This window comes from Accipiter gentilis, chromosome W (assembly GCF_929443795.1).
Source record: "Accipiter gentilis chromosome W, bAccGen1.1, whole genome shotgun sequence".
In the NCBI taxonomy this organism is placed as follows: domain Eukaryota; kingdom Metazoa; phylum Chordata; class Aves; order Accipitriformes; family Accipitridae; genus Astur; species Astur gentilis.
The window spans coordinates 8,408,125-8,480,213 of NC_064918.1; the positions used below are offsets into that span (position 1 = coordinate 8,408,125).

General features: G+C 42.6%; 1 protein-coding gene across 6 annotated transcripts; it reads right to left on the reverse strand.

Moving 5' to 3' along the window:
- Positions 1 to 11,333: 11,333 nt before the first annotated feature.
- LOC126035296 (vasculin-like) lies at positions 11,334 to 54,681 on the reverse strand. 6 transcript variants are annotated; one of them, XM_049793736.1, is made up of 14 exons: positions 54,423 to 54,681; positions 52,595 to 53,644; positions 51,737 to 51,804; positions 44,551 to 44,650; positions 42,288 to 42,407; positions 27,166 to 27,289; positions 26,451 to 26,674; positions 25,736 to 25,802; positions 22,664 to 22,848; positions 21,719 to 21,859; positions 21,053 to 21,217; positions 17,428 to 17,612; positions 13,833 to 13,935; positions 11,334 to 12,281 (listed from the first exon to the last, which is right to left on the reverse strand). In XM_049793736.1, the coding sequence occupies exons 5-14, from the start codon at positions 42,348 to 42,350 to the stop codon at positions 12,123 to 12,125; spliced, it is 1,416 nt and encodes a 471-aa protein (XP_049649693.1). In that variant the 5' UTR covers positions 42,351 to 42,407; positions 44,551 to 44,650; positions 51,737 to 51,804; positions 52,595 to 53,644; positions 54,423 to 54,681; the 3' UTR covers positions 11,334 to 12,122. The 6 variants fall into 6 exon arrangements, with proteins under 6 accessions (XP_049649693.1, XP_049649691.1, XP_049649692.1 ...); XM_049793734.1 differs by lacking the exon at positions 44,551 to 44,650 and having other exon boundaries at positions 54,423 to 54,680; XM_049793735.1 differs by lacking the exons at positions 44,551 to 44,650; positions 54,423 to 54,681 and adding an exon at positions 54,185 to 54,374.
- Between the last annotated feature and the right edge of the window lie 17,408 nt (positions 54,682 to 72,089).

The window sequence follows — 72,089 nt, forward strand, 5'->3', positions numbered from 1 at the left end:
TAGTCACCAATTTAAAGGATTGTCTGCCGACTCAGGTGGAGGGAGACAAGCGGTTATGCTGCTAACATTCTGGATTTGCCCAAAGGACTGGATAAGCTGTAAAACCAAATTCTCTTGACCTAGTGCTAGTACTGACGTGCGGAAAACAGACTCCACAATCAGTAAGATTGTAAAGTAGGTATGTTCATTCAGCACTGGGCAGCACGAGGGGTAGTCCTACCAAAGTCGTGCGCACCTGATTTGGCAGTTCACTTTAAATTTATACAGTCAAGTGTTACATATACATAGAGTTTTGCAATATGCCTATACATAGGCATTACCTATCCCCGCTTCATATTAAAATTAGCTCCAGGAAGTAATTTCCATAGTCTTCTCTCAACTTCGCTTGTGCAGTGCCTCCTTATGGTGGTTGTCTGGTGGTCGTGAAGATGAAGGCTGTATGTCTTCTTCACGGTGAACTCTTAACCTTCTGTCCCTGCGCAGACTCAGTTGTCCCTTGGCATTTGTCCAAATCCTAAGGCCGGTCTTGGCTGGTTCTTGGAGTCGACTGCTGCTTCTTATCAAGGACTATCTCCTGTCCCAGTGTATTGGTTTTGTTTGGCAAGGTTTTGGTAGCGGGGGGGGGTTACAGGGGTGGCTTCTGTAAGAAGCTGCTGGAAGCTTCTCCTGTGTTCGAGAGAGAGCAAGCCCATACTAGCCGGCTCTAAGACGGACCCGCCGCCGGCCAAGGCCGAGCCAATCAGTGATAGTGGTAACGCCTCTGTGATAACATTTTTAAGAAGGAAAAAAAAGTTGGGACGGAGAGAAACTGCCACCGGAGTGAGGAGTGAGAACATGTAAGAGAAACAAGCCTGCGGACACCAAGGTCAGTGAAGAAGGAGGGGGAGGAGATGCTCCAGGCGCCGGAGCGAAGATTCCCCTGCAGCCCGTGGTGAAGACCCTGGTGAGGCAGGCTGTCCCCCTGCAGTCCAGGGAGGTCCACGGTGGAGCAGATATCCACCTGTAGCCCGTGGAGGACCCCACGCCGGAGCAGGTGGGTTCCCGAAGGAGGCTGTGACCCCGTGGGAACCCCGCGCTGGAGCAGGCTCCTGGTAGGACCTGCGGATCTGTGGAGAGAGGAGCCCACGGAGCAGGCTTTCTGGCAGGACTTGTGACCCCGTGGGGGACCCGCGCTGGAGCAGTGTGCTCCTGAAGGACTGCACACCGTGGAATGGACCCATGCTGGAGCAGTTCGTGAAGAACTGCAGCCCGTGGGAATGGCCCACGTTGGAGGAGTTCGTGGAGGACTGTCTCCCGTGGGTGGGACCCCACGCTGGAGCAGGGGAAGAGTGTGATCAGCCCTCGTCCTGAGGAGGTGAAGCGGCAGAAAATAACGTGTGATGACCATAAACCCCATCCCTGTCCCCCTGTGCCGCTGGGGGGGCTTGGTGGTGAAATCCGGGAGGGTAGTTGTGCCCGGGAAGAAGGGAGGGGTGTGGGAAGGTGTTCTGAGATTTCATTTTACTTCTCATTACCTTGCTCTGGTTGATTTGTAATAAATTGAGTATGTTTTGCAAATTGAGTCTGTTTTGCCCGTGACGGTAATAGTGAATGATCTCTCCTGTCCTTATCTCGACCCGCGAGCCTTTTGTTATATTTTCTCTCCCCTATCCAGCTGAGGATGGGGGAGTGATAGAACGGCTTTGGTGGGCACCTGGCGTTCAGCCAGGGTTAACCCATCACACCCAGTCAGCCTCAACAATGCAAACATTAAACATCACTTCTCATCCCCTTGGGCCATGTCTACCTCTATTGAAACTTCTTTAACTTCATTATAAGCTAGATAATTATTAAACAATTCCTATCTACATTCATAAATCTACTATATCTACTAAGGTTCCTTTGGTTCCCCGTCTCAGTACCACATGGGATATTATAATAATCAGGTTCTCAAAGTTCAACGGTCTCTGATTAGCTGAAATTTGAGTTTCCCAGTCTGTATGGCTGTCCACTTTTCCTGATCTGGTTCTGGTGCTCTTTTCACTTGCGTGTAATGAATCCAGGAGTCGATTCCTTCTACTTTGACTGCAGTATAGGTTTTCAACAACACGGTGTAAGGTCCTTTCCACCTTTCCTTTCGAGGTTCATCCTTCCAGGTCCATACGTAAATTATGTCCCCTGGTTGGAATGGATGAACTGGTGTATCCAATGGGAGAGAGACCTTCTGATTTAGATACTTGTGCAGTGAAGATAAAGTCTGCGAAAGAGAAATCAAATATTCTTTAACATCAGCCTGCCCTTTTATATGCATTTGGTCTCCTGTGATGTTAGAAAAATTTGTGGGATATGCTTTCCCATACATAATTTCAAAAGGGCTTACTTTCTCTTTGACCCTAGGAGTTATTTGCATTCGTAAAAGAGCTATAGGTAAAATTTCTATCCATTTAAGGTGTGTTTCTTGACACAGTTTAGCATGTTGCCTTTTAGGAGTTTGATTCATTCTTTCTACCTTCCCACTTGATTGTGGCCTCCAAGGGGTAATTCCCACTTAATCTGTAAAAATTTAGAAACCCCTGTCCTGGGTTCAGCTGGGATAGAGTTAATTTTTACAGGAACCTGGGAGGTGGGGGCATAGCCGGGGCAGCTGACCTGAACTAGCCAAGGAGCTATTCCATACCATGTGACATCCTGCCCAGTATATAAATGGGGAGCGGGCCGGGGGGTGGTCTCTGTTTTTTTCGGTGGGGGAAGTGGCGGAGCGTCGGGTCCCGGGTGGTGAGCAGTTGCACTGTGCATCACTCTTTTTTGTATACCTTTTTTTCATTAGTGCCGTTGTTGTTGTTGTAATCTCTTTTGTGTTTGTCCCAGTAAACTGCCTTTATCTCAACCCTCGAGGTTCCAGTTTCTTTTCCTTTTCTCTCCTCCGTCTCCTCCCCATCCCACCGGAGGGGGGCGGAGGAGTGAGCGAGCGGCTGCGTGGTCCTTTGTTACCGGCCGGGCTGAAACCACGACAGTCCTTTTTTGGCGCCCAACGTGGGGCAGAAGGGTTGAGATAACGACAGATCTGGCCAGAGCGTGTTGAAACAAATTTGCCAAACGCATTTCTTAGATATATAGATGTTAGTCACAATGTTGTTTCATTTGTTTACATGGTGGCGTTTTGTAAGCTCTTATATGCTCTATGTATTGCCTGTAGTTGCGTATCTCATCTCTGGGAGAGTGATTGGGATTATCATTTTGCTGTACTGGGCAATGTCGACTTATGAAATGATTACATCACTGGTCATGAGGTTAAGCTGGTATCTGTATGAGGCAGTGATATCATTTCCATACTTTGGGCGCCTTCTGTCGGATTTTATTGGTAATTACACCCAATCCATGGGGAAATTAGGGGGGGATACCTCCCCCCGTCCGTTCACCTCCCTCTTCTCCTTCCGACTAATTACAACAGCTTTTGAGAATTTTGAATATCCTTGGGATGCGCAAGCCAATGTGCTGTTAGTGCTATGCCTCCTGAATATGTTTCAGGTCTTGTTTAGGGCTACAAAAACGCTCTTTAAGAGTACCACTCAGAGATCTCCCCCAAAGCTGGAGACTCATGGGTGGCACGGCATGTGGGAGCATATGGGCAAGTATCTAGAGAACTTCTCACCGCCAGTGACTTGGAAGTTCACTCCCGAACAACTACAGAACCCTTATGAAGTGACAGAATATTTGAAAGAAAAATGCTGTGGCTATTCCAAAGACATACAACTCGCTGCACTGTGCTGGGCTCTGGCCAATATCTACCAAACACTGCTTGATATTATGCAGCACCCTCGGGGGGAAAAGGGGGAAAAGATGGAAAACAGGACAACATGTACCGTGGCTACCCAAACCCTGACAACAGACACCGTGGCTGCCCCTACCCCGACAACAAGCACCGTGGCTGCCCCTACCACGACAACAGGTACCATGACTACCCCTACCCCGGTGACAGACACTGCAGCTGAACCAGAGAACCAGCCTGTGCCAGTATCAGTCGCCCCTGTACAGAAAAAGAAACACACAAAGAAATCAGTTCGCTTAGCGAGAGATGAAGATGAACCAGGGTCATCGCGAGAACAGGAGGTAGAGGCAGAACCTGAAATAATTACCCGATCTCTATCCATGAGTGAGTTGCGTGACATGCGAAAAGATTTTAGCCGCCACCCAGGTGAGCACATTGTTACCTGGCTGCTCCGATGCTGGGATAGCGGGGCTAGTAGTGTGGAATTAGAGGGTAAGGAAGCCAAGCAGCTGGGATCTCTGTCTAGGGAAGGGGGCATCGACAAGGCGATTGGGAGAAAAACACAAGTCCTCAGCCTCTGGAGGCGACTTTTGTTAGGTGTAAAGGAAAGATACCCCTTCAGGGATGAAGTTACATGTCACCAAGGCAAGTGGACCACCATGGAGAGAGGTATTCAGTACCTGAGAGAATTAGCCGTGCTGGAGGTGATTTACAATGATCCAGAAAATGCGCAGTCACCCACAGATCCAGATGAAGTCCAATGCACACAACCCATGTGGCGGAAGTTTCTACGAAGTGCACCACCAACCTATGCCAACTCATTGGCAGTAATGTCCTGGAGAGAAGGCTATGGACAAACGGTGGATGAATTGGCTGTCCAACTCCGGCAATACGAAGGGAGTCTCTCTTCCTCCCTACGGGCCTGTGTCTCAGCTGTGGAGGAGTTGTCCCGAGAGTTCCAGCAATTCAAAGTGGATCTGTCCTCCTCCTCACCTGTACAGGCCCGCATCGCAGTTATTGGGAGTAAGCGTTCCTCTGCCCAAGAGAGAGGAGAGAGAAAGTACACTCGACGGGCTAACCTGTGGTTTTACCTGCGTGACCATGGAGAGGACATGAGGAAGTGGGATGGAAAACCCACTTCAGTCTTGGATGCACGGGTACAGGAGTTGCGAGAAAAAGCAACCAGAAAAGAGAATTCTTGGAAAACTGCTGCTCCAGTTTCCCGTGAGCAGTCCCCCAGACGCAGTAGATGGGCTGATCTCATTTCCGATCCCCTTGAAGGGACTTCCGATTTACGTGTGCAGAAAGTGAGTAACGGATGTTCTAACCAGGATTAGAGGGGCCCTGCCTCCAGCCAGGTGGAGGAGAGGGACAACCGAGTCTACTGGACAGTGTGGATTCGATGGCCTGGCACATCAGACCCACAGGAATATAAGGCTCTAGTGGACACTGGTGCACAATGTACCCTAATGCCATCTAGTTATAAAGGGGCAGAACCCATCTGTATCTCTGGTGTGACAGGGGGATCCCAAGAGCTAACCGTATTGGAAGCTGAAATGAGTCTAACCGGGAATGAGTGGCATAAACACCCCATTGCGACTGGCCCAGAGGCCCCGTGCATCCTTGGTATAGATTATCTCAGGAGGGGGTATTTCAAGGACCCAAAAGGGTACCGTTGGGCCTTTGGTATAGCTGCATTGGAGACGGAGGAGATTGAACAGCTGTCTACCCTGCCGGGTCTCTCCCAAGACCCTTCGGTTGTGGGGTTGCTGAAGGTTGAAGAACAACAGGTGCCAATTGCTACCACGACGGTGCACCGGCGACAATATCGCACCAACCGAGACTCCCTGATCCCAATCCATAAGCTGATTTGCCAACTGGAGAGCCAAGGAGTGATCAGCAAGACTCACTCACCCTTTAATAGTCCCATATGGCCCGTGCAGAAATCCAATGGGGAATGGCGACTAACAGTAGATTATCGTGGGCTGAATGAAGTCACGCCACCGCTAAGCGCTGCTGTGCCAGATATGTTAGAGCTTCAATATGAACTGGAATCAAAGGCAGCTAAGTGGTATGCCACAATTGACATTGCTAATGCATTTTTCTCCATTCCCTTGGCAGCGGAGTGCAGGCCTCAGTTTGCTTTCACTTGGAGGGGCGTCCAGTACACCTGGAATCGACTGCCCCAGGGGTGGAAACACAGCCCCACCATTTGTCATGGACTGATCCAGGCTGCACTAGAAAAAGGTGAAGCTCCAGAGCACCTGCAATATATTGATGACATCATCGTATGGGGCAACACGGCAGAAGAAGTTTTTGAGAAAGGGAAGAAAATAATCCAAATCCTTTTGAAGGCTGGTTTTGCCATAAAAGAAAGTAAGGTCAAGGGACCTGCGCAGGAGATCCAGTTCTTAGGAGTAAAATGGCAAGATGGGCGTCGTCAGATCCCTGTGGACGTCATCAACAAAATAGCAGCTATGTCCTCACCGACTAATAAAAAGGAAACACAGGCTTTCTTAGGTGTTGTGGGTTTTTGGAGAATGCATATTCCAAATTACAGTCAAATTGTAAGCCCTCTCTACCAAGTTACTCGGAAGAAGAACGATTTTAAATGGGGGCCTGAGCAACGACAAGCCTTTGAACAGATTAAGCAGGAGATTGTTCACGCAGTAGCTCTTGGGCCAGTCCGGACAGGACAAGATATTAAAAATATGCTCTACACTGCAGCTGGGGAGAATGGCCCTACCTGGAGCCTTTGGCAGAAAGCACCTGGGGAGACCCGTGGCCGACCTCTGGGGTTTTGGAGTCGGGGATATCGAGGATCCGAGGCTCGCTATACTCCAACTGAAAAAGAGATCTTGGCAGCATATGAAGGAGTTCGAGCCGCCTCAGAAGTGGTTGGTACTGAAACACAGCTCTTCTTAGCACCTCGACTGCCAGTGCTGGGCTGGATGTTCAAAGGGAAAGTTTCCTCTACGCATCACGCGACTGACGCCACGTGGAGTAAGTGGATCGCACTGATCACACAGCGAGCTCGCATAGGAAACCCCGGTCGCCCAGGAATGTTAGAAGTGATTACGGACTGGCCAGAAGGCAAAGATTTTGGAATGTCGCCAGAGAAAGAGGTGACACGGGCCGAAGAAGCCCCGCTGTATAATAAACTGCCAGAAAATGAGAGGCAATATGCCCTGTTCACTGATGGGTCCTGTCGCATTGTGGGAAAACATCGAAGGTGGAAGGCTGCTGTATGGAGTCCTACACGACTAGTCGCAGAAACTGCTGAAGGAGAAGGTGAATCGAGTCAGTTTGCAGAGGTGAAAGCCATCCAGCTAGCGTTAGACATTGCTGAAAGAGAAAAGTGGCCAGTGCTCTATCTCTATACTGACTCGTGGATGGTGGCAAATGCCCTATGGGGGTGGCTACAGCAATGGAAGAAGGGCAACTGGCAGCGCAGAGGTAAACCCATCTGGGCTGCCGCACTGTGGCAAGATATCGCTGTTCGGATAGAGAAGCTAGTGGTAAAAGTACGTCACGTAGATGCTCATGTACCCAAGAGTCGAGCCACTGAAGAACATCAAAACAACCACCAGGCAGATCAGGCCGCCAAGATTGAAGTGTCTCAGGTGGACCTGGACTGGCAACGTAGAGGTGAGCTATTTATGGCTCAGTGGGCCCACGATACCTCAGGCCATCAGGGAAGAGATGCAACATATAGATGGGCTCGAGATCGAGGGGTGGACTTGACCATGGACACTATCTCACAGGTCATCCATGAATGTGAAACATGTGCTGCAATTAAGCAAGCCAAGCGGCAAAAACCCCTGTCACATGGAGGACGATGGCTGAAATATAAACAGTGGGAGGCCTGGCAGATTGACTATATCACACTCCCACGAACACGCCAAGGCAAGTGCCATGTGCTTACAATGGTGGAAGCAACCACTGGGTGGCTGGAAACATACCCTGTGTCCCATGCCACTGCCCAGAACACTATCCTGGGCCTTGAAGAGAAAATTTTATGGCAACACGGCACCCCAGAAAGAATCGAGTCGGACAACGGGACTCACTTCCGAAACAACCTCGTAGACACCTGGGCCAAAGAACATGGCATTGAGTGGGTGTATCACATCCCTTATCACGCACCAGCCTCCGGAAAAATTGAACGGTACAATGGACTGCTGAAAACTACATTGAGAGCGATGGGGGGTGGAACTTTCAAGCATTGGGATACACATTTAACAAAAGCCACCTGGTTAGTTAATACTAGAGGATCCGCCAATCGGGCTGGCCCCGCCCAACCAAGAGATCCACATACTGTAGAAGGGGATAAAGTCCCTGTAGTGCGCATGAGGAGTATGTTAGGAAAGACAGTCTGGGTTAGTCCTCCCTCAAGCAGAAGCAAACCCATTCAAGGGGTTGTTTTTGCTCAAGGACCTGGGTACACCTGGTGGGTGATGCAGAAGGATGGGGAGGTTCGATGTGTACCTCAGGGAGATTTGATTTTGGGAGAGAATAGCCAGTGAATTGGGCTGTATGATATTTAACTGCTAAATAACCTGCCAATGCATGTCATTGTATCTATAGTGTCTATATGCCATATCAAGGGTATTATTGTGAGAATTATCCAAATGACTACAGGATGGACTTTTGAAACTGAGCCAAGTACAACAGCGATAGAACTTGAACTGGCACCCACCAATTTCCTCAAGATCAACATCTTCGACCTGCAGACCAGGGGCATGAGTTGCACCAAATGTACTAGCCACAAGTTCCAGAGGCAGCGTACAACAACCCAACATCTCACACCATCTCTCTCTTATCCTGAAGAACTGTTACAACAGATAGAGCCCCAAAATTGATGGACACATTAGAGGGATAGCCCATAGGCTAAAGGAACACCGTGTGTGTGTGTGCGAGGTCAGGGGGTGGAGTCCATATACTTATATATAAGACAAGGAAAGTTGTAGTGGTTGATTGGAAAAAAAAATAAAAAAAAGTAAGATCTGGGCATGATGTAGATGGTATAGAATAAGGGGTGGATAATGTCCTGGGTTCAGCTGGGATAGAGTTAATTTTTACAGGAACCTGGGAGGTGGGGGCATAGCCGGGGCAGCTGACCTGAACTAGCCAAGGAGCTATTCCATACCATGTGACATCCTGCCCAGTATATAAATGGGGAGCGGGCCGGGGGGTGGTCTCTGTTTTTTTCGGTGGGGGAAGTGGCGGAGCGTCGGGTCCCGGGTGGTGAGCAGTTGCACTGTGCATCACTCTTTTTTGTATACCTTTTTTTCATTAGTGCCGTTGTTGTTGTTGTAATCTCTTTTGTGTTTGTCCCAGTAAACTGCCTTTATCTCAACCCTCGAGGTTCCAGTTTCTTTTCCTTTTCTCTCCTCCGTCTCCTCCCCATCCCACCGGAGGGGGGCGGAGGAGTGAGCGAGCGGCTGCGTGGTCCTTTGTTACCGGCCGGGCTGAAACCACGACAACCCCTCACACCACTTCTGCAATAAAATGAGACCTTTGTGGTCTTCTTAAGTACATCACTCCTTAAGTACATCAGGTCCTTTCCGCTGGCCGGTCTTCAGTCACAAACTGCTCCAGCACAGGCTTTCCCATGGAGTCACAGCCATCTTCAGGGGCCTCCGCTCCACTGTTCACCTCCATGGGCTGCAGGGGGACAGCCTGCCACCTTATCATGGGCTGCAGGGGCATCAACCTCCTCAGGCGCTCCTCCTCTCCCTCCTTCACTGACCTTAGTATCTGCATAGGTATTCCTCTCACATTCCAATACCCCTACTTACTACCGGTTCCCCTTCTTAAATATGTTATCCCAGAGGTGCTACCACTGTCACTGATTGGGTCAGCGTAGGCCAGAGGCAGGTCTGACTTGGGAGGCAGGGGAGCTTCTAGCAGCTTCTCACAGGAGCCACCCCTGCGGCCCCTCCCCCGCTACCAAAAAAACCCCACGCCACACAAACCCATAACACCATTTAAGCTAAGGGCTATAGAGACCTTTGATGCCAGTTTCTGAACTAGCATGAAGGGTTAGAATGGACCACTGTATAGGACGAGAACTGAATTCACAAGTATCACTTGGTTAAGGTTATGCATCTGCACATCATCAAATCACTGTATCAAACACAACAGACTTCAGAAACGCTAACACAGTGTAGTATGAGTACAGTGTAATTATGCTGGGTGTATAGAGCCAGAATGGACAACACAACAGATACAAGGGAAGTAGCCACAAGTCACACTCATAGAAAACAGGTTACAAAGGCTGTAAAGATGTTTCATTCTACAAAGCAAAACCACTACTCAAGTCCTGTTACTTCCTTTGCTCACAACTCATTGACCTGTGCTTCTGTTACCAGTTTCCGGATCTAAACTAGAGAAACAAAGTACCACGTATAACTATTATTTCTACTTTCTCTAAAGAAAATTTTCTCAATTACAACCTGTAAATTTCCCAAGTCCATACACTTAGTATAACACAATTCTATAATTATAGTATCTTCCCAAAGGGTTAGTTATAGAGGTGATACTTGTCACTAAATTGAAGACAGAGGGAAAAAAAAAAAATTGTCTATGTCCCACTTTGAGAAACACCAAGGCAAAAAAAGTTTTCACTTAGTAGTAAAAATAGTGTATTCACATACCACTGAGTAACTATGATAGGCAGAAGATCCTGTTGATAGGATGTGGCAACCAAAAAGAGAATAAACTACACTGAGGTGTCAAAGTTAGTAAAAAATATGCAGGAGAGGGGAAGAGAAAGGTAAGGTATTACAAGTAGGAAATACTTCATTACCAATACAGCAGTTTTCTCTTTAATAAAGAAATATTTTTATCCTCTTAAATTTAGACAAGAAAATGGCATATTTCAATACATTGTGCCAAAATTAACTACACCAACACTTGCATGCCTGTTCCAAGAAAAAAGAAAACAAAACTGACCTCTTGAATAGAAAACTGTTTAAAAAAACCCACACCCCCCCCCCCCCCCAAACACCAACCCACTCCACCCCAACCAAAAAAAAACCCCACACCACCTTTGGCCCAAAATTGTTAGATGCCACCTTATAAAAAATGTCTTTTCCTAAAGAAATTAAACATAGACAAAATCTCAGCTTTATAAATATTTTTGCTTTAGTTTTAAATTGCAAATTACTTACTATAAGAAGTAGTGCAATTCAAAAATATTTTGAAGGAGGAATGTCTATATATAAGCTATGTTATAAATGCACGTGACATCACCAAGAGCAGTTGTGCTTATGAAATAACCCTACATAGTTTGTACAACCCTGTGGAAAATATTTAAAGAACTAAAATGAACCAAATAAAACTATAAATAATATATTCGTTTTTAAATGTGTGATTATAAAGAAAAAGTTTGACACAAAGAAAGCAAAACATGCTTATTGCATAGATATACTTCTGCTGCTTATAAAAGCAAGATCTGGTGATAAAAATATTTTTAACTCATTCTGAAATGCAGTCACTGCTGACAGAGTACATTTAATATAAATGCAAACAAAACTTAGTAGATTTTAAAACAATACCCTTGATGCTATGCACCAAGACAATACTCTGTAAAGCAGTTTATTTTCCATGTAGTGGACAAATCCAGTCAGTGTAATTATTTTTTCTGCACGTGAATAGTAAAATCAGAGTGCTTATTTTCCCCACAAGAAATGTGTTCACTGAGAATACTGGGTCTTGCAATACCCCACATAAAGCTTTCAATTTAAAAGGTTAGTTCTAGAAATTTGGAACCAAACCATCAGGTTTTTTTGCTGTTAATAACAATGACTACACTACAAATGGCTAAAGAACAGTTATGTGTGGAAAAAGCAGAACAGTACAAACAGCTCAATTAAGGAAAAGAGTTTCAGTGCACTTTGCTCATTTTAGCCAACATGCTACATTGCCCTTTTTGCATACAAAGTGGACTCAAGGACTTCCATTTTAAGAAAGAAATTACTTGGCAAGCAAAACACTGTGTCAAGCTGCCCTTTTTTTCCTAATAGACTTGGACATATCAAGACAGAAGCTTTGCAAGACATTACACAATTCTTTTTGGGTTTATTATTAAATGAGAAAGTCTGATTTGTTACATTGTCACATTGCTAGTCAGAAATGCTGCAGTGATGAAGAAAGTCAATGCTGAGTCAACCCAAGTCCTCATTCTACAACGTTTGTTTGCAAAGAAATTATAGTAATGTTCAACACAACATTCCTTGCTTTCTTCAGGGAGGAGTCCCATCATTCTTCCTCTAATGGGGTATGTTACTATGTAATTAGAAATTTTTTTGGACAATACATCCCCAAATTTTCATGAGATCAAAACAAGCTTCTACAGATATTACAGAAATCTTCACACATCATCATCATCTGATGTATCACTGCTGCTTGTCTCAGAATCCTCATTGTCCAGAGCAGGTTTGAAAGTGCTGTTTTTCCAGAGGCTAAATTTAAAATCACAGATGAGGCCATTTTTCAAAATGCCATTTTTCCGAAGGCCATTTTTTTGTAACTGAAATGAGAAAACAAGATGTATTCAGAGAAAAAAAAAAAAAAAAGCTAAACACAACAATCTGTTGCATTTCAGCATCCTCTACATCACCTATGGGCTACATTAGATCCACTGCACGACCTATTTTATATATACACACAAAGGAAAATTCACCTGAGAGCCTTCACTTCTGGGCCAGCCACCTGCATCCAAGAGCCTCCAAGTGTGCTAAACTAAGCTCCTGCAGTGAGCAAGAGCTTACCCTCTTCTCACCCATTTCCTCAGACACCTTGCCCCAGTGATCCCTCCCACATGGTCTCTCCTGTTATGTAGTCCCTTTTTCCACAGTCTGCTCCAAACACCTGTGCTAAGGGCAGGGTCTGCAGTGAGGAAGGGGCCCAGGAAGAGAAGCAGTGAGGAATGTGTTGGGAATTGGCTTAATGAGAAAGGACATGGGTCTATGGAAAGGTTGTGTGAGCAGAGTGGTGTGTGAAGGAATGTCAGCCTGGGCAGCAAGACTAGGCCTCGGCCAAAACTGCTGGTCTTGCCGATATCAGGAGAAAGATAAGGACAGTGTGACCTTGGCATAGTTTCATAAGCAACTTTTGAAGAAGTTCCCATGAGAAAGTTACGGAACACGCATAGCTGCAAACCACAAGTGGGTGTGTTTTAGTAATGAATAAACATTAGCAATGTACCAATCATATTAAGACTAGTAGGCATAATTATCGCAAACTGTATAAATATGAGCTATCCGTACAAATAAAGTTGAATCACTTCTATCACTCATATTGAGTTGACTTATGTGCATTCCTCCGCCGCTCGCAGGAATGGGTATCCCAGTCTGTCTACCTGATGCAGTTGGAAAGTCAAAGACAGTGGAGAGAAGAAAACAACTTATTCTACAAGAAAGGAATTACTGCATGTCCAGAGATAGTGCAGAAGCTGGGCGATAAGCCAGGCATTTAAGAGTTTAATATTCCAAATGCTCTAATTAGCACCTGCATAGCTAGACTTATGGAAATATCAAATGTTCAGATTTAACATTATGCAAGATTCTCCCTTCCAGCCTCTCCCTCACTGACCCCATCAGGTATATAACACACTCCTAATTAAAAAAATAATAAATAAAATTCAAGTCTAGATTACCTTTTCAGACTTTGTTACTAGTGAATTAAGTGTCCCTCAATTTCCAACAGAGAAAATTCAGGTTTTGGAAAGCCAGGGAAGCTGCATAAAAACCTCAAAAGAAAATTCCCTTTCCTCAGGCTAAGGTGAGGAGCTGGAAAGCCTGTGCAATTCTACTACTAGCAATGCTGAAACTACTCAGAACCACTCCCCTACCCTTCCCTTGATATTTTGAGAATAGGCCTTACCTACAATAAGCACTGGTCCCCTATCTTTTTAAAGTAACTATTCTTCTGAAAGCACAAGGAGGCAAGAGAGAGGAAAGAAAAAGGGTACTGAAATGGCAGCATCCCCAACCATCAAAATTACCGGAGATCCCTCTCAAAGGTAGGCATTTAGGGTAGCCACCTACAAGTTCATAATGGAACATCAACTTAGCGTTACCTGTTCACTAATGACTTGGAATTCCCTCATCTCATCCTCTGTTAGTGGAGCACATGTTTCATCATTTTCACTGTCTTCCTGCCAGCCCATCTCCTTTAACAACCTTTAAAATAAAAAGGACAACATTAAGAAATTTGCTACACACACTCAGACATTTCAAGCTCTGCTTACATAGATGTGTAAAGATCTGTAATAAATGGATTAATCAATCCATAATTTTTTTTAAACAAACTCTTACATAAAAGTAGGTTAAAAGCCTTACAAAAGATATATAAAGCATAGAAGTTGAGAAGTTCTCAGGTCCTTCACAGATGACCCTGTTTTACCACTACATGTTTCATTTCAAAGGTTCCAAAAATTAAACAGTAATACTTTATTTATAGAACACATTCTTAATTTCAAGCATATATGCAAACCATCACTTGCACATACTAAGTATTACATTTCTTGCCATCAGGTTTCACGTACGAAATAGACCCTGCTCTCTCTGCCAATCCAGTGAACATAAAAGCGAAATTTCATCATATTATCTCACTTCAGGATCTTTATTACCAGCCTAAAAAAACCTGACAGTTTTTCATATTCTGTTTCAATTGGACGGCTGCTCTCCAGGACTGCAGCAATAAAAAAAGGAAAAGCAAAAGAGAAAAGAATTTGGATCATACGCAAGTTCAGCTGTTGATGCATAAGATTTCTCTTAAAAGCATATGGTGTTGGGACTTTACAGCCCATTAAGTTGCGACCTCCATCATCAATATATTTGTGTAAGAAGTTATCAAAGGCAAATGGCTTTAGTACAATCAAGTGACCCTGGCTACACTATGATATTCATCATATTCCTAAAGTTCAAGCAGGAAGAAAGTAGAATCTAAGTAACTGTACCTTCATTTTAAGACAAGAAACCTCTGTCAGGTGGAAAAGTAAGAATGTATCTCCTTTGCATAACTGCTCTGGTGGAGCAGCAGTGTAGGAATGCTAGTGATGTCCCTCCATGGGAACCATCACCAGAGATGGTTCCTCAACTCAGACACACAGTATCTTCTGCATCAAGTTTGGAGATGGAGACAATGAACATGGGAGAAGCTGCATTGATCCTCAGTGACAGAAGCACGATTCAGGATGCAATGGCCTCATATAGTTTCTTTTTTCTAGCACATGCTAATGTCAGAGCCAGGACTAGCTTCTTTGCAATTGAGTCTCACCTGACAGCAGATGCTGATATTCCAGCACAGACAGACTACAACTAGGAGTGAGTTTTGGGATGAGGTGAGAAAAAGAGAGAGATTCCTCTCATGACTAAGCTTGATATGTCCAAAGATGCAACAATAAAAGTGTTTTAGCTAGTGCCAAAAGTGGGACAGCAGCATCTGAGCAGGAAGAAAGTGGTTTTAGGCATGAAGACACTGTGAAAACACAGGTTATCTGAGGGTGAAGACACTGTGACATTTAACAATGGAGATAGTAAGTTCTCTTGCTGTAAAGTTTTTGCCAAAAAGATTAGCACCTTCTTCAGGCAAACCACACAGCTGTTGACCTTAAATGTTAAAGATGATTAAAGCTATTTCACAAAAAATAGAGGTTTTTAAAGTATATGCCAGAACTGACACAAGAAACTGACACTCAGAGCTGAAGAACAGTGAATACACTAAAACAGGGAAGCTAGATGAACTCACAGTTGATGTCATGTGCCAGGTATTCCATTTAGCCAGATGTCAGCAAGAAATGCCCTTCAACAACCCTCCCTACAAAAAAATTTAGGTCCCAATACAATGGACACGCATTGGATGTGTCACTGCAGGTGACCAATGACACCAATGACTGTTGTTAAAACCATAATAAAAGCCTGGAATTGGCGGGGGGAGAACAGCACTACTGAGATTGTTTAAAAAAGTTAACAGGACAATAACAGAAATAGAAATTACATCCTCTGTATTGTTTGAACCAAACTGGATAATGTGACAGCCGGGAACAGCAAAATCCTCAGGAAGCAGCAGAAATAATATGCAAGTCATCCAAAACTTCTCTCTTTTAAGAGAATATGTGCATTTGTATACACATACAGAAAAAGACTTGCCATTATGCAATGCCAAAAGCAGTTCAATGATAGTTATATTTTTAGCAACAGTAATTTGAGTCAGAAAATTTTACTGCAAGCAAGCTGTTAACAGTATTATGTACGGTAAAGTGAATAGTTACATAGCTCCTGTTAACATAAATAAAATTTAGAGCAATAGCTAATTAATTTTTAAGCAATATCATCTAAAGTTAGCAGGACCACTGTCCCTTTAAAGCAACAGTAGGCTTCCAGAATGGTTAAAAGTGTGAACTACATAAAAAATATTAAGCTTCAGATTAGCAAACTTGACACCAACAGGATGAGAACATAATCACTGCATGTTGGAAACTCCCCCAGCAGAAAGGAAGGCCAAAATATATTTGGTACAAGACATGGCTATACAGTTATTAGGTACACACAAGTATCCTGTGAGTTAAGCTGGTCACTTCAAGTCCAATTTACCACAAAAAGGCTTACCATAACATCTGTCTACATACATGCAGAGGTCTCAGCCAAAGGGCTGGTACAGTACAGAGACACAGCATCTCTGGGATATCACAAGGAAAGATGCTTGCCCAGAAAGCTATGAAGGCCATTCAAAGTCATTTGAATTGACAAATGAGAGTTAGATTTGACTCCTATCTTCTAGTCAAAAATATTCATCAGCAGCCTCTAGCAGCCAAAGGTTTCTGTCTCCATAGCCAATGGTAGAAAAAAAAGGGAACAGAGCAGGATGCATTTCACTTTTCGTACTCATGAGGGATAAGAGGTCATGAAAGTTTCCTCTACAGGTACTACAAAAGGAAAAGTTTTCTAGTCCAATGTATACATAGAATCTATCACTAAAAGAAAAAAACAAAACTAAAAAAACCCCACCAAAACCAAAACACTATCTAAATCTATCACTACATTTCTGTAGTTGTCAGAAACAGTAAGAATTTAACAGAGCTAATGACAAGCTCACCTCCAGACTGAGTTGTGATTTCCCAGCAGTATCATTCTCAATCTCTACCAGTTGCTACTGGAGTTACTATTATGAGATACTAGAATTATTTCAATCCTTTTTTTGAAGTTACTTTCTCCCTTTCCAGTGCATTGTCTTGTGATATCACTAACAGTGTCAACTAGTCAGCTACAGAAATAATTAATTTCTTTAACAACAAGGAAAAACTCACTGGAGTTTTAGATAAGATGCAGCATTTAAAGTATTATTAATACAAATAGCAATTACATGCATTGTTTTTCCTAGACATGCAGACCAAAATCAGAGGGATGAAGTCACTATGTAGTTTGCTTTATTTCTTTATAATGAAATACATCAAATTTTTAGTAAAGCAAGTTTAAGATGTCAGTACACTAGTAGAAACAAAGCATATTCCATGTTAAATTAGTACATGTCTAAAAGTTAGACTTTGACAGTACTCATTAAACATTTTATGTGTTCTCAGTTTTCAGATTCTGACTTCTGAAATAGTAAGAATTTAAGACATGCTCACTTACCATGAAGGAACACTCTTTATATTATAATAAAGTACATACCTATGCTCTGCCTCAAGCGAGCTTGAAAGAACATCTGCCCGAGGGAAAGTTGAAGATCGAATGATCTGTTGAGATGTAATTGGAGCATTGCCATTCTCTTGTGGAATTTCATTTTCAAAGTTTCGGTTTATATCTCTCTCATGATGAGGACTGTTGCTGTTGTGCAAGTTAAAGGACTCATCATCCTGTTAAAAATAATTATATATTAAAAAGTTTAAAAGTAAAGTCCATTCACAAGTAAATGTCAGAAAATGCTGCAATTCAGTGATTCTGTTTAATTTAAATTAAGTTTAAATGGAGACACTCTATATACTACTTTGGGGGTAATTCTGTTCATATTTCTAGAGTTTGCAATACCTGGATACTACAGAAATCTTAAGTTATGCCACTGATCAAGTAATGTAGAAAGCAACTCCCATGCTCAGCCTCCAACTTTTTTCTACAAAGTTTCAAACATATAGAAATAATAAGTTTGAATTTTAAGATAAGTATGAAAGGCAGCTTAAATAATTTATCTGTTGACCTTACAAACAAGGCTCTTAATTAAATATCAGAGCCATGCGTGTCAGAAGTTTGAAAGCAAAAGAGTTCTCAAGTTTGCTTAGTTTAAGGGGCAGGTCACAGCCAACTTACCTTGACCAGCAAATTCATCTGCCACAAGTTCAGAAAGATTGGATACTGCTCTTTAAATTCAGACAACAGCTTCCCCTACACACATCACAGAGCTTCTCAGGCTGTTGTTACAGCAACTGTAACTTACTAACCATGAAATAAGAACTAGGAAGAAAGTTTATTTAAAAAACAGACTGTTCAGGTTCACTCAAATATTAAAAGCTCTTTAATCCTATAAACCAGATATGTTTCTTTTAATTCTACTCATTCAACAACTTTTAATTCTTCTTTAGTAATGAGCCAAATAGCCTCAGAAGTCTTACCAACTGTAAAAACAAAGAGGATAGTATGAACGTTATCTAGCTAACACCTTTTTGACAACAAAATCCCTAAACTTGGCATATAACAACATTATCCATAGCAAGAGACAATTGCTCAATCAGCCAGTTCTGCACTCGTACAAAATCATACTTCAGAGTCCATGATCAAGACCATCCATCATCATTCCCCTCCCACTCAGTGTTGTCTGCCTCCAGAAATTTTAGAATGCTCAGTAAGAATTTCTTAAGAACAAGTACCCCAGTAAACATATATTCACCTGTTAAATCATGCCTGAAGAATGCATCTCATAATCAAAGAAAATTCATAAAAATATTAAACAATTTTAATATATTAGGGCAAAATAGCTTCTTCCAAGCATGATTCAGCTGCTGATCACGATTTGCCTCATTATTTCAGAGGTGAAATCTGTTACTGCAGGCCTTAAAGTTCCATCAACAGGATTATGTTATAAAAGTCTGTTGCGTAGTTATCTCCCTATCCACTCAGTTGCACACCATGTCTTCTACTGATGATCATTAAAATTAATGTTGGAAGTAGGACAACTATTAGTTACGTGATTTGTTTAACATCTTTTCACACCTGTTAGTGAAACAGCAAGGGCAGGAAAAAGGCCACATGCACTTACCAACAAATACTCCAGGCTACATGTTACATACACCTGCCCAAGGACATTACAATTTTCACTACTAAAAACCTCCTGTGAGAGACTGAAAGAGTTAATGTCTCAAACATTGTGGTGGGACAAGTTCTGCTTAACTACAAATGCTGCATAGCAAGGAACTACAGGTGCACATCTCTGTATTCTGATAATGCTGTTCTGATATGCTGAGCAAGACAGCTCACCATGCATGAGGAAAGATCATGTTTGCAGGGAAGGAGAAGTCACTCCCCAAACGACCCCCTAGTCCCAAAGGCTCACAAACCACTCATGACACCTAATTGGCCTAATGAGTTTGAGTGCCCACCCGAAGGAGGGGCAAGGATGATAAAAGGACACAAACTGAAGCCCCACAGGCACATGCCCACTGGAACTGGACCCAGGACTGGTGAAATCTTTCTCTCTTCCTTTTTCTCTGTCTTGTTCTCTCTCTTTCCTTTTCCATAATCCCTATACCTCATCCCATTAAGACATAAAACTGCTAACCAAGTCTGGGACTAGGAGTGGATCCAGCCGCCCCTAGGCTCCTCTCTGAGGAGTCTGGAAAGCAAGGGGGTCCACTCTGAACCTCATGACTCAACAGGAGGGATCTCCTTCTTCCCTGAATTGATGTATATGGTTACCATGGGTTACGTGGTTTACTGAGGTAGTTCCATGCCAATTCCTGTTGTGAGAAATCCCAACACCTGCTGTTATGCCTCCCAAGTTCAGGTTGCTTCTACCATGAATGAAATATTTAACTGGTCATTTGGTGTCATTTCACCTTAATTTAGCCCAAGGGAATTCCAAATTTAACGGGACTCCCTGGTCTGTCCAGCATGGGTCATGACACCTCCCCCCAAATACACTGCTTCTGAAAATCAGGGACAACAAAATGCATTTAATGTAAGTATCATGAAGATATTAAGAACTCAAGACAATTTCAGGAACAGAAATTCCCACCAAATTCATGTTCAGAATTCTGAAGCTCAAGACAGTGTTTCCCAAAATCTTTTTAATCTTAAATCAAAATTTTGTGTATTTCTTAAACACACATTAACAGCATTACCCCCAACACCCATCTCAGGTTGCTGAGCCACAAAATGCCTAAGGGAAAGATGTAGACCTTTCCCAACTGATACATACAGCTAAGTTGTACAGTCCCATTACATCAAATTTTATTTTGCCCAAAATAGGAACAGGGTCAGAAAAATCAATCTTACTTTTATGAGTAATGCATACTGGCAATGTTTCTTTTTTCATGTCTCTGAATCTGAATAACCCTCAAAACCACTCATTTTATTTGTCTGGCTGATTTGTAATTTGTGCCTTTTTTTTTGTTTACACTTTAAACCACTCATTTACAGCAAACGTAGGCTTTTAATCGCCTTATCCTAAATAATACATTACTTATCTTCACTTGGACTATGTATGATAACTATGCTTATGGCTTGTTGGTGGCTGGTAGCACTGACAAAAATATTCTCAGGTGCCAGCTAAGCACTGCATAAACTGATCCAGATTGAAAGAAAACTGACACATAATATTATACACAATATAGGCCTCCAAGGTCTCAATTAGGAAGTAAAAACAGGTTCTTTGATTTAAGCATATATAAACTACTACCCCTATGACTAGACCAAGAATAGAGAACTTCTGGCTATCCAAACACTCAAATTAGAAAGGAAATGGTTTGAGAAGCAGAAGCAAGTTTTTTCCATTAATTGTTTTATAGGATAACTAACAGCCAAGGTGTGAAGCACTGCCCTCCACAAAGATTAGGTTTAGTGTACTAAGCTTATTTTTTTTTTTTTATTGTTGCTAAGAACTCAGGCACATCTGTCTCTAACATGTATGAACAGATACTGCAGAAAGAAAAAAGAAACTACTAAGCACTGGAGAAAGAGTAGCACTTGGAGCAACTTTTTAAAATTAATGAAAAGGAAATTCCTGTTTACAGCTAAATAAAAAGTAGTTTATGTTCAGTCTGAGAACTGTTACTGCTGGATCTACAATAGGCATGAACAAAACTACCTTCTCTTGCCCAGCATGATTCTCGTCTTCACATTCCTCTTCCACTCTATCTTGTTTCAATGCTTTCAAAAATTCACTCTTCTTATCAGTCCGTGTTCTTGTCAATTTTGTTAAACGAGGCTGACCAATTTTGTCAATAGGGGACAACGAATTTGACCGATTACACTAATGGGGGGGTGGGGGGTGTCAGAAAAAAAGAAAGAATATTAGAAGTTTATTCATTTAGAAAACTTGAATGAAAGAAAGACTCACAGGCATCTGTAGTTTCAGGTTTTATGTATATTCACAGTAAAAAGCAGAGGGAAGATATATGTATTTCAGTATATATATAGTTCTTACATGTAACCCCAGAGATGAAGGTTTATGGAGCCCTGCTAACAAACAGTGGACCTTCTGAAGTGTGTCACACTATTAGCAGTTTTGACGTTTAAACCTACCAGGTTATACTTCCTAATGCACCATTTTTACTTCAAATCAAACTTAGAAAGCAAATATTGCAGTACTTAAAGGCCAGTGATGTACCTTCCATATTTCTCTCTCCCACACTAACTTCTACAAAAACAAACTTATTTAATACAGTTCTACATAAAACTTACTGATCCAGTTATCCAACCAAACAAATTTAAAATCTGATAGATTTGATAAAAACTACAGACATTGCCTTACCTCTTTCACTGAATTCTGTGATACAGTAAATGCCTTGGAAGTTGATTTGAAAGGACTGAAATTGCCAATGCCATATGCAGATTCATGAGAAAATGGATTCCCAAGTTTATTTTCTTTTGCTTGGCTTTTCCACTGTGTAGGCTAAACAGAAATTTAAACAAAAATTTAGAGAATCATTAACTACAATAGGATTATTTTCAGGAATATTTAGAAAAATGATTAAGTCAAAGCAAATCATAACTACAACCATAATTTAGATCAAATACCTGTTTTATTGTGGAAAATAGACTGTTTATGAGCAATTCCTCCTCTCTCACAAATACTGTTTACACTTTTTATATAAATTTACAAACAATTAAGACCCTCATATTTGAGGTATTAAGAATCAAAACATGAGTCTTCAACAACTGAAAGTAGTGTTTTTAATGTAGTACATTAAGAGAGCTAAGAACAGCTCCATCAGATGCCAACAGGAGCACAGAAAAATTCCTGAAACAAAATCAGAAGATGAACATGGAAAGCTGCATATGGAGAGGGACAAGATTGACACTAAGCACATCTATATCAATAATTGGGATAAATTCTGGAGGAACTTTTATGCCAACTATAGCTCTCCACTAGGTATCTATTTTTCTGTTAAAAGAAATATACAAAAGGTATTGCTGTTCTCTAAGTTAGAAACATCCTTTTCACTCTCCCTTGGACAGCTCTCATACTTCTCAGAAAAGGTAAATGAGAAACAAAGAGAGATCCAATTACAGTATAGTTTAAAAAGAAAAATGAGAAAAAGTGTTTCTATTCATTTTTGGGGTGTTCTGCACTTAGCAAGATTTGAAAGCATAATACTCTAGGAACAGTACTCTCAGGGGTGAAATAAGCACATTCAGAATTAAAGCATGATTTTTTTTCAGCATGTTGTTCATGCCACCAGTATCCAAGACTCACCTTTGTGGGTGGAGTAGCAGGTTTAGGGATTAATCCTTTATAAACACTTGTGCCAGTTCCATTCTTTACTGGCTGGGAATGAAGACTTCCTACTACAGGGAATCCAGATATCTGTAGTTCTTTTGTACTGCCCTTTTTAATGACCAGCATTCTTGGAGATCTAGATTTAGGATTCAAAGGGTACTCTGGGGGGGGGGGGGGGGGGGGGGGGGGAGGGGGGAAAAAGTGTGTGTGTGTATATATATATATATATGCATGTGTATACATTCTTAAGTTCCTAGTTCATAGGGTACTGGATAGCCATATGGCCCAGAGCAAACAGGCATAAATCATGAACTTGGTCCAGTATTAGTTCCACAAATAACACACTGTACAAACCTGGGTAAACACAAGTTCTGTTCCATTTTCCACAAACCACCTTTTATAAAACATTTCACTTGGCAATGCAGGAATTTTACTTTCAGAAAATAAAGATATCCTTCAGTCAAAGAAGCTAGCTACACAGTTCTTGTTTGCAAATCTAAAATCCAAATACTATTAGTTGTTAATAGTTACCTAATCTTCAAAAGATATTATTTTCATATTTCCCTTTAAAGTTACTAAAGAATAATTACTCACATATTTATTAACAACTCATTTTAGAGCCAAATGTTCCACACTGAGGCTTTATAAACATGAGAGAAGGTATGCATACTACTGTAGACCATGGTAATGACTGGTTTCTCTATCTCTATGCCTCAGATGGGCATAATAGAACATCTGAAGCTTATACCATTTCCAGGTTCAAGAAAGCACTAATTGGAGACATACAGTCAGCTGTCATACTCACTAAGTAACTGACATTTAACAGTTTGGAAGAACACCTATTAAAAACAGTTCTAAAGTTTTCAAAAAGTGAAAAAAACCCACTTTAATTATTTTTTTGCACATGCATTCCAATGGTGCATTAACAACCTTTTCCAAGATTATCTCCTCTCTCTGCAAGCATTTCTACTTCACAGGCAGAGTCACCATATCCTACATTTAAAAAACCTACCTTAAAAGCGTAAATTATTTTAGCTTTGTTTAGCAGGTAGACGTTACAAAACATTTGTGATAACTGTATACTTAGCTCTCACTAAACTTTATGAAAAGACTTTTCATAATAGTCGCATGCTCCCATCCCATATAAAATGGAATCTAACAGAAGTATATGTTTTTAACAGTCATTAAAAGGGGATGGTAACATTCCTCTTGTCCTGAATATTAAGTTTCCTTTAGTAGGGAATAAGAATAGCCTTAATTTAAATTTTTCAATTATAAAACAAGGCTTGCAATAGCAGAGCTGTAATAAAGTAAGATTGCAAGCTGTAACAAGCCGCTGCACTGTAGCTTACAAATCTATGTAGCTAACAGAACTGTTCCTTCCTTTGCTTGTGAAGACCAATACCTAGAAAGCCTGGAAAACTTGCCCTACTTCAGATCAAATTGAGCTACATCATGCAGCAGCCACAGTCAGAGTGCTGCAAAGGTTGTAAAACACTCAAGTTGCTATATAATTTTCCACAACTTGGTTAGGAAAATAAATTTAGCTATTGTTACTCTTATTGAAAGATAATTATATTTCCTGACTTTCATATGAAAGCTGCTAAATACACAAAAATGGAAAGCAGTCCAATTGTTTAGGCTCCTGCAAAAGTTCTTAGCAATTAGATATTTATATTGAAGGGTTGGCCTATTGTTACCTAAGAATGCAAAACATACTGGGGAAGTATGAGAAAAAGAATCCGCAAATTAAAGTACCACTTAAAATAAGCAACAAGTTTCAGACCTCAATATTAACAACAGTTTAAGTTGTAGCTTTTATGTTTAATTAAACTTCTTTCCTCAAAGAGAAAGGTTCTTATTTCGAGTAAGTTTATTACTTTAAAACCTGTGCAGTCTAAAGCTGCCACCTTCTTAGAGTGAACAATTCACTACTTAAAGCCCACAGAACTGTAAAGTGGTAGCCAAATTTATCAGGTGGAGATAAGAAAACAAACCCAGACTACAGTTCAAGACCCACTCTCAGGATTGGCGTTCTTACAAGCAATTCATAAACACAATCAACAGCTTAAGACATTTTCTTCCAGGAAGACACCTTAAATCTCAAACTGCAACTCAAATACTGTGTTCAGTTTTGGGCCCCTCACTACAGGAAAGACTTTGAGGTGCTGGAGTGCATCCAAAGAAGAGCAACAAAGCTGGTAAAGGGTCTAGAGAACAATCTTATGAGGAGCGGCTGAGGGAACTGGGGTTGTTTAGCCTGGAGAAAAGGAGGCTGAGGGGAGACCTTATCACTCTCTACAGCTATCCGAAAGGAGGTTGCAGTGATGTGGGTGTTGGTTTCTTTTCCCAAGTAACAAGAGATAGAATGAGAGGAAATGGCCTCAAGTTGCACAGGGGAGGTTTAGATTGGATATTAGGAAAAAATTCTTCACCAAAAGGGTTATTGAGCACTGGAACAGGCTTCCCAGGGAAGTGGTTGAGTCACCATCCCTGGAGGTATTTAAAAGATGCGTAGATGTGGTGCTTAGGGACATGGTTTAGCAGTGGACTTGGCAGTGCTAGGTTAATGGTTGGACTCAATGATCTTAAAGGTGTTTTCCAACCTAAATGATTCTATGATTCTCTGCAAACTAACCTGCTCTTCCCAGCCCTCCTAGGTTTCTCTCCAAGATCTTCCAACAGCTCTAATCAGTCAGGAGCATTCTTTTACAAAGTGTTCAGCTAGCAATCAAATCACTAGTTTAGGGGGCCCACCTTCATCACATTTCCTCTTGGGAGATAAATTCTTGACATCTTTACTAAAAGACATATACTTGTTCTTGGAAAGAATCCTAGTTGTGGCTGCATCTACAGACCAACAGATTGATAACAAAATAGAAGTGTCACCTCTCTAACAAAAAGATACTTACATTGTAATAATATTGAAGTTTCCTCAATTTCAATCTATACCTTTGTAATATTCTAAAAAAAATTTCCTATGTTTCAAATAAAACAACTTCAGATCTCCGCTACATTTTTATGTTTAGAAACATCAAAAATACTCACCCCACACACCTGCAGCTAACGACTTATTCTGATTTGGTGTTCTCTCATATTCAGGATTCAAAGATGGCTGAAAGGAAAATAAGTCTTGAATTGTGGGACCAATGAAATAAAGAATCACATATTGGAAGTATGACCTCTGCTGTCAAAGATTTTTAAATGGAGACAGACTAGACACTTCCCCCTGCAACCCAAACAGATCAACGCTCACTTGTTTCCTCTTCTCCAACAAAACATCTCAAGCAGCAGTCAACACCATTATATGAACTGTCCAGAGAAAACAAAACAGTGATGTATAGTTCTTCAAAGAGGAAGCTCACCCTTCCCCTTACATCCTACAATTCTAGGTTGAAGCATGGGACCTTGAACAGCTGGTGGCAGAAAGATCATTTTGTTAGTACTTCGGATTTCCAGTAAGGTACTTGTGTAGAATTAAATACATACACATGCCACAGTAAACTGTGGTAAGATATTGTGAAATAAACTTAGAATGCAATTATGGTTTCACTTAAACACTTAAGTGACAATAATAAAAACATAATGATAAAAACTGGATATAAAAAGAGAAACAAGTTAGTGGAAAAATGACTAACACCAAAGGGTGATCCTTTATATGATGATCTGTAACTGGTGAAATCTCATTAAGTAGCTTGTAACGAACAAAATGGCACTTGCAGAAACAATGAAACCTTGTTTATTATAATTACAATTAACTTACAAAATCCTCAGCCTCAAACTGTTTGGGTACTTCCTTGTCTTCCTTTTTCCCAGTTTCATTATCAGATACATTGGTTTCATGCAGTCCTTGGCCTTTTCCACAGTGGAAAGTGCTGGTACGAGTGCGGGAACCTCCACCATGGTATCCCCCACGATGGGTTATATTTTCTGTACCATTTCTGCCTTGTGAACGCCAACCATTCTTCTCTTTTCTCCCAAAATGCCCTTAGATTTTTAAATTTTAAAGAAATGTAATTACTAAAAATTTTGAAAGAACATTCTACTTTTGCACAATTGGTAGAAGAATTAAACAAGCAGCTCTATACTCTGGGATGCGACAGCATAGTAAACTTAGTTTTCATTCACATAAGCAGTAGGGAAGAATCTCACAAAACAGTGCCAAAGAAAGAGGATAGTAGTCGAACATTAAGAAGACAAACCCCTTTTCTGGCTGTTCATTTATATGTTGTAGCCTAGAGAATTAACTTGACCACCACCTTCTTAAGAGAAATACACCTGGAATCACACTACTTAAACCAACCCTTAGTCATCACATTGTCTCCCAGAAGATCTGTCTTTCCATTACCTCTATTCTACTACAGAATACAGCATTTGGCATAGGACAGCTATTATCATCAGATTTTTTTTCCTAGCCAAAGTGCTACAAAGCAACAATGTAAACATATTTAAAATGTTCCATGAAAGCTAAATTATACCTCCATTAGGCCATCCAATGTTAGGATCAAACCCATCTGAAGAGTCGTGTCTTCTGCGATTTGCTTCATAATGATTCTCTGTCCACGAAAAATTTTCAGAATGTTTCTCAAAGTTCAGTGATGACTGTAAAGGAGAACAAGTGATAGACCTGAAATATCTGATTAATAACAAAACTGAATATGTACAGAAGTGAACAGAACTGTAATATGTACATTACTTGTGGTATATACAATCCATTTTTAAAAGGACTGTCATGGTTTAACCCCAGACAGCAACTAAGCATCACACAGCTGCTCTATCACTCCCCCTTCCTCAGCTAGACAGGGGAAAATATAACAAAGGGCTCATGGGTCGAGATAAAGACAGGGAGAGATCACTCAACCAATTATTGTCATGGGCAAAACAGACTCAGCTTGGGGAAATTAACTTAATTTATTGCCAATCAAACCAGAATAGGGTAATGAGAAATAAAACCAAATCTTAAAACACCTTCCCCCCACCCATCCCTTCTTCCCGAGCAGAGCTTCACTCCTGGATTCTCTACCTACCCCCCCAGCGGTGCAGGGGGATGGGGAATGGGGTTACGGTCAGTTCATCACACATTGTCTCTGCTGCTTCATCCTCTTCAGGGGCAGGACTCATCACACTCTTCCCCTGCTCCAGTGTGGGGTCCCTCCCACGGGAGACAGTCCTCCACAAACTTTGCCAACGTGGGTCCTTCCCACGGGCTGCAGTTCTTCACGAACTGCTCCAGCATGGGTCCTTTCCATGGCGTGCAGTCCTTCAGGAGCGCACTGCTCCAGCATGGGTCCCCTGCAGGGTCACAAGTCCTGCCGAAAAGCCTGCTCCAGCGTGGGCTCCTCTCTCCACAGATCCACAGGTCCTGCCAAGAGCCTGCTCCAGCGCGGGGTTCCCACGGGGTCACAGCCTCCTTCGGGCACCCACCTGCTCTGGTGTGGGGTCCTCCATGGGCTGCAGGTGGATATCTGCTCCACTATGGACCTCCATGGGCTGCAGGGGGACAGCCTGCCTCACCATGGTCTTCACTACAGGCTGCAGGGGAATCTCTGCTCTGGCACCTGGACCACCTCCTCCCCCTCCTTCTTCACTGACCTTGGTGTCTGCAGGGTTGTTTCTCTCACATGTTCTCACTCCTCTCTCCGGCTGCAGTTTCTGTGCCACAGCAACTTTTTTCCCTTCTTGAATATGTTATCACAGAGGTGCTACCACTGTCACTGATTGGCTTGGCCTTGGCCAGCAGCGGGTCTGTCTTGGAGCCAGCTGGCATTGGCTCTGTTGGACATAGAGGAAGCTTCTCGCAGCTTCTCACAGAAGCCACCTCTGTAACACACACACACACACCCCCGCTACCAAAACCTTGGCACAGAAACCCAATACGAGGACTATGAATGGCGGACAATACAGCAGTTCTCAAGTATGCATATGTTCAGAGTTAGGTCATCATCTCCCATGCTAGCAGAAGCTATATCTTCTGCTCTAGGACACTGAAACAGTGCTGAGGACCATGCTTGTGACACAAAGTAAAAAACCCAAGTGTTTATTTTGGTTTGGCAGCAGAACAGAGCACAAGTGACGTGTAGCAGCAGAGAAAAAATAAAAAAAGTAACAAAGGATATGAGATCACAGTTTGGAAGGCAGGAAAGAAATCTAGGATCTTAATTTGGGTGGTTAGAGACTACACATGTACATTGCATAGAAAGCAAAGAGTTGCTTCCACCAGAGGCAGCTGTACCCTAAGAAGGCCCAGTTTATTAGCCTTGTCATTATAACTTAATAAGGCAAATGCAACTAGTTACGAAATATAAGTAAAACCTAGAGTCAAAAGTATACAGATTCACAAATATACTTCAAATTATCAGCTTATAAAGTAGGCATTATAGAAACTTTAAAGTAAATCTTTAATATACCAGTATGACAAACTTTAATGTTGAGAATAGCACTCAAATCAAAACACATCCTGACTAGAACTTATACCTAAGGGAATTAAACCAAAAAAGATCATGTCTTACAGCAGCTATCTTCCCTATTACTTCTATCTAGCTTTACTACTTTAACACACTATAACATTTCTTTTGCTGTTACACCTTAAAAATTCAAGAATAAATTTTCATTCTGCAAAAGTAGTGCTTAGCCTTACTGTTGTACATACTGTGGCAGGTACACAAAACTTCCCCGGGCAGGGAGGAGAGGAAAAAAAAACCCCAAACCCTAGAGGCCACAGGTTGAAAGCCGAACTGACCAATCCAACATGCATCAGGTACACGGAAATGTTGACCTTTTGGCCAATGGGGATTAAAGAGACCACAGATCAGATTCTACAAGGGTATAAACAGGGTCCCGCTGGAGGACATGTTGGAATCAGTCCTCCTTGGAGCAGCAGGTCTGCAGTCGGGGACTCCCCCCTGGGTTGAGGCACCGCCCAAGGTAACTCCTCAAGGGAGAGAGCCCTCATCTTTTAGGTGAGTGATATGCGCATTTTGAGTCATCACTTTTAAATCTTAAGAATTCTTAAGTCAGCTGTGTAGTACTCATTCCCCTTTCATCATTAAGCCTGTGGTTTACTAATGTTATCGGAGTTCTAACTAACTTTTTTTACCAAAGAATAAATCTGATTTTTAACATCTGTTGGATTTGATAGTGTGAGCCTCTGTAACATTAAATTGGCATAGTCGGCAAGATGGCATTAATAGAGGAATTATTACAGAGGCACGGCTGTAGCCCTTCTCCCCCAGGTATGGAATGGGTGAAGGAGAAGTGGTCTGACCCAGCAGTGGTCACGGAGAACAGAACAATGCCACAGAAGTAGTCGAGATGGCAAAGGCAAAGGCAGTGTGTGTGCCATCCTAGCTGCCTGCTTGATTCAAGCGCAAAGCCAAAAGAGTGTTTTTGATAGATTGGCAAAGGATAATTCTAAAAAGCAAGGGGAAATAGATTGTTTGAAGCTGGAATTAAGACAAGGAAAGGAGCAGACGCGTCTATTGGAATGAAGGATTGAAATTATGCTAGCATAAGCAAAAAATCCCCCCAGCATCACCCAAATCCTAAAGTTAATCACGAGTACGGACCCTGAAGATTGGGATGGGGATGTTTGGGGAGACTCTGATGAAAATAGATTTGAAGAGGTAGAGGAATTGGAGAAAAGGGACGTGCAACCCCTTATTAAAACAGAAAGGCACACAAATCCACATGGTGGGAATCCCCAAACCACTATTCGCACGACCCCTTGGACGGGACCCAAACTCAGTGAGCTTACAAGCTAAGTTTTCGCACAAGCCGGGTGAAACTGAAACTGAATATTTGTGGAGAGATTAACGGGGGGGGGGGGGGATCGGATACTGTTGAGTGATGACAAGGAGAGAAGTTTCTGGGCACCGGGAGTGTTTCTGAGTGACAGACCAGCGGGTGATCAGTTGATAACGTCCCGAGTAGCTTACTGGGCTGGGGGTGTGGACCCCAAGGAGAGAGGAGAACCTGTTACTATCCAGGTAAAGGGACTGTCGGAGTTAACGGGAGTGGGAAAGGTCGCCTGTGTTCAGGGCCATGTATGATAGAGGGCAGCAAGGGATACTGATGGCCACACAGGTGGACCCCCGCCACCTTAGACCCCTTATTAGAGGGCTGCTGGATACTTTAAAGGTACACGTCCAGTCCCTCGAAGAAAGAATTCAGGGGGCCCTTGAGTGCAATCAGCAGAACCCCCAGAACCCACCCATGCATGTGATGATTTGGGCAGAAGTACTACGCAGTATAGTTGTTCACGGGTGCAAGATGGGACGGATGGAGCTGAGCGGTGGCGCAGAGGGCAACAGGAAGGTCCAGCAAGCCAGTCATAAACCCCACCCCTAACGGCCTCCCTCTCTAGGGGCCTGAGCCTCCTTCCTGGGGTCGGCCAGGTTGGAATTATGATCCCGGAACAATCTCTGGTGGAAAGCATTAGCACTGGGGGCACCCCAAGCCATGCTGGACTGACAGTCCACTGACGACATGGGGAAGCTAGTGGAATTGCTGGAGGAGAAAACTAGAGACCAAAGGGAAGCGCCAGCAACCCCGCCCCCTCAGGAAGAGAAACTGGACCCTTTCGCGGCACTGCGAGAGGAACTGGAAGGGCTAAAAAACTAGAAGCTGCAGTTTGGGGTTCAGGCCGCCCAATCCGCATGGTGAATACTTGCCAATGGTCTGCTGATAAAGAGCCTTATATGCACATTCCTATGGGTCCAAAACAGATAAGTTTAGAATTTTTAATTGATACAGGAGCCCAAATTAGTGTTTTAAATAAATGACAAGCTCGTGAACTGGGAATTAAACCATCAAGAAAGGCTATAAACATTAGAGGAGTGACAGGAGTGGCAGAAAAATGTCCTATAGCTCAAACTCAACTCTGGCTACCTGGGAAAAAGAGAATGACGAGTGTGGAAGTGGCTCTGAGCCCCTATGAGGGAAATATACTGGGATTCCATGTGCTGGCAAGCAAACAGTGGTACCTACACAATGGCAGGATTTGTAGCTTCAGGGGCAGAAGGGCAGGGGCTATTCATGTGAGAACCTTGCAGGTCGCTCCTGCACTTCCACAATCTAAGGTAACCCGTATATCTCAATACCCGCTGCTAGCCACGGCCAAACAGAGTATTTCGGAAGTAATTAACGATCTTGAGAAGAGACAGATCATAAGTCACACACATTCCCCTTATAATTCTCCTGTTTGGCCAGTCCGTAAATCGGACGGGAGGAGGAGACTAACTATTGATTATAGGAGATTGAACATTAATACTCCACCATTAACTGTTGCTGTTCCAAATATTACCTCAATAGTAACGGCAATACAGGCCGCGGCCCACCCATGGATGGCTGCTTTAGATGTCAAGGATATGTTTTTTATGGTTCCCCTAAGGGAAGAGGACAAACCCCAGTTCGCCTTCACTTGGGAAAGGACCCAATACACTTTTAATCGACTTCCCCAGGGATATAAGCACTCCCCCACTATTGCTCACAATGCTTTAGCCAAGCTCCTTGATGCTGTGGAAGTACCATCAGGCGTTCACATATATCAATATATAGATGATCTCCTAGTCGGTGGGGATAACAAGGAACAGGTAGGGCAAGTGGCTGAGGCCATCTGGAATCTGTTAGTCAAGAATGGGCTAGACATTCCATCTTCTAAATGTCAAGGTCCTGGACAAGAAATTAAATTCCTGGGGGCAAGATGGATAGCTGGAGCAGTTGCGGTACCTGATGACACTCTATCAGCTATTGAAAAGGGACAGACTCCAGGCAATAAAACAGAATTACAAGAGCTGTTAGGTACTTTGGGCTACTGGAGAAAACATATACCAGGGTTTTCAGTGATTGCCCGCCCTCTCTATGACTTGCCCCGAAAGAACAGAAAATGGGATTGGACTTTGCAACATACAGAAGCCCTTAACACTCTGAAAGATGAGCTTAAGGCTGTCGTGGTTTAACCCCAGCCAGCAACTAAGCACCACGCAGCCGCTCACTCACTCCCCCCCATCCCACTGGATGGGGGAGAAAATCGGGAAAAAGTAGTAAAACTTGTGGGTTGAGATAAGAACGGTTTAATAGAACAAAAAAGAAGAAACTAATAATGATAATGATAACACTAATAAAATGACAACAGTAGTAATAAAAGGATTGGAAAGTACAAATGATGTGCAGGGCAATTGCTCACCACCCGCCGACCAACACCCAGCTAGTCCCCCAGCGGCGATTCCCTGCCCCCACTTCCCAGTTCCTATACTAGATGGGACGTCCCATGGTATGGAATACACCATTGGCCAGTTTGGGTCAGGTGCCCTGGCTGTGACCTGTGCCAACTTCTTGTGCCCTGGCTGGGCATGAGAAGCTGAAAAATCCTTGACTATAGTCTAAACACTACTGAGCAACAACCGAAAACATCAGTTATCAACATTCTTCGCATACTGAACTCAAAACATAGCACCATACCAGCTACTAGGAAGACAATTAACTCAATCCCAGCTGAAACAAGGACAAAGGCTTATCAGAGACTAGGCCCATTGCACCCACGAGATCCATTGAGGGTGAAATGGGGATTTGCTGCACATGCCTCATACTGTGGCGTGTTTCAAAAGGGGCCACAGGGACCAGCCAAGCCTTTATTCTTCTCTTCCACTGCATTTAAGGAGACTGAGCAACAATATTCAGATTGGGAAAAGGGGGTCCTCTCCCTCACTAGAGCAGTTAAGGAGGCTGAAAAGCTGCGTATCTCACAGGATGTTATAGTACAGGGTCCTTTCCCTCTCTTAAATTCAATCCTCAATGGGTCACCTCCTCCCGAGGGAGTAGCCCAAAAGGCCACAGTTAGGAAATGGTACGCATACCTAGAAGGGATAAGCCAATTGCTCCCACTAAAGGAGGGTCCGACTAAGGTTTTCAAACTACAGCAACCTGTGAACCCCGATCCGACCTTGTTGGGTTTACCTTATAAACCTTCTCCAACTGAGGAGGCACCCGAATTCGTGGCAGGCTCAGATGTGCAGGGAGTGTGGCTCACAGATGCAGCTGCCCGTTGACTGGGATCAAAATGGCAATATAAAGCAGAAGCATTGGAAATTGGTACTGGGAAGAAAGTCAAGGAAGAGGGTGAAGGTAGTGCACAAGTAGGACAACTATGGGCTTTATTACTGTCCACAGAGAATGGTGCTACCATCATCTATGCTGACTCTTACATAACCTTTAAGGGCACTACAGAGTGGATATGTCAGTGGGAATCTAGTAAGTGGGAAGTAGGTCATGCAAAAGTGTGGAGGATAGAGGACTGGCAATAGGGAGGTCTTGGCCTTTAAAGGTGGGATGGGTGAAGGGCTATGCTCAGGATGGAACCCCAGCTATGAAATGGAATCAATAGGTGGACCACCTGGCCCAAACCAGGATGGTCACCAGCAAGAAGGAAGATTGGGATAGACTAGCTGAATGGTTGCATATCAAACGAGGCCACTCAGAGAAAGCAGATCTCTATTATGAATGCCGATCTCAGGGTTGGCCAGTGTCTATGAAAACCTGTGAAGCAATTCTTACAGCTTGCCTGCAATGTCGATTAAGGCTTAAGGTTAATCACCCAAACCAAGCTCTGGCCCAGCACATCAGACAAGGCAAGGCTCTTTGGAGCACGTGGCAGGTTGATTACATTGGCCCTCTGAGACCATCCCATGGGAAGAAATATATTTTGGCAGGAGTGGAGGTAGTATCAGGATCATCTATGGCAACAGCCGTTGGCACAGCTACTGGAGACCAGACAGTCCAGGATTTGTGAGAATGGTTTGGTATTCTACCTGTTCCCGAATGCATTCAAATTGATAATGGATCACATTTCACAGCCACAGTGGTACAAGACTGGGTGCGAGGGGAAGGCATCAAATGGGTATTTCACACCCCATATTACCCCCAAGCTAATAGTATAGTTGAGCAAACCAATGGCTTGATCAAAAGACATGCTGATGTCTGTTATGGGTTTGTGTCACGCAGGGTTTTTTTGGTAGTGGGGGAGGGGGCCACAGGGACAGCTCCTGTGAGAAGCTGCTAGAAGCTCCCCCAGCTCCAAGTCAGACCTGCCTCTGGCCCAGGCCAACCCCCAATTAATGAGAGTGGTAGTGCCTCTGGGATAACATATTTCAGAAGGGGAACCTGCAGTGAGGAGTGGAACTGGAATGTGAGCAGAACACCTATGCAGATATGAAGGTCAGTGAGGAAGGAGGGAGAGGAGGGGCACCTGAGGAGATGATGCCCCTGCAGCCCATGGTGAGATGGCAGGCTGTCCCCCTGCAGCCCATGGAAGTGAACAGTGGAACAGATGCCCCCGAAGATAGCCGTGACTCCATGGGAAAGCCCACACTGGAGCAGTTTGTGACTGAAGATCAGCCCGTGGAAAAGACCCAAGCCAGGGAAGTTTGTGAGGAACTGCAGCCCACGGAAAGGACCCACACCAGGGAAGTTTGTGAAGAACTGCAGCCCGCCGTGAAAAGGACTCACATTGGAGACATTCATGAAGGACTGTCTCGTGTGGGAGGGACGCCACACTGGAGCAGGGGATGAGTGAGTAGTCCTTGAGGTGGAAGGAGCAGCAGAGACAATGTGTGGCAAGCTGACCCCAACCCCCATCCCCTGCACCGCCAGGGGGAGGAGGTAGAGAGAATCGGGAGTGGAGTTGAACCAGGAAGGAGGGAGGGGTGGGGGGAAGGTGTTCTAGGTTTGGTTTTACTTCTCATTATCCTTGTTTTGATTTGATTGGTAGTAAATTAAATTAATTTTGTTTCTTCCCCAAGTTGAGCCTGTCTTTTGCCTGTGACCATAAGTGGTGAGTGATCCCTCCCAGTCCTTATCTCGACCCACAAGCCTTTCTTAATGTTTTCTCCTCATCCCACCATGGCTGGGGGCGGGGAGGTACGAGTGAGCGGCTGCGTGGTGCTTTGTTACTGGCTGGGCTTAAACCACAACAATGTCTCACACCATAACTGTCACACGCAATTACCACAGACAGTTTTTACTATTAATAACCAATGGGGAAATTATAGAAGTCCAAAAATTCAAACATTTTGTCCTATAGGACCATTACCGGGTGATGACTCTATACCAGATGATCAGAGACACCAGTTCCCACTGAGGACATATGTGGGCCAACCTGTCATGGTGAAACTGCCCTCCATTGGCATTGTTCCTATCACCCTAGTAAAACCCAGAGGCTTATATGCCTGGGAAGCCTTAGATGGGAATGGAAAGACTCACCGCATCAGTGCCCAGTGGATAATCCCAGACTTCTAACCCCGTGACCCAGTTTTAGGACCAAGGACTAGTTTTGTGCTTTCTTACAGGACAATGAAGAAACGAGCCATTCCAGTGCTTCTATTAGTAGTGATGATGGTGGCAAGCATGGATGGTGAAGATCTGGATGACAATGTCGCGGCAAAAATGATGGTGGGATTCACCCGAATGATGAACCTGACCTCTGTAACGGTTTGCTTGCCTACCTCCAAATCAGCTGAAGATCCCTTACCGATATTTGTGCAGGACATCAACATATTGCGAGCTCTTGAGCTCACATGGGAGCAATGTAACAATTATTAGCTGGAGGTTCAGGGAGGACAGGGGAGGAGATTATACTTATGTTCTCTATAGTTGGTCACCGTGTGTGGTAAATGCTAGCTTGGTATGGAACACCAGATGTAACTCCAACCAACCTATGAGACCACAGGGTGGAGCTGGAATGGTACCACACCATGCCCCGAAATTCAATGGGGGGTGACCGCATACAGTACTCAATGGAACACCAATGTCCATTCCCTACAATACACAAAGCCATTAAATGCCTTGTGGTGCATTAAACACCCCGAAAGGGATAACAATGAATGTCCCGGTAAATGTAACCAGAATTCATTTGATTGTCCTCTCAATTTTATGTGGGCTAGACACACCTATGGACCTAGCTGGTATGGAAAAAAGGATAAAATACCCCTGGCAGGATGATCTCCACTCTGGAACTGTCAGGTGGAAATCGGGTGCAAAGACATAGATGAAATGCCATTACTATGGCGAGATCCTCCTGCCCAAGAAGCTCTTACACAGGGCTGTATGTAGCAATACTAGCTACTTACGACCCTCTGTCCTGGATTGTAGCAAGAAAAGCTACTGTCGTCCCCTTACTACCACACCAGGTTCGTGTCAAACAGCCACTGTCCCTGCACCCCCTAACTTGCTGTGGGTATGTTCTGATGGCCATTTGTATTCCCGACTATATCCAACTGTCCTGAGACTAGCCTGTATGTTAGCTGTGCTTTCTCTCTGTCCCATTTACCAGGAAGGGCCCCTACCATAGAAGTGGTGGGATCATAGGCCAAGGAATGTACAGAAGGGATGGCAGGAAGCCTCAACACGAGTTGGCAGGAAGCCTCAACACGAGTTGGGTGGTTGATGGAATCAATATTTGGGCTAGGAGTTGCTCCAGTGCGAAACTGACAGAGCATTCTAGAACTGAGTTTACAACTATCAGCCTTAGCCAATGCTACATCCAACAGTTTGGGACTCTTGAACAATCAGTTACAACATACCACTAAAATGACCATCCAAAATCAAGCCGTACTGGATTTGATGCTACTGAAAGAGAAGGGCGTATGTGGAGTTTTGAACCTGTCAATGGACGACTGCTGTGTCCACATTCCAAATGAGTCAGTGCCACTTCAAGATCAAATCAACAAAATAAAGAAAGTGGCAAGAGACTCAGAGGCAATTGCTTCTGCACTAGGGACTAATTGGCTGGGAAAGGTTTTAGATATGTTCAGATTTTCTTTGATGGGATGATGACCAGCCTCCTCCAATCTTTAATAATGATTGTAGTTGTGATTATTGTCATCTGTATTGCAATAAGTTGTATCAAACACTTGGTAGTGAAGTCTGTACTAACAGTTAAGTATACCCCCTTAAAACCTGTTCGTGCGCTGAATATTCCTGCATCAGATATTCCACACTAATTCTAGACCAGAATGAAATGATGACCCACAATGAGCATCAAATTCACCAGACTGCGCTCCCTTTTAACTTTGGAGGCAAGAGGTGACTGTACCACCACTCCAAGGAAACCAGTCGAATCGTGACTGTGGTCACAGGGTGGATTGTGTGGCAGGTACACCCACCCCAACAGGAAACAAAACTTCTCCGGGCAGGGAGGAGAGGAAAAAAAACCCACCCCAAACCCTAGAGGCCGCAGGTTGAAAGCTGAACTGGCCAATCGAGACATGTGTCAGGTACACAGAAGTGTTGACCTTTTGGCCAATGGGGATTAAAGAGACCACAGATCAGATTCGACAAGGGTATAAACAGGGTCCCGCTGGAGGACATGTTGGAATCAGTCCTCCTTGGAGCAGCAGGTCTGCAGTCGGGGACTCCCCCCTGGGTTGGGGCACCGCCCAAGGTAACTCCTCAAGGGAGAGAGCCCTCATCTTTTAGGTGAGCGATATGCACATTTTGAGTCATCACTTTCAAATCTTAAGAATTCTTAAGTCAGCTGTGTAGTACTCATTCCCCTTTCATCATTGAGCTTGTGGTTTACTAATGTTATCGGAGTTTTAACTAACTTTTTTTTCTGAAGAATAAATCTGATTTTTAACATCTGTTGGATTTGATTGTGTGATCCTCCGTAACACATACCACACATATCCCAGTGAGTGATAGCAGAGAGCTGTGTTATCCAGCACCTCCCTGCCACACAGCCAACCTTTGATGCAGATTAAGCAAAGCCCCCTTCCCTCCAGCACATACTGTGCACATATATGTCCACTGTATTGCACATGTACAAGAGATCCAACACTTCCCAGGGCCATAATAGCTACAAATGCATAAATTCACATAAATGTGGAAATGTACTATGTGAGCAAAGTAAGCTTAGTGATTCCAGGAAGTATCAACTTTACTGCACCAAAAGCATCAACTTTGCTGCCTGAAGCTTGCTCCCTTTCCAGACTGAGTAACATTCAGGGGAAAAAAAAAATAATTATAGCAGTAATGGTACACATTTGAAAATGAAAGCCCCAAGTTTATTTCAACAGTTATTATCCATTAACGTCTAAACAAGCCATATTAATATTTTAAGTACTCCACTGGTCAAAGTGAGTAGAAAAAAAAAAAAAGAAGGAAATCACATTAATAGGTTTAACTACTTCTGAAAATATGTTGAAGAAAATTATTTCCTCCTCCCCCACCACCACGAGACAATCACACAAAAAATGACACCTAAGTTCTACTGACAATGCCCCAGCAGAGCTCAAGGTGCTGTTCAAAATCCACTACTTAAAATTCAAACTCAAATAAGCAATAGATATGTATTTCCAAACTGTATAGAAGTCAAATGAAAAGGGTTTTCCCTCTCAGTTTGAGACCTGGGAAGTGAATTATTTCCTTGACAAACTTGGAGAGAGAGAGAAAAAACAGAAAACCACAGGAAATTATCAAAAGATCTAAGTAGTTAACAAATTATCATAATGAATCTCAATATTTAAAAAATAATTCCTCATAAACAAACTTTGAATAAGCTGCCAAAAATTTCCAAAAGCTCCAGATCTGTTGATCATAGATGAAATTTTAGAAGATAGCTTCATGTGTTCATTTACATACGACAACCTTCTAATATTGCCTTTGAAGTTTAACTTCCCTTTTTCTCTTTTGTATGAACTTTGAAGAACAATCACATTTTCACAAACTATAACTGACAGCACTTTATATAGTGTTTGAGTTGTACTTGATATAATGCATCTAAAGTCTCTAAATTGTGTGCAAAGATCATGCAGTTTGCATTTTCCCCACATGATGGAGGTATCAGTCTATCAAGCCTCTTGTGGCAAAGATGACAGTAAACCGTAATCGACAGGAAATCTACTGGCAATTTCTGGAAATTGAGGAGTTATCTGACTTGATTTAACCAAACAAGAAAGAAAGCAACACAGATTTTTGAAGTATAAGAAGTCTTATTGCTTAACATGAAGTAACAGTAAGCTTGCAAAAACTACTGAGTTTACCAGTCTATCTGCAATCTCCCCATACACATTTTACAGCAATCCTTTCTGAAAAGTTTTGTCCATATCCCAAGATGGCTTCACGATTCACAATGCTTTCCCATTTCCACCTGCTCAACTGCAATACTGCACTAATGCAAGTTATCAGTTTCAGACCTGAACTAAAGCTACTGAGCAATGGATACGCAGCTATCTCAGTAGACTTTCCTATATAAGTGACAGGGAGATGATATAAAAGCTTATCCTTAAGAAGAAATCATCAGCAATAGGCGAGATGGATTTCAGTCAAGCAGTAATCTATATCAGTCACATTAAGAAAACTCATTTACAATCCCAGCTTCCTGGCATCAAGTTTTTCTAATGGGCATGGTGCTGTTGGGTTGACGGTTGGACTCGATCTTAAAGGTCTTTTCCAACCTAAACAATTCTATAATTCTAATGCTAGCCTTTACCTACATAAGGGAAAGCCTTGTCTACCCAGGATTGAGGGGGAAACCAAATTCGTAAAGATGCAATAGATGCGAAGTGCCTCTTTCAGGGAAATAAAAACTGACCAGGCAGAGTTCAGTTTCTCCTTCTCAAGTCTAAATGTTGTTGATACCATAGCCTCATCCCAGCTCCATTCTGCATGAAACATGAGACACCTTGCCTTCCTCACCCCATTCTTCCTCTTCATCTCCATCCCTCTTACCTGCTCTTCTCTTCAGCTGCTTTGTCAAGATATGGGAAGCAGAAATAAACATCTATTCTAGGAAATGGAGGGAACAGGGAGCAGGGGGGCACAATATTTGAGACCTGTCTTGTAGAGGAATGACAGGATAAGCCTTATTCCGTAAACTAGGAATTACTACACATTGGGTAGGACCAAAAAGACTTTAAGTGTTTAACATCCAAATGTACTCTATATCACAGAATGCTGATCATTGAGGGAGGAGGTAATGCAAGGAAATAAGCTACATTTCAAACAATGAAGCACAAAGATTATAATGGAGAAAGCATACAACTACAGAGTTTTTGGAAGAGATGAAAGAAAGTCTATCTAAACTCCTTGAGGCAAAGATTCATGGAAGATAACAGGATCCATAACATATGCTTGCAATGAAATTTCCCACAATTCAGGAATGAGGTGACAAATACAACACACACCCCAGATATATTTGAGTAGTACTGGGGTAGTGCTGGAACTTATTTTTATCCTGCTATATTGACACTTTAAGTATGCAGGTAAAGCTCTTCCAACAGATTCTTGAAATATGTGGAGAAAGATTGTTTTGCAGTTATGACACCATATCAAACTAAGCTCCGATTATTTTTCTGATTGAAATTGTATTTAAATTAGAAAAAGCAGATCAAAAGAGTTGAATATCCCAGAAATCTAGTAGAATGAAAACAAACAGATTGCGGGATCCATCCTGAAACAGATAGGCCTGATGTTCCCTGAACAGCAACTGACAGTTGCTGATAGACTATACTAAACAAAGCAGCTAGCCAGATCAGTGTAGAAGAAAGATGAATAGAGCAATAAAATAAGGACATTCAGTGACCTGACTTAAAAAATGCATGTGTGTACGTGTGTGTGTGTGTAGACATATATAAGTAAAGCAATGGGAACACAACTAATAGTGACAACTGACTGTGCATTTAACAATAGTACAAGCCTATTTCCATAAGTTTATAAGGGCTAAACATTTTCCATAGACATGAAAGACAGCAAGAAACTTACATAAATACATTAAAGCAAGGCAATGCCACTCTCATAGCTGCAGATATGGATATTGCATTCAAAAGATTATAATGAAGACAACAGGTCTACAAATAGGGAAATAAAACAGACAACAGGAGTATGAAATATCCAGTGCTGCCTCTGCTTCTGCATTCACACAAATTAAGAAAAAGTAGAAGGATAGGCCAGAAAAAAAGAAAGATTCACGAGATAGACATATTCAAGGCTTCCTAGAATACTTACAAATCCTAACAATTCAGATTGCTATTTCTTGTTTCCAAGCTGTCCCATTGTATAAAGTAACAGTAGTCTAGATGAAGCCACCACAGTGAGAACGCACAACTATTTGAAAGAGCCACATGCTACCAGTAGTAGCAAGCATCCCACCAGCAACTGAAGAGCCATTTCAGAAGGTCTATTTCAAAAGCATTTTTTTAATCACTTGGATGACAGGATTACACTTCTGTAAAATGTATAGGAGACAGAGCAAAATCAGAAGCAAGAACATTAAGCACATGCGCCTGTCTCAGTTCTTCTAGCACAAAATACTATAATTCATTTTAAACTCCTGAAGAGGGAAATCTTAATCCAACAGCTCTGACTATGTGTCTGGGCACATACTTCTTTCCATGAACTCAGATGCTCAAGCAAAAATCCCTACAGGAGGTACGAGCTTGACAACCAAGGTCCAACTATTTAAATCATGACAGCAAGACTTGCTAGATATCATCTGTTATCACCCTTCACATATTCATAAAGAGATTTGTATTTTTACTATGACTGAGGTTGACATTTAGACTTCTCCAATAATGAGACTGCCTGTTCAAAAGAACAGCAAAGAACATACCTTTGTTGATGACGGCAGAGTAGGAAAATTAAGCCAGGCTGGAGCAAAGTCATGCTGCGCCATTTAGGTCCAGTCTCTCCAAATCAATGAAACAAGGCTTCAGCACCTCATGGCAAGTCCCTGTAATTGAAAAAACCAAGAAATAAGTACTTTTCAGATGCTTACCTTACAAGAGGATTACATTTGTGGTGTTTTGATCATTATTTCCCTTCTGTTTTCTGGTATTATTTTCTCACACAGATCTGTTTTTAGAATCTAACTAGCCTCATCTCATTTATAGCATCACATCTGCACTTTATTACCGAAGTGTCACACTAATCAAATATATCACAGGCATCATGAAAATACAACTGTAACATTCACTCCTTTATTTCCTCTTATAAATGGGATGAAGCATCTTGCATAAGGTCTAATCAGAAAGCTGTGGCAAAATTAGCTTCTTAAATTTTTTCCGGTACTATCTAGAATGGATTGCAGGAGCTATTTCATTAGCTTCCTAGAAGCAGATGATTTTTCAAATTAGTCCCTAAAAGTTAATCTTAGAGGCCATATTAAATTTCCTTAATAAGACTAGATGCTCAGGACCACCACAAGCCCCATATTTTCTCTAGATTTAATGGAAACAGTGTTTACGTGTCCAGAAATACTGACAAAATCCAGTAAAATTCTCTAGTTTGAAAACGGGCAAGAGAAGGTAATGGCTTAAGATAAAACCCAAGAGTACTTTTTCTACCCCATGCTCTCTCCACAGGTGGGAAAACATCTCTCAGTAAGCAAGAGATGCAAGATAATGCAAACTATATTACTTGAAGCTGAACAATAGCACAGAAAGGAAAGAAAGAGATGAAACTGCCTGAATTATAAGGGTATGCAAATCATGCTCTGCAGCTAGATACTGCGAAATTGTCAATGACTCAAAAGTATCTTAAGTATGATATACACGTCATGGTTTAATGCCAGCCAGCAACTAAGCACCACACAGCCACTCACTCCCCCCCACACCCAGTGGGATGGAGGAGAGAATCAGGATAAAAGAAGTAAAACTCGTGGGTTGAGATAAGAACAGTTTAATAGGACAGAAAGGAATAAAATAATAATGATAATAATAACAATAATAGAATTGGAATATACAAAACAAGTGATGCACAATGCAATTGCTCACCACTCGCTGACCGATGCCCAGTTAGTTCCTGAGCAGCGATCCACCCACAGGCCAAGTCCACCCAGTTTATATACTAGGCATGATGTCACATGGTATGGAATACCCCTTTGGCCACTTTGGGTCAGCTGTCCTGGCTGTGTCCCCTCCCAACTTCTTGTGCCCCTCCAGCCTTCTTGCTGGCTGGGCATGAGAAGCTGAACAATCCTGGACTTTAGACTAAACATTACTTAGCAACAACTGAAAACATCAGTGTGTTATCAGCATTCTTCTCATACTGAATCCAAGACATAACAGTATACCAGCGACCAGAAAAAAAATTAACTCTATCCCAGCTGAAACCAGGACAACACATTATTAGAAATTCAGCTAGTGAAAACATAATTAACATCCACATGCATTTTACAGGGAGACACAAATAAGCACATATTCCACACCTCTGCACAACAGAGTGCAGATCTGTTAGTGAGCACAGATGTAGTTCACTTTAAAGCTGCCGTAATTTGAGAAAGTTTTAGTAAGAGCTGTGGAATCTGAACTTGATAACTGAACCAGACTACTGCAGACTTCCAGTGACAGAGGAGAATGTTCCAACTTCTAAAAGGAAATATAGCAGATTTGCAAGCATTAAACTGCACTACTATGTTGAGCTGCTGGTTCTTTTTTATGCAGTGAGCTCATGCTAAAGTTTTTAGATACCTCTGATACCAGAGTTAAACTATAAGGTAAGATGCACAAAATCCACTATCATTAAATAGAGACAAGTTTAAAAGTATGTGTCACCCAAATAACTTGTTATAAATTACTCTACTGAAGTCATCCAACACTCTCTTCTAAATTAACTTCAAAAGAAATCCCAGAGAAATTTTCTAAAGAATCCAATTATGTCAGACTAATAAAAAAAAAAAAAAAAAAGGAAGTTCTAGAGTCACAGAACTGTCACAAAAATAGCTTCTCTAATAGGAACCAAGTTCACTTACTGATTAATCATGTTTAGCAATGGTATAGAAACAGATGCTAAATTAAGAAATAGCAAATTAAATGTGAACACACTACAGCAAGAAAAATATTTTTTTTTCTCCTTCCCTCAGATACAGTTCTCATCTCCAAGCAAAAGAATCATGAAATTTTTAGAAAGGACTAAGACAGGTATCAATACTGGAAGATCAGCACAATAAAATCTTCAGACCAAGGCATTTACAGTCTAAAAAACAAATGGAGAGATTAGGTTTATACCGAATAAGAACATAACAAAGGATCCAAAAGGTATTACCAAGTTATTATTGGTGAATCGGCTATTAGGTATGGGACAACAAAAGCACTAACAATGTGATTTCTTAATAAATTAGCTTTACTGTTTTTAGAAATCTAGTCAAGCTTCCTAACGCTACTATTTGTCCAACTGCTATGAAAAGAGTTTATTCTTAACTTACTAACATCCCTACCTTTTACCTTCGCAAATAAATCAAGGGCTGAGGTGAGACTTGGTGATCACCAAGTATCTAAGGACTGGAAAGGTGTTTTTAACCAAACTTTGTCCACAGCTCATTGATACTGGGTATATATTTCTTCCCACAAAAATTATTCTAGAAGCAGATTCAAGTCTTCCCCATGTTCTCAGTTCTCCAACTAAAAGCTCTAAAAAGGTTTTTGATAGTGCTGCTGAGTCAGATGAGTCAATCCCTTTCCTCCAAAACAGTATAGTGAAGTGACAAAAAAAGAAGCCTGAGCCAAAACTAAACAATACTCAGAGTGCAGTCAGCAGCAGAATATCTGTAAATTTCAATAAGCCCATAAAAGAAACTCTTTTAGGCCTAATTCTTCCAGCTAATTTTGTTAAAACAACAATAACAAAAGCATAAATGTATTTTTTAGAACCAATTTCATAGGTTTACAGTTAAAGACTACCAAGAAAAGCAACTACTGAAGATACTGATCTCCACACCACTGAAGTAAAGAAAACACTTTCTCTCATCTGCTTGTACATAATATTGGTCTGACAATTAGACACAGGAAAATCGAGTATTTTCATTATTAAACCTTATTTACTCACTAACTTCTAAAAGGCACAAATACCCTATTCATAATTAATTTGGGAAACACACAGCAGGTCAGGAAAGGACAAACATCTTTTTTTTAAAACTACATTTTAGAGTACACAGCCTACCCAGCTTTAAGTTGACAATACCATGCTTTACTGGGCTTCATACATACTCTCTCTCATAGATGCTACCTTTTTGGTGTTGCCAACAAGTTTGTCCTAGAATGTATTTTAATATAAAAATATTTTCACTACAAGCATGAGCTCTGTTTTGATGATCTAGCAAATATCTGATGGCTCTAGGATACACTGCAGTCTTAGGAAGATATTTTTGGTAAATTGAAAACAGATCATAAAAAGCAAGAATGGGATGTCAGCAAGACCACTCTGCTGCCACAGACAGGATTTGCTATGCTTAAACCCTTCATGATCAGCTTGGTTGCCAAACATCAGTTTGATTGATTCTTTGTTGCTTTCTAACTTAAGTTAGACCAACAACTGAGACTATCACTTTCTTCTGCAACATGTCCCAGTATTGAACTACTCTTGCATCACTAGAAAGGTTTCTTCTATGAGGTCTGACATAAGTCTTATTTCCTGCTATTCAAGTCCATTACTTCTTAAGCTATCCCCAGCAGAGACATTTCTGCATTCTGTGTCCCCCAAAGCACTTGCAACCTCTATTCAGATTCATAGTATCTACAAATTTAATAAGCATACACTCCATTTCATGATTGAAGTTATTAATAAATACTGAAGAGACTTCTTTAGAAATTCACTTGATACAGCCTTCCAGCTTGACATCAAACAAGAGCTGCCTTGACAAAGACTGAGGAGCCACTAAGGCAAATAAGTAACATCGATCAACAATTTAGAAAAACACTTCTGCCTTTCAGAAACATGGGACTGCTACTTTTAAATAATTTTTTTTTAAAAAAAATCATTTAAAGTATTTGAATAAGTAAATAATATGCACTTGTACTAGCATTTACAGGAATTTGCTTTAATTATACTGACAGACCACGAAGAACTCATTTGTCTGCTAGCAAGCCTTCTCTTACATGCACACACCACACAACAGATCAACTGCTGTTGATTTTTAAAAAACAAACATCTTTTTCCCCTATGTTTATCAGGAGAGAAAAAAAAGAACATAGGATGCTTACTCATTCTCATACCATTTGTCCTAAATTAGGGACTCTTGCCACCACAACTACATAAGTTACAGATTTCACTCTGCAATTTCACCCAATAGGCAGACTGGCAATACATGGCAGTACAAGCAATTGTATCACATCCTTATTAAGTCAGGAAGACAAACCAAGCATATATGAATTTCAGAGGGGCCCAATAAGCAAGTCTGTATGACATCTTAGAAAAGAGCAGCCATCTACAAGAAGGGAAGGGAGGCACACAATTTTCTATGAGGGAATTAAAACCGAATGTTCACTATCAGAGATATGCCAAATACCAACTGTACTGCATTTCACAACAACAAAGCAAGCAAGCTATTTGCCAAGGTCAAATTTTTTTTTTCCCTGAAGCAGCAGCAGGCAAAGTTCACACTAAAACAGAGCAACTCTGGAATAACAGAGCTACAGAATAAATTGACCCTTCAGTTCTCCCATCTTGGGCCAGCTTCAAATATTTACTTCATCTATTTAGCATCAGCCACAGAACTACAAAGTTTTGCTCTGAATTAGGCAAAGAAACTATATGCTCAAATCCTAACCATCAGACTACACAGTCTCTCTTCTTCATAAACAGAAATGTTCAGAATTTTTCCTCAACCAAGCAGACCATTAAAATAACCTGCTCCATCAAAAGTTTTTTCCTTCTGCCACAAAAAAGCCCCCACATTTTCTTTTAAACTGAAAATTTCTTGTGATAAAATATCCTTCCCTGTTATCTCTAGTCAAGAATAGCACTAATTTGAAGTTGGTAAGTGTAAGCTTTAAATAATACTTTTGTTTAAACCCCACACATCTCAATTTTTATTCCCCTTCAAAAACACAGCTTACTCTGTCATTCATTTAGCAAAGCAAAACAAGCTAATTTCAAGTTGTTATTATGCTATTCAAAATTTGTATGTTAATAAAAAAGAATATTCAAACCCTAACACAAGCTTTACGGAGTTTTTGAAAATGGAAATATTTCTACTGATCACAAACTGCTGCAAAAGCATGACAACTACTTGAACTAAAGAGTATTTATTTCCCTTATTTTCTCTCCATGTAAATGCACAGCCACAACAAAGAATAAGCTTCAATCTTTACAACCAACCTTTTAACACTTTGAAAGGAAAATGTGTTGTCGTCATCCCCCCACATTTCAGTGTAGAAGAGGGTTTACGGACTTATGATAATTTACAAACAAGGTTAAGTTTGGATATGGTAATTCTCTCAAGTTATTTGGTTCTCTAAAATTTATTGTCAAAGACTCACACCTCCAATAAAAGGAAAGGGAGTTGAACCTTTAAAGGTCTTCTCTCCCACTAGTTCAACAGACATTAAAAAGTTCTGAACAATTCAGCTGAAGCCTCTTCTTTCTCAACTGTGCTACTGCAGAGCAAGTAAAATCTCCAGTTTTAGTCTCACTGTCCCCACCATCTAATACAGAACTATTCTGATGAGTATTCTAACAGTGGACAATTAGGAAGTATAAAAGAAAATCTCCATTCTTTTAATTTACCTTCTTGCCTCATCTTTAAAAAAAAATAAATATATGAGAACTAAGGCTTCCTATAGAACACTGAGGATGGGACAAAGTCCTCTGTCAAATCTGAACACCTCAAAAAAATCTTATGACATGCCAGGGTATGAGAAGTGTATGGAATCAAACTGTAACAGTCAATTTTTAACCATAAAAAGCCAATACATTCTTTAGTACTGACACAGCCCTAAAACCTAGCTTTACATTGACTTAGCAAAAACAAACAAAAACACCTAAGAAAAACCCACCTTCATTTCTACTTAGGGCTCAAGTTCCTTATGTGAGGATGAATCAACTAAAGTTCACTCGCTACCTTTGTTTTGCATAAGGATCTAGAATGTCGGAAGACTTGATGGGACACTGGTGTTCTAAAAATCCCAACCACTGCTCCTTATCATATGGTCCCCTTTCTGTATATAGATATGGTTCACAAGCAACAGGGTTTACATCACTTCTGTGAATCAAATATTATTGTCACAAAAATCAAAACATCTTTTAGGAAATGTTTTAGAGAGAGACAAAGTTAATGAGAGAGCTTAGAATACCTTGATCATCACTTTTATCCAAAAAAGTTTTCCTTCTTGCACTGTACCAAAATGTAAATTAAAAAAAGCTATGTTGTAACACAGAAAAACTTCATATTTGAAGGTAAACTACAACCAGGTTCCTTCTGCTTGAAATCCTACACTTGTAGTACCATTTAGCAGAAAGCTGGATAAACACTAATCTCTTGTCCTCTGCAAGGTTCAAAGTCCAGAAGCTGAAGCATTAGTGCACTAACATCACCACCCAGTTTAGCATACATTATGTAACAAAATCACCAGGAATGCTTTTGCACTTTGGAGTCTTCACAAGGATCTGAAGAAAAAGCAGTTGAAAAAGGTGGCAGTTTTAAAATATCCTGAGCATATAAAGCAGAAAAATGATTCTATATAATTTCAGCTGTTTCCCAGACTATGTTTACCCAAAATATGAAAGGAGATGATTGTGGAAGAGTTGATGGCACCACATAGGCCATTATCATCAGTCACTGTGTAATACTACTGCTCAAAACCACACAGTAACAAAAAAAAAAAAAAAAAAAGCATGCCAAGTATCATTCAAGTTTGCTTATAATAAGGTCTGCAAATAGTTCTCCTTGCAGGACAGAATTTACTCCTAGTACTAAAAAATAAAGAACTAAGAGCAACTTCCCCAGAAGTTATTGATGAACTATCACTGCCAAACTGTTTTATCCATACATTTTAAACAGAAGAATCTCACTAGAATGGAGAAAAGAGCTTAACATACATTAGCTTGTGAAGTACTAACAAAGCTAAATATCTACACAATTTCCCTATATCATTTTACAGATTTAATCCACTTAAGCTTTGCTGCAAGTTTAAACTCTGCTTACTCTTAAAAGCTTCCACCAGCAGGTTTTTTTCACACAGCAGAGCAGCCTACACCATTCAAGACAATTTCTCAATACAAAGGTACCCATTTTAGGATTCTACCAGAATAAATGCATCAGTAAAAGAGCCAAGCTGCTGACAGATATTCCAGTACAAAAGCTATGTTTACATCAAGGCTTAAAGTATAAGCTCTCTGGGGCAAGGACCTTATCTTCATAGTTGTCTGCAAACCACTTAACAGACTGTCAGCATTATACAAATAAAAATCTAAAGAAGGAATTAAAGTGGACTAGCATACTAGGCATTTTCTCCTCAGTGGTCCTCACCCAAGTATGAATTTTGCTTAGGGTACAAGGGCACAGCTGTAATACATGCCTGAATTGGTGTCAAATACATATGCATACAAATAAGAACAAATGCACTTCCCAAGTGCAAACACAGTGAAAAGAAAAAAAATAATTATCCTACCAGCAACCATAAAGATGTAAAGAAAGAGTTAATTTAATAAAGCTAAAAAGCAAACTCTTCAAAACATTACAAGAGAAAGAGTCCAGATAAAGATGTCACCCAAAATAGTAAGTGGAGGGAATGCAGTTCCTTGATTTCAGTGAGAACCTCTTATCAAGAGGTAAAAGTGTCTCACAGCACTGAAAGCTAATAGCTTGAAATAAGACAGACATCACTTTTTCTATGATTTAAGAAGCAAGTACTTGTATTACTATGTTTATGGCCATATAATAGACAAAATCTAATGAAATAGCCACTCACACCTGAATTCTTCCCATTTACCAAATGTTTTCAAGCAAAACAGACTAACACAACTAACACAACTAAAAGAACAAGGAAGATAACTCTATTCTGTTAGTTTGGTTCCTTTACATGTGGCTCAGTTCATTCAGTCAATCCCAGCCACACTTAGACTTGACATAGAAGAGCCCCAAGCCACAACCATGAGAGATTACAGAAGACTCCTATTCATGTTCCAGTTTCCATGTTTTCAAAACAGCAAAAGTGAAATAGAAGTTATAACAACAAAACAGCAAAGCCATTCAAAGAAAGCAAAATACTAAAGCTAGATCAACTTTTAGATACTGACAAGACAACACACAGAACAGAACTACTTCAGTGAGCCTAAGAATTTAAAATACTTCTTTAGGTGTAAGTCTTTCATTTATGGTCAAAATAACAAGTTACAGGAGAAAAAAACAACAACAACAACAAAACCCAAAAAACAACACTCTAGTAATCTTTAGATGCAGTTTCACATGTTTAAAATTACTTTTCTACAAGGCTTTAACACAAGCCATCTTCCCAAACATCTTTGCAGTGCCCTTAGAGAAAACCATTTTTTTCATTAGCTCACTATTACTAATACTTCAGTATTGCAGAATCTCTGAAAAAATTTTGGAAAAGGTCACAACTAAGGTAAAATGTGTGTCCTGGTTTTGGCTGGGAGAGAGTTAATTTTCTTTCTAGTAGCTGGTATAGTGTTAAGTTTTGGATTTAGTATGAGAATAATGTTGATAACACTGATGTTTTCAGTTGTGGCTAAGTAGTGTTTAGACTATAGTCCAGGATTGTTCAGCTTCTCATGCCCAGCCAGCAAGAAGGCTGGAGGGGCACAAGAAGTTGGGAGGGGACACAGCCAGGACAGCTGACCCAAAGTGGCCAAAGGGGCATTCCATACCATGTGACATCATGCCTAGTATATAAACTGGGGGGGAGCTGGCCAGAGGGGTGGGTGCAGATCGTTGCTCAGGAACTAACTGGGCATTGGTTGGCAAGTGGTGAGCAATTGCATCGTGCATCACTTGTTTTGTATATTCCAATCCTTTTATTATTATTATTAATGTTATTATCATTATTAGTTTCTTACTTTCTGTACTATTAAACTGTTCTTATCTCAACCCACGAGTTGTGGGGTTTTTTTTTCTGATTCTCTCCCCCATCCCACTGGGTGGGGGGGAAGCGAGTGAGTGGCTGCATGCTGCTTAGTTGCTGGCTGGGGTTAAACCATGACAATGTGTCACCTTTACCAGACACTCAGTTTACAGTCTACCCAATAATGCTTTAATTATTTAAAACTTTGATTATTCATAAAGCGGGGTAGGGGGGGAGAGAATTTAGTAAAATTATCACTGACTTTTGAATTAAGTTGTTCTGTCCATCTTAATTTTCTTTGAGGCAGTAGTAATCCAGCTGAAAGCAAACCTACAAAAAATATATTGTAAATATATTAATTTCAACATTTAAACTATATCTATCTTCAGAAACATTTAACCACTACAGGGGGAAGGGGGCAGCAATACATCTAACAATAACATGTAAAATTGGTTAGTTCACCACTATATTTTGTTTTGAATCCTTCCAAAAAAAGGGGGGGGGAGGAGGGTGTTATGGTATACTTTCAAACGAGACTCATTCATTCCCATAATAGAATAGGAAATTACTCTGAACTCAACCTTAAAATGTCAACACATTAAAAAGCCAGTTTGCATAGGCAGTAAATTAATTTTGGTAATAAATACCTAGCTTCCATAAGTGACAAAGAACAGTGGAAGGAAATAAAAAAAGCAATGCTACATTATCAGTAACTTTATGCTGCAAAAACATCTAATGCAAATGGAAAAACTGAGATGCGCAAGTCATCCAGCAGATTTGTTCAATAAGTATAACAGCTCATTGTTGAGATTACAATATTAACATGAAGGATAAGTTACCTACGGATTCAGTCTAGATATACATATTTTTTTAATCTCCCAGAAAAATCACACTCATACTTACAAATTTCTCTTTGTAGCGATACATGTATTCTTCAAATTCCTAAACATATTCCATTAATTATTAAAAATGGCAAGTAAAAATTATATTCTGCAAGCTCATTTCAACATTCTCCAAAAAAAGCCCAACATCCTCTAGGCAGTAAATGTTACTGGTTTAACCATTCTACTAAAAATGTTTATTGAAGTGTAAATTGATTTATGAACACTACAACACTTACCTAATCCAAGAGGACTGCACAAGGTGTTAGTACTGCGTGACTTCTATTTTTCCAGTTTGTTTTCCTTGAGATAATATCCAGAGTTCTTATCAATACTACATTCGTAGCTGTTTGACATAGATTTGACCTCACAGAAATCAGCTACCCATCCTTCTTGCTTACAGATTCTGCAAGGCTATTTCCAAAATTTGCCAAGTCTCTACCTTAAGGAGCTTTTTTTTTTTTCTCTGACAGCTGCTTCTCTTGTCTATTCCATGTACATTTCACTATAAGAAGCATCAGCTACAGGTGAAATAAATACACTTTTTACACCACAAACTGTGAAGCCAAAAATCCAAATTTCACATCTGAACTGAGGAACATTTCCTAGCTTCGGGTAACAGAGGCATTTGTAAACAACAGATATCTAGATACCACCACATTGCTTATTGGCAACATTTTTCAACAAAAAAATAAAATATAAAAGAAAAAAATTATAAACAAATTTATATTAGACACTTCATTTAGAAAATAGGTCTCACTGCGAAATGACAGAAGGCTATATCAGAAAATCTAAAAAATAAAATAAGGGTAAAAATATCTGCCATGAAACTTTTCAGCAACATCTACACAGTAACTCAGGCTGCATTTAACCTGGAGCCAATTAACAAAACTGGTTATGCCTGTGACTCAGAACATTGCTTGGAAGAAAAAAAGTAACTAAAGGCAAAACAGGGCTTTATTTTGGCAGTTGAAGTATTCAGAACTTGATAAATTTAGCCATGTATCCATGCCACGTGGACAAAAGCATCCAAGGGTGAGGCACTCTGCACTGCTAGAAAGAAAAAGCTCACGACTTCAAACTTCCAATTCACTTCTCAGATGCCTAATGATTGTTTCAGAAGTTTCTTCAGGAGGAAACACTTGGACAAATAATCCCAGATCAGTGTCCGATATTTCTCCCCTTTCACAAGAAGCAACTGGTGCAGGACGGTTTCCCCCTTTTTTCCTCCCTACCAGCTGAAGCAAAAGGCTCCAAATATCCAGGACTGTATTTGAAACCCAAATTGCCTATGGGAAAAAGAACCATAACAATCAGTTTTCCCTTTTGAAATATGAATTGGCGTTAGACAAGTACATAAATCTGAATTTTTAAAAGCAAACGCACATGTAATCAGGAAGCCAAACCCGAGTACAGAAGCCTCAGTTAAACATTCATTCACATCCTGAAGAAAGCTGCCTATCAGCGAAAGCGTTTCCCTGTTTCTAATTTCCGAGAATAAAAAACAACCGGAAAGAGGCATTTCTTATTTTATTCGGAAAGATAAATGATCTGCAGGAAGCACCTGGGGAGGAAGGCGCTGACCTGGGCCAGGGACACCAAGCTTAAACACAGAACAAACCCAGGGGAGCGGCGGGAGCCGCCTAGGGGAAGCCTCACCGCTTCGGGGTCGCCTGCCTGTGAAGTGCGCAGGCAGACCTCCAGCTCCCCAGCCCCAACCGGGCCTTTTGTTGCGGCACCGCGGCGGGCTCCAGGAAGGGCTCCACCAGCCCGCGCTGGGCGCTTGCCCTAATTTCCAGGGGTGCCGCGGCCCGCGTTCAGGCACTCACCGGCCGCGCTACCCCCACGCAGCAGCAGCCACCCCCACGCCAGGAGCAGCTCCCTTTGCCCTCCCCGAGGGCGGGCCTCGCCTCGCGGCGGGGGAAGGAACGGGGCGGCCCTTCCGCGCCTCCTTCCCCGGCACCCACAGCCCACCACCACCAAGCCACCCCCCAAGAACCTTGGGAGCCCCAGACGCGAGAGCGACGCGCGCGCGCACACACACACACACCCCCGCCTCCCGCTCACCTCACTCCCAAAATGGCGCCGCCCCGAGCCGCAATCTTCTGCGCGCCCAAGCCTCGCAAGATCGGGCGCGCGACCCCGCGGGTGTCTGGGGCGGAGCTTCCAGATCGCCACCGAGGGTGCGACCCCGCCCTGCTGACTTGAGCCCCCCTGCCGTGACGTCACGGGAACAATCCTGAACGTTCCGCGTGGGGTAGCAGGGGAATCCCCAGAGCGTGCCCCACCTGTGGAGTCCCCGGTGTCACAGTAATTAGATGTGCGGCGCCACAGCTCTACGGCGTTACTCTTACCAGCACCAGCAACTGCTTGGGAGAGTGGCCTGAGGAGAAGGCAGGCACTCGGGAGGCAGTAGCAGCCCCGACTGGTAGTATGAGCCGTTACGGCCTGGTCTAAACGCTGTAGTGCTGAAACGGGTCACCGAAACCAAGACACAGGCCCAGGGCACAGTTGTATGAACCAGCCTGGGCAGGTGCCGTGAGGCCCTAGGTGGCTGCTGGAAGGTCCATGCGCAGTGTACGGCCAGGTGCCAGCCCACCTGCGGGCTGCCAACTATGGCTGTGGGCCACCAACTGTGGCTATGGGCCACCAACTATGGCTGTGGGCAGGAACGGCCAATGAGCGCCACCCCAGTCCCACCAGCCTTGAGACTAACCTGGTTGGTGGCAGGGAAAGCCCACTGCCCCTGTGAGCGAGGTGCATAAGCTGCAGGCAGAGCAAAGACTGAAGGTCATTTGCACCTCAGCGACACTGAGCAGAGCGTGCAAATGTAACAAAATTAAATCACGGCGCCAGCGGGACCTGAAGTGAGTAAAAGGGTCTATAATCACCATTTGAACGAGCAAAAAAATGAAGCATCTTCACTGAATTGATAGAAATAGCTTCAACTTACACATTTAAGACTGGAAATATGTTTAATGTATGTGCAGTCATTCAATGTGTGCCTTTTTGAAAGACATATGATGGATTTGTGCAGCTTGGGAACTAAATATCTGAATATAGATTTTGCAATTTTGAAGTCTCATTTCCATTGCAAGTCAAATTATTTTGCAGCTAATTACATGAAAAATTAAATATAGAATCATAGAATAGTTTGGGTTGGAAGGGACCTTAAAGATCATCTAGTTCCAACCCCCCTGCCATGGGCAGGGACACCTTCCACTAGACCAGGTTGCTCAAAGCCCCATCCAGCCTGGCCTTGAACACTTCCAGGGAGGGGGCATCCACAACTTCTCTGGGCAACCTGTTCCAGTGTCTCACCACCCTCACAGTAAAGAAGTTCTTCCTTACATCTAATCTAAATCTACCCTCTTTCAGTTTAAAACTGTTACCCCTCATCCTATCACTACACCCCCTGTTAAAGAGTCCCTCCCTATCTTTCCTGTAGGCCCCCTTTAAGTGCTGGAAGGCTGCTAGAAGATCTCCCTGGAGCCTTCTCTTCTCTAGGCTAAACAACCTCAACTCTCTCAGCCTATCCTTATAGGGGAGGTACTCCAACCCCCTGATCATCTTCATGGCCCTCCTCTAGACCCACTCCAACAGGTCCATGTCTTTCTTATGTTGGGGGCCCCAGAACTGGATGCAGTACTCCAGGTGGAGTCTCATGAGAGCAGAGTAGAGGGGGACAATCACCTTCCTTGACCTGCTAGCCACACTTCTTTTGATGCAGCCCAGAATGCAATTGGCTTTCTGGGCTGCGAATGCACATTGCTGGCTCATATTCAGTTTTTCATCCACTAATACCCCCAAGTCCTTCTCCACAGGGCTGCTCTCAATCCCTTCCCTGCCCAGCCTGTATTTGTGCTTGGGTTTGCCCCAACCCATGTGCAGGACCTTGCACTTGGCCTTCTTGAACTTCATGAGGTTCACACAGGCTGTGGTGGGTTGACCCTGGTTGGATGCCAGGTGCCCACCAAAGCTGCTCTATCGCTCCCCCTCCTCAGCCGGACGGGGGGGGAGAAAATATAACAAAAGGCTCATGGGTCAAGATAAGGACAGTTTAATAAAGTGATAGCAAAGGTCACGCGCGAAAGCAAAGAAAAACAAATGATGTTATTCTCTACTTCCCATCAGCAGGCGATGTCTGGCCACTTCCCGGGAAGCAGGGCTTCAGTACGCGTAGTGGTTGCTCCGGAAGACAAACATAAAATAACGAATGCCCCCCTTCCTTCTCCCTTTACTTAGCTTTTATATCTGAGCTGACGTCATATGGTATGGAATATCTGTTTGGTTAGTTTAGGTCAGCTGTCCTGGTTATGTCCCCTCCCAAGATCTTGCCCAGCCCCAGCCTGCCATTGAGGGGAGGGCAAAAATGTTGGAGAGACAGCCTTGATGCTGTGCCAGCACTGCTCAGCAGTAGCCAAAACACTGGTGTGTTATCAACACCTTTTTAGCTACTGATGCAGAGCACAGTGCTATGAGGGCTGCTATGGGGAGTATTAACTCCATCTCAGCCAGACCCAATACACAGGCCCACCTCTCAAGCCTGTCAAGGTCCCTCTGGATGGCATCCCATCCCTCCAGTGTGTCGACTGCACCACGCAGCTTGGTGTCGTCGGCAAACTCACTGAGGGTGCACTCAATCCCACTGTCCATGTTGCCAACAAAGATGTTAAACAGAGCTGGTCCCAATACTGACCCCTGAAGAGCACCACTCATCACTGGTCTCCACTCAGATATCGAGCCATTGACCGCAACCCTTTGAGTGCGACCATCCAGCCAATTCCTTATCCACCAAGTGGTCCATCCGTCAAATCCATGTCTCTCCAATTTAGAGACAAGGATGTCATGCAGGACAGTGTCAAATGCTTTGCACAAGTCCAGGTAGATGATGTCTGCTGCTCTTCCCTTATCCACCAATGCTGTAACCCCATCGTAGAAGGCCACCAAAATTGTCAGGCATGACAAAATATACAAAATTATGTTTAAATATCATTAGAAAGGGTACTGGCAAATATTTTTAGAGCCTGCATTTGATTCTGTATTTTCTTCCATTGGCAGTTTCCTCTATGAGATTTAAATTATTGTAGGACCTAAAATTATGCACTGATTTTCTTACAAAAAAGTATCAGAGTCCTGACCAATAGTAATATTTTTAAATATATTTTTTGTCATGGTTTAAGCCCAGCCGACAACAAAGCACCACACAGCCGCTTGCTCACTCCACCCCCTGGCCACGGTGGGATGAGGAGGAGAAAATATAAAGAAACTTTCGTGCATCGAGACAAGGACAGAGAGGGATCACTCACCACTTATGGTCACAGGCAAAAGACAGGCTCAACTTGAGGAAGAAACAAAAAGCAATTTAATCTACTACAAATCAAAACAAAACAAGGATACTGAGAAGTAAACCCAAACTTTGGAACACCTTCCCCCCACCCCTCCCTCCTTCCCGGCTCAACTCCATTCCCGGTTTTCTCTACCTCCTCCCCCCATGTGGCGCAGGGGGACAGGGGATGGGCATTGAGGTCAGTTCATCACACATTGTCTCTGCTGCTCCTTCCTCCTCAGGGGGAGGACTCCCCACTCTTCCCCTGCTCCAGCATGGGGTCCCTCCCACAGGAGACAGTTCTCCATGAACTTCTCCGGCATGGGTCCTTTCCGCGGGCCGCGGACCTTCAGGAGCACAAGCTGCTCCAGCGTGGGCTTTCCCATGGAGTCACAGCCTTCTTCGGGGGCATCCAACTGCTTTGGCGTGGGGTCCTCCCCGGGCTGCAGGTGGATATCTGCTCCACCGTGGACCTCCATGGGCTGGGGGGGGACAGCCTGATATCTCACCACAGGCTGCAGGGTCATCACCTCCTCTGGCGCACCTCCTCCCCCTCCTTCTTCACTGACCTTGCTGTCTGCATAGCTGTTTCTCTCACATTCCAATCTTCTCCCCCGCTGCAGGTTTCCCCTCTTAAATATGTTCTCCCAGAGGCACTACCACCATCGCTGATTGGGTCGGCCTTAGCCAGAGGCAGGTCTGACTTGGAGCTGGGGAAGCTTCTAGCAGCTTCTCACAGGAGCCACCCCTGCAGCCCCTCCGCTGCTACCAAAACCCTACCACACAAACCCAAAACAATTTGAAGACATATATATGCTCTTAAAATAACCCATTTTCATTATTTGATACAATTATTAGAAAGCAAAAAATTAACAACTGAGAAAATTAGAAAGTAGATAAATACTTGAGAGTTTAATCTTTAAAAAATTGATAAAACTTCAGAAAGTGCTGTAGTCTCATTTGCCTTCAGCTCAATTCTGATTAGTCAACCCCAATTCCAATTTCTAAAAACAATGGTGGGGTTTTTTAGGTGCCTCTCACAATCTTGACTGCGTTGCAATCTCCTTTCTCTACCTCGTCCTTGAAATTGTTTAGCCTTTTATTTACTTTGACCTGTGCTGCAAAAATGAGGCTTTCCAGGTAGGGTGATGGAGCATACCCCATGCCACTCGGTTATTTTCACAGTCTGTTGCCAAGCCTGGAACCACAAACAGGAAAGGCAGGGCAGTGCTCTGCCACCTGGCCTGACTGTGAACCATGGTGCCAGCCATGGAGCCAAGTCTGATGTGCCTATGGTCACTAGGACCATAGTACCAAAACTGCCCATACTCTCAAGTTTTTTTATTAAAAACTTCTTCAAAATAGTAATTTATAACCTACACATTGATGAATTTAATTCATATCAGACATATGTTGCAGTAGTAGCTAGAAGCTAACAGGTTTGTTCAACAAGGAAAAGTCACCAAAACCTTCTCAGGACTCCAGGAATCACTATGCTGAGTGCTTCAAACACATGTAACACCAAGAAAGCTCTGATCAAAGGGATCATATACAAGTCCCAAAGTGACATATACTATCCTAAAATATGATGGGTAACAATATTTAGGGAAATAAGATAGGACGTTGTGGCGGTGTGCTCCCCCCCAACCTGACCTGTATTTCCCGTAATCCTGCTCAAGTGATAACCGCCAGTGGCAATTGTAATGGATACATCTGGTCGGGATGGCTGCATCTGGCTCAAAGTGGATTCAGGGGAGACAGATAACACAATAACCAAGGGCTAATTTGAACAGTGCACCCACCTAACCACAGTGCTGGTCAATGTCTGACTCAAGCCAAACTTGGAAGAAACTAACACCTGTAGTCGGTATATAAATATGACTATGAGTCAATTATCTTACTCCATAAATATTGGACAGCCCAGGGCCCATTGAGCTCTCCTGCACGGCAGTGGGCTGCACGCCAGGATCTCCCCTTGAGTACGGACATCAGATACTCGGTAAGTGAATTGGGAATGAGCGTGCTGAAACTTTGAAATCTTAGCTAAGTGATATCAAGGATTGATTGTTCACGTATAATCCTTTAGACATACACCATTGACCAAGTCTGGGACTAAGTCTGGATCCAGCCACACCTAAACTCCTCTCTGAGAAGGAGTTTAGAATGCAAGGGGGTCCTTTCTGAACCTTATGACTCAATGGGAGGGTCTCGCTGACAGTTTTGTCTGACCCTGTCCTCTATGCAGTAAATATCAAGTGAACCTTGCCATCAAGTCTTGTTAAACCACTGTCACATTTACTATCAAATTTTGTTAAATTGCTGTTTTATATCAATAAACGTATTGCTACTTCTCTCTTACGAGTGAAGTGCGTCACTCCATCCACGACAGAGGTGAACCCAAAGCAACATGAAAACTAAGTGTATAGAGTCAATAAAGCATCTCCAGGCCACTCTGACAACACACACTTAAGGCTATATTAATGATCTGAAATGATCTTTCAATTCATTTGAGTGAGTTATGGCTAAAACCTCCACTCTGCACAACTATTCTGAACATGTTCTGGTTTTGCAATACATTATATAGAATAGTTCTGATAGCATATTTCCATACATTCTGTATGGTATGTCTAAATATTGTGATGGTTTTAATATTTTGTACCAGCCGTGGAAACTGGTTTGCTGCTAGGTGACTGTAAAAGTGAGATTTGGTAAATAATTATTAGAAATCTTATCCTAACACTATGATTGAAACAATAGACAAAGTATAGCCAAGCAATTAACTAGTAGAGGTAGTTACTCATAAGTTTTACAGTTCTTTGCTCTCATGACTAGATGTTCCTGTACACTAGATGAGAACAATGTTGAAACTGACCACATGTGATTGAAACTGCATTAAGCTTCAAGATCAAAGAACAAGGACAAGAACAAAGACTTCAAGGACAGCCAACAGAATCTCAAATGGGTTGGTAGTCGTAAAAGCAGCCCTTCGACTCAAATGGATCCTTCGTTGCGCATGACCGGATATAGGCAGTACTAAGATAATCAGTTACAATCATTTTTATGTATATGTATACTAATCTGATTAATATGCAATTAGTTATTCTATATAACCTGTTTGTGCTAAAGCTGTGGTATGCACGCTAGGTGGAACTATCCCCCGTGCATCCAGCGCTGCAATAAGGAATGCCTGCTTTCTAAAACTCCAAAATGAGTGTTAGAGAGTTTCTTCAACTGGCTTTTCAGTATCAGTTCAGTTGGAAGGGACCTACAATGATCATCTAGTCCAACTGCCTGACCACTTCAAGGCTGACCAAAAGTTAAAGCATGTTAACACGACCTGTGCTGGACAGTCCAGGGAGGGGTCGTGGCGAGTTCAGAATTCAAAACTACAGCAAACAATCAGTTAAACATTTTATTCATGGCAGAAGCAAACTGAACTTGGGTGGCATAACAGTAGGTGGTGGGGTCTCCCTCAACAGGAAGTGGCATAGAACTACCTCAGTAAACCCTGTAACCCATGGTAACCATAGACATCAATTCAGGGAATAAGGAGATCCCTCCCATTGAGTCACGAGGTTCAGAGTGGACCCCCTTGCCTTCTAGACTCCTCCTCAGAGAAGAGCCTAAGGGTGGCTGGATCCACTCCTAGTCCCAGACTTGGTCAATGGTTTTATGTCTAAAGCAATGAGGTATAGGGATTATGGAAAAGAGAGAGAGCGAGGCAGAGAGAGAAAAAGGAAAAGAAAAGAGAAAGATTTCACTGCTCCTGGGTCCAGCGTTTGTCCAGCCAGTCTAGAGGTCCAGTTCCATTGGGCATGCACACGTGGAGTTTCTGTTTGTGTCCTTTTATAATCTCCTTGCCCCTCCTTCAGGCGGACACTCAAACTCATAAGGCAAATTAGGTGTCATGCACGGGCTGTGCTTTCAGAACCTTCAGGGAAATGGGTCGGTGGGCTTGGGTGTCGTTTGGGGAGTAGTTTCTCCCTCCCTGCAGGCATAACCATTGTTTGACCTCTGGCCATATATGGTGAGCTGCCCTGCTCAGTATCAGAACACAGAGCTGTGCTGATTGGCTTCTTTTCACCTGTGGCTCCTTGCTATGCAGGGTTCTTTGTTATGCAGAACTTGCCCCACCACAATGTTTGAGACATTAACTCTTTCAGTCTCTCACACGTGTTAGTAAGGGCATTGTCCAAATGCCTCTTAAACACTGACAGGCATGGGGCATCGACCACCTCTCTAGGAAGCCTGTTCCAGCATTTGACTACCCTCTTAGTAAAGAAATGTTTCCTAATGTCAAGTCTGAACCTCCCCTGATGCAGCTTTGAACTGTACCTACACATCCTGTCACTGGATACCAGGGAAAAGAGATCAGCACCTCCCTCTCCACTTCCTCTCCTCAGAAAGCTGTAGAGAGCAATGAGGTCACCCCTCAGCCTCCTTTTCTCCAAACTAGACAAACCCAGAGTCCTTAGGACATGCCTTCCAGCCCATTCACCAGCTTTGTTGCCCTCCTCTGGACACATTCAAGGACCTGAACATCCTTCTTAAATTGTGGGGCCTAGAACTGCACACAGTATTCAAGGTGAGGCCCCACCAGTGCTGAATACAGAGAGATAATCACCTCTTGACCAGCTGGTTATACTGTTGTCCTGGTTTCAGCTGGGATAGAGTTAATTTTCTTCTTAGTAGCTGGTTGTAGGAGATGACTTGTAACTCCCAGAAACAAAGATTGAGAGAAGCAGCCTGAGGGAAGCATGAACAATGTCGAGAGGGGAAACCTGGTAAAGATAAGGGGGAAGGGGGGGAGGCCCTCCGAGCCTTTCTGAGAAATGTCTCGAACACTCACAAGTACCCTGAACTAAATAATGCAGGCCTTATGCTCAATGGACTGATAAGGCTACCCATGGGGGAGGAATAGCAAAGGATGTGGCTGGAGGAGGAAGCCCTGTGGAGACAGGAGGGTTCTGCTCTGGTGCAACTTGTGAAGCTTGTTACGTTAATGAAGATTATGGAGATCATGCTAAACCTATGTGACTACAGCACTCCTCTCTCAACCCACATCATGCTACACGTCACCTGGGGGAAGGGGGGAGAACCTGAAATGAAACTGCAACCATAGCAGGCAGGCGGGTCGTACTGATATGGCGAACATAAAGGGGGAAGATAGGTGCCACTGTGTGGGAATCTGCAGAGGAGCGCTCTTAAGAACCACAAACCCCTCATTGGCTGGACCAATGCTGTAACTGATGTACTTAAGCCACCTTAAAAAGGCCACAAAGGTCTTGTGAAACAAGATCCCCTTTGTATAAACAATGCATGCCTTGCTAACAACTGTGCCCCTGAAGAAGAGCTAAAAGACTGATAAGAAGGGAAACATCCTACCCCAGGAGGCCAGGAAAGTTGAATAATTGCTAATAGGCATGGAGTCAGCAAAGATCTTCCATAACTGGGGGAAAGGTAAAGGCAACAGGGGGAGATCATCCTCCTCTTCGGAGTAGGTCGTGACAATTTATTTAAATTGACGTCATGGCCAAGTTCCCCTCGGTGTTGGAAGGTCCTAAGGGATACCAATTCTCCATCCAATGAACACGGACAGGGAGAACCAGGCTGTAAGCCAGGAGAGGTTTGAGCAGTAGCAAGCCATGACTGCCCAGGAAATGTTGGTGCTTGACTGCTCACGATTCTTGAGAAATTGAAGGAGTACAAGGCGTGTGCTACTGTTATCAATTAATATGTACAATATGATTGAAATAACCAGGGAGCTGCTAAAGTCCTGTGTACAGCTCCCATCAGTTAATATTTAAAATAGGGAAACAATAACTAGACATGATCTAGGGTTTAGGAACTAACTACTAGATAATGGGGCTTTATGTTTATGTCAGAAAAGCTAATGGATTATGGTCTGGTCAATAAACCTTGCAGAACTGCTTGGAACTGCCAAGATTAGGGAAGAAGTAGGTAAAAGGTAATTCCTACAGGGGGAGATCGCGACCACCAACTCATTGACCACCTACTCAAATGATACCACCTACTCAAAAGAAGACAATGAAGGAAGAAGACAGAGTCTGCGCACTAATTTACATGAGGGGTGAAGAAGAAAGAACCAATCATTAAGGAAAATAACAATGAATATGTATTAGTTAAGCATATAATTATGAGGATTTTTGAGACAAGGGTGTGCTGTCTTGAGACAGGCACCCATTCATGTCCATCAATGAAATCAGTTTGAAAATACCTCGACTCTGTGTGTTATTGGCTTGCACACAGGGTAAACAAACCCCGTTTGTAGGACAACACTACTCCACTGGGAATGGTATGGGCCCACGATAATTGGCATAATCCAGAAGCAGTGGCAAGTCATATCACTAACCTTGCTGTCGTGGTTTCAGCCCAGCCGGTAACAAAGGACCACGCAGCCGCTCGCTCACTCCTCCGCCCCCCTCCGGTGGGATGGGGAGGAGACGGAGGAGAGAAAAGAAAAAGAAACTGCAACCTCGAGGGTTGAGATAAAGGCAGTTTACTGGGACAAACACAAAGAAAAAATTACAACAACAACGGTACTAATGAAAGAGTATACAAAAAGAGTGATGCACAGTGCAACTGCTCACCACCCGAGACCCGACGCTCCGCCACTTCCCCCACCGAAAACAGAGAGCACCCCCCGCCCGGCTCCCCATTTATATACTGAGCATGATGTCACATGGTATGGAATAGCTCCTTGGCTAGTTCAGGTCAGCTGCCCCAGCTATGCCCCCACCTCCCAGGTTCCTGTAAAAATTAACTCCATCCCAGCTGAACCCAGGACACTTGCAAAGGAGCAAAGGTTGCAGTCAGGTAAAGGAAAAGCTATAGTGTGTGCTGTATTAGGGGCAGCACTGACCGCAGCCCAAAAGGATAGACATTTGACTAGGCAAGCAGAAGGGGAGACGATCAGGTCCTTGCAAGATCAGGTAAAAGTTCTCCAGGATCAATTGGCTGAGGAACGTGATGTTACCAAAACGGTCAAGTCCTTGCAAGAGCAAATTGAAATTTTGCAAAGCCAATTAGCCACTGAGCATAACAACAATCAGCAACTCCACGTGGCTCTGTCGGATACCCTGGACGGAGAAAAAATCTTACAATGTGAACTAGAGGAGAATAAACAAGAAATCTGTGACTAAACGGATCTTAACTCTATCCTGGATAGTGAAGCAGGATTTACAAGTCTGGCAAAACTGGCCGATAGACCCTTGTATCCGACAAAGGAGTTAGAGAGGAGCCGAGAAATTTTTTACCCCAAAAATGAGTAGGCAATGTTGAGACCTCTAAGACTGGGACAACTGGTAACGGTCAGGCAGGAGGAGCCCCGCAAGTTACCATCTGAACAGTACCAGATTCGGCAACCGAACTATCAAAAATCCAGGAAAAATATACCAGACTAGCTCAAGAAATCAAGACTGAAAATGTATGGAGGGTATCATTAACTGGCGGAGACCAGGTTTTATTGTCAGAAGATGAAGCACAGGGGTACTGGGGGCCTGGGGTATTTTTGATCACCGACGACCCGAGAGAACCGTGGTCCTTAACCCAACGAGTTGCATATTGGGCAGGGGGGTTAGATCCCATGAAATGAGGGGACCCAATGTGTATTGAGACCCTAACTATAAGCCACTCTAACCAAAAGTCTGCAAAAGACTGCCTGTCTCCAGTTGATGCATGACAGGCGTTTAGTACCTCAGCAACCCTCCCCGATGCTATTAAATGCCAACCCCGACAGGATGACTCCCCTGATCTGGGGCTTGCCTGACTCTTTAAAACTATATGCAGTCCAACTCCAGGACCATTTGTGGTATGCATTAGCCCTGAGGGGAGGAAGACGGAACCAGCAGGGGGGAGCTATGACCTCGGGGGAAGTGGCACAAGAGTTGATTACCTATGGCTGAATGATGGGCCTTACAGTGGGAACCGGTAAATCTAAACCTGCTGTGCATAGAATAGAACAATGGGAGGACACCACCCCACCACACCCCACACCCCCAAAATCTAGGGGCAAAAAGAAATCTGTTGTGGGCTGAAGGAATTGAGAAGGGGGTTCCCCAGTGTCCTAGTTTCAGCTTTGATAGAGTTAATTGTCTTCCTAGTAGCTGGTACAGTGCTATGTTTTTGAGTTCAGTATGAGAAGAATGTTGATAACACTGATGTTTTCAGTTGTTGCTAAGTAACGTTTAGTCTAAAGTCAAGGATTTTTCAGCTTCTGATGCTCAGCCAGCAAGAAGGCTGGAGGGGCACAAGAAGTTGGGAGGGGACACAGCCAGGGCAGCTGACCCAAAGTGGCCAAAGGGGTATTCCATACCATGTGATGTCACGTCTAGTATATAAACTGGGGAGAGTGGGGGCGGGGGGGGGATCACCACTCAGAGGCTAACTGGGTGTCGGTCGGCAGGTGGTGAGCAATTGCATTGTGCATCACTTGTATATTCCAATCCTTTTATTATTACTATTGTAATTTTATTAGTGTTATAATTATCATTATTAGTTTCTTCTTTTCTGTTCTATTAAACCATTCTTATCTCAACCCACAAGTTTTTACTTCTTTTCCCAATTTTCTCCCCCATCCCACTGAATGGGGGGGAAGCAAGTAAGTGGCTGCGTGGTGCTTAGTTGCTGGCTGGGGTTAAACCATGACACCCGGGGTGTCATGGATGGCCTTCCCACTGCAGCCCTAGCTTATTTGAGCATGGAAAAAACAGAGGAGATCACCCCTCAGGACCAAGCAACCCTCCCGAGGGAAAGGTGGGGTGGAACCAAAATCTAAAGAGATGGTGATAATTGTCCCTCAAACACCTACTGCCCCTGAAAAGGACTTGATTTATCTCGGGTCGGGAAACTGGATGTGCCGTCCCCAGTAAGTGAGCCGGGTGATGGCCAGTGGGTCCACCTAAGAAGGCTCATGGAAAATAGTAAGGGACACATTGATTAACTTTCTCCTTGGCCCTTTTAAAACCCCAGTTACATTTTTAGTGGACACCAGTGCTCAAGTCTCAGCACTCAGAGTGGATGTTGTTGATTGCAATGGCATAATTCCCAATAAAAACCAGATTTGGGTTACAGATGTTTTTTGAGACTCTAAGCCACAGCCAACAGCTTGGGTTAAATGCTGGTTACCTGGAAATGAAACTGCAGTAGAGGCTATCATGATTTTGGGAACTTTCCCCACGAATATCTTGGGACTCGATCTATTAAAGAGAGGAGCCTGGGTGGATTTGAAAGGAAGGGAATAGAAATTTGGGCTCCCTACTGCCTCTATGAGACTTTTACAGCAAGTGCCTGCACTTCCTCCCTCCAAAGTTGTTAATGCGAAACCTTATGCCCTGCCCCTGGAAGCAAGAGAAGGGATCACCTTGGTGATAGCTGAACTATGAGAGCAAGGGATAATTGTCCCCACACACTCACTTTATAATTCCCCGGTGTGGCCAGTCCATAAACCCAATGGGAAGTGGTGATTGACAATTGACTACCGGCATCTAAATGCCAACATGGTGTTGCATTAAAGGGTAAATGTAGGGTTTAGGGATTAATCCGTGCGGGGCCCGGACGACGGAACACCAATGTGATGATTAAAGTCGCCAGTTTATTGAGCTTAGCTAATCATTTTTATACAATTCTCTAAGTTGTTGAGAGACTTTGATTGGCTACTACATGCAAGCACTTGGTGTCCACACGCACAAGCATAAGCGGTGATTGGTTACATCGGTACTGTCCACGCGCACAAGCATAAGCGGTGATTGGTTACATTGATACTGTCCACGCGCACAAACATAAGACATAATTGGTTGTGTTAATTAGAGCATACAAGACTTGTCTTAGTCCAATTGGTCAAGATAAGCCCCTGAATTGAGGTTGTTTGTGCCAAGTTCCCTTTATCGTGGAATGTGCACCTGTGTTTTCCTAATTGGGATCTTTCTTCTTCTATCTTCTTATTTATTCTGTTCAAGGCCTTCTAAAGGCGCCTGGAACAATCTTGTGACCATGAGCTATTTTCAGGTCCAATAACTAACTTCCATATAACTGAACCCTACATCTCCCCCTCTCTCGCTTTTTTTTTTTTTTTTGAATAGCATATTGCTGTCTTGTTCCGCAAACTTAGCCCAGCAATCAGTAGGTGTCAGTTTTATGTGGGTGTCCCTATGGAGGCAACTATGCTTTTGCTGCACACCAGCCTGATGCTCTTCGGAAAATCCCGGTAGTTATACATTTTCAGAGGAATGGATTTTAGCACACGTGGCCAGCGTGTGCCAAAAGCCACCTCAATTGAAAACCTATGACGCATGCACTCGCTGGCCAGGCGCACTGCACAAGTCATAGTTATCTTATCAATTCATTCATGGGCTTTGTGATGCGGCCGTAATGCACTGAGAATTTTAATCTGTTACGTTAGCTAAGATGACCTACGCATTAGTTTTTGGCTGAGGTGGAATTCGTATTGCCGCACCATCTATGATGCTTCAGGTGATGATGGTCGCATAAACCAAACGGAAGTCCATCAGGGGTGGCACCTGTGAAAACATAAGCATAATCTCGCCCCGAGGTTATTAATGAAAAATGGACTCTCCCATCACCCTATTTCTAGATTGTTAACTGAGTCTATGACCTTACTTCTAATTTCAGTTTTAACTAACTGTTTAGCAAAAAAATTTTTTTTAATTTTTTTTTTTTTTAATTTTTTTTTTTTTTTTTAATGAATGACTACATATCAGGTATCGTAAAACTACTTCCACACTCGGCTTCTGTGAGTAATGTTTCGCCAAGGACTGATTAACATTAAACTATATATATATTTACTTATTCTCTACAGCACTTATTCTAAACTGCTTAGCCTCTATACAATTAGTTATAGGTTAGTAGGTTAGTTGATTATGATTAGTTGAATGTCTGTTACAGTGGTTAAAAAAAAATTTTATTTTATTTTTTTTTTTTTTGATGATTTACTCTCTTTTCTACCCACTCGCACTAAAATACATATCCAAAAACGATATCATACTCCATGTTTTTTACACGCATTCTTAATCTCCACATTGACTGCCGGTCTCCGTCGTGATTTGTCTAGTCGGTCTATCTAGGGCTTCAGGACCTGCTGACATCTCCGCTGCCTCTTGCTCTTCTGAGTTGTCTGTGGCATCTGGTCGCTCAATCCACGGCTTGACCCATTTCGCCGGTATCCAATGGGGTTGTTCGTTACCTGTGGAAACACAAGCATACCCTCTTCCCCACGTAAATAATTTGCAAGGTCCTTGCCACTGCTGTAAAACCGGATCGAATACTGAAACTTGCGGCTGATTTTTATCAACATTTTTGTTCCCACACATATGCCTATTAGTTGGGATCTGATCCTCAGTACCACGTGGCTGTAGCCAATTCAAAACATACAGTGCTTTGCTTATTAACTCTTGGGTAGTACAGTGCCGCATATCTTCCCCCGTTTTTAAAATGTTTAAACGATCCTTTAAGGTCCGATGTGCACGTTCAACAATAGCTTGACCAGTGGAATTGTGGGGTACGCCAAAATTATGAGCTACCCCCCACATCTGTAAAAATGTTTCTAATGACTGTGAGTGATATCCCGGGCCATTGTCTGTTTTAATTTCTGTTGGCACTCCCATGGCGGCAAATGCTGCCAAAAGGTGCTTAATTACGGCTTTAGCATTGGTTGATATATGAACAGTAGCCCACATAAGGTTCGAATATGTGTCAATAGATACGTGAATAAATTTATATCTCCCAAAACTGGGATATTCCGTAACATCTGTTTGCCAAATTTGCAATGGTGATAATCCCCGGGGGTTCACCCCTTGTGGTTGTAAGTTTTGAATATTCGCACAGTCTGGGCAAGCAGTAAGAATAGCTCTGGTTTGCTGCAATGGAAGATTAAATTGTTTACTCAGCGCTTTTGCCGACTGATGATAAAATTTATGGGATAGCAGAGCTTGTCCAAAGAAATCAGGTTTGGGTGTATTAAAATAGATGTTTGCATTGGCTACTACCAGTTGATCCGCGCGCGCATTACCTTCCACAATGAATCCCGGCAGCGTTGTATGGCTACGAACATGATCGATAAAAAATAAGTCTGTCCGTTCTTCTAGTAACATCCATAATTTTAAAAGTGTCATAAACAGCTGCTTATTGTTTACAGTTTTTAGTAGGGACCTATGCATACGTTTGACTATCCCCACGACATATTGAGAATCTGAAATAATGTTGACAGGTGTTTTATCCCATTTTTTAAAAACAGAGCATACGGCTAATAGCTCGAGCACTTGTACTGACCCCTCTGACAGAATGACTTTGGATTTCCAGGATCCATCCTGTAAATATACAAATCCTGCTTTACCTGTCTTGCTGCTAGCATCAGTAAAAACGGTAATGGCTTCCAGCGGCTTATTGCTGCAGATAGAGTGCGGTTCCATTGTTAACATTGTTTTAAATAATGGGTGTGGGGGGGTAGTGATTATCTACTTCCCCCTTGAAGTCCAGCAGAGCTACTGCAAGGCAGTCATTTTTCGTCATGGCATTACTCACAATATCAAGTGACATAGGTAAAATGATTTTGTCCATTTGCCTCCCTGAAATTTGTATCGCCCTTACCCCTGCTTTTTGAATGCACATCCCCAGAGCTTCAATTCTAGTGACTACCGTTTTTGACATGCTAGCAGGCAAGAATATCTATTCTAGTATTACCAATGGGTTTTGTTTTTGTTGCTCACCCCACTGACCCAAAATTCCCGCAACTTCCTTATCTGAGTTACATACATACAAATTTATGGGCAAATCAGGGATATATCTGCCAGACATGGATGATGTGATTTTCTGCTCAATTGCTGTCAAGGCTTGCTGCTCGGGCGCACTTAGATGTAGTACAGAAGTTAGGCCATTGCTGCCCCGCAATAAGTCCAACAGTGGTTGTAAGTCTGTATTGGTGATACCACAATAACGCCGGATCCACTGCAGGTCTCCGACAAGTTTTTTGTACATCATGTACATTTCGTATGTCTTTGTGTAGCGATAGCTTTTGTGGATGTACAGAGGCTTCTGCAACCTCTCACAGACCCCAGGAAAGTTTGACCGGCTGCTGTTAGTCCGTGCCGGCACAGATCGAGGCTGCGTTGCTATGTGTTGAGGGCACGCACGTCTCAAATGCCCTGGTTGACCACACCGATGACACGCGGGGGGGTCTTTGTATGGGCCGTAGTCTCCTTTTCCCTGTCGCACCATCAGTCGTAATGCTACCGCGAGTGCTACAGCGTGAGCTTCAGCATGTATTTTAGCTTTCTCTTGTTCTTGTATTATAGTAGCCAAATCCTCGTTTGCATTATTTGAATCAGGGTATATGCTAGGTATAATTTGTTCATGTTGAACGGTGGTATCTGGGGGCTGTTTTCTCATAGGCGGATTTTTACTCACTCCCTGATTCTGTAGAGTTTCCTTTAATCGTACAGTTAGGGAGGCTTGGGAACTGTCAGATGGCTGATTAATATCGGCAGTCCCAGGGAGTGGAGCAGAAGTCAAGAGCACAGGAGCAGGCGGACAAGCTCCAAAAAGTCTCTCTCGCTGCATTATGTTTTTCTCCCCGCTTTTCCCTTTCGCTTGCGGTTGGAGAGAGAGAGCAGCAAAAGCAGACGCAGACGTTTTACGATCTGCTTTCATTTCTTACAGAGTTGTCTTAATCAATTTCCATAAAGTTGCAAGATCTTTAACTTCTTTAGACCCGTCACTAATTTCATCCCATAGGGAGGTTCCGATAGCTTTCTGGGTACTAAGCTCAAAAGCTGTACCCACACTAATTGAAAGGTTTCTGTCCTTTTTAATATTTTTCTCTGTTTTTTCAACCAGCCTCATAAATATCTTTCCGGCTGTCTTTTCCCTCGCAGATGCTGCGAAACCCTTGCCGCCCTTTTTATCAACGTAAGCTTACGATTTTACCTGCTTTTCCCAAGCAGTGTCCTGCCTCTCTCGAGCAGTGCCGGTGCTGTCTTTCAAGCCACCGTGGTCCGCGGCAATTCCCCCGCCTTTTCAGTAGCGTTGCCTCTTGTTCCTCTTTGGATCACGTCGGAGGTCGCCAAATGTAGGGTTTAGGGATTAATCCGTGCGGGGCCCGGACGACGGAACACCAATGTGATGATTAAAGTTGCCAGTTTATTGAGCTTAGCTAATCATTTTTATACAATTCTCTAAGTTGTTGAGAGACTTTGATTGGCTACTACATGCAAGCACTTGGTGTCCACACGCACAAGCATAAGCGGTGATTGGTTACATTGATACTGTCCACGCGCACAAACATAAGACATAATTGGTTGTGTTAATTAGAGCATACAAGACTTGTCTTAGTCCAATTGGTCAAGATAAGCCCCTGAATTGAGGTTGTTTGT

Excerpts from the sequence above, each read along its gene's own strand:
- LOC126035296 (XM_049793739.1), bottom strand. The coding sequence starts at position 42,350 with ATGGCGCAGCATGACTTTGCTCCAGCCTGGCTTAATTTTCCTACTCTG. Across the intron at positions 26,675-27,165 it reads CATTGGATGGCCTAATGGAG|GGCATTTTGGGAGAAAAGAG; the intron begins GTATAATTTAGC and ends TAAAAATCTAAG. Across the intron at positions 17,613-21,052 it reads ATCATGCTGGGCAAGAGAAG|GATGATGAGTCCTTTAACTT; the intron begins GTAGTTTTGTTC and ends TATTTTTAACAG.